General features: G+C 38.2%; 3 protein-coding genes and 2 long non-coding RNA genes across 5 annotated transcripts in view; 4 read left to right on the top strand and 1 right to left on the bottom strand.

The window, feature by feature from the left end:
• The window catches only part of LOC140802831 (uncharacterized), an 11666-nt gene extending 672 nt beyond the window's left edge, over nt 1-10994 (bottom strand). Inside the window, exons 1-3 of the mRNA XM_073158449.1 lie at nt 10029-10994; nt 960-1122; nt 435-740 (exon numbers count right to left, since the gene is read on the bottom strand). Coding sequence (XP_073014550.1) covers nt 435-740; nt 960-1122; nt 10029-10994 — 1435 coding nt within the window. The remainder of the gene's footprint in view (nt 1-434; nt 741-959; nt 1123-10028) is intronic.
• Nucleotides 10995-22231: 11237 nt separating this feature from the next.
• On the top strand, nt 22232-22636 carry LOC140802830 (uncharacterized mitochondrial protein AtMg00310-like). The gene has a single exon (XM_073158448.1). It carries the CDS (start codon nt 22232-22234, stop codon nt 22634-22636), a length of 405 nt encoding a protein of 134 aa, XP_073014549.1.
• Nucleotides 22637-23597: 961 nt separating this feature from the next.
• LOC140803877 (uncharacterized) lies at nt 23598-26396 on the top strand. The gene is made up of 3 exons (XR_012111963.1): nt 23598-24101; nt 24175-24241; nt 24653-26396. It is a non-coding gene; the product is annotated as an uncharacterized lncRNA (long non-coding RNA).
• Nucleotides 26397-32442: 6046 nt separating this feature from the next.
• Nucleotides 32443-33616, top strand: LOC140803876 (zinc finger protein ZAT3-like). The gene has a single exon (XM_073159728.1). The coding sequence runs from the start codon at nt 32462-32464 to the stop codon at nt 33365-33367; it is 906 nt and encodes a 301-aa protein (XP_073015829.1). The 5' UTR covers nt 32443-32461; the 3' UTR covers nt 33368-33616.
• Nucleotides 33617-37911: 4295 nt separating this feature from the next.
• On the top strand, nt 37912-52908 carry LOC140803875 (uncharacterized). The gene is made up of 3 exons (XR_012111962.1): nt 37912-38223; nt 39241-39575; nt 52629-52908. It is a non-coding gene; the product is annotated as an uncharacterized lncRNA (long non-coding RNA).
• The last annotated feature ends 19181 nt before the right edge of the window (nt 52909-72089 follow it).

Below are 72089 nucleotides of genomic sequence, written 5' to 3'. Positions count from 1 at the left end.
TTTGTTACAGAAATGTGTACCTTCATCACTGATAATGGCTCTAGGCGTTCCAAATCTCGTGAAGATGTTCCTGTGGACAAACTTAACAACAACTCGAGCATCATTAGTTGCGGTGGCAATTGCTTCCACCCATTTTGACACATAATCGACAGCAAGTAAAATGTATGATTGACCAAACGAAGATGGGAAAGGACCCATAAAATCAATACCCCATACATCAAAGAGTTCCACCTCCAAAATATTTGTTAGTGGAAGTTCATGTCGTCTAGAAATGTTGCCAACTCTTTGGCATTTATCACATGACTTGACTAAAGTATAACTGTCTTTAAATAAATTAGGCCAATAGAAACCTGACTGTAATACTTTAGCTGCTGTTCTAGATGCTCCAAAGTGTCCACCGTAAGGTGAAGAATGACATTGCTCTAGAATCATACCTGCTTCTTCCTCAGCTACGCATCGTCTGATTATCTGATCAGCGCATCTCTTGAACAAGAATGGATCATCCCACAAGTAAAACTTGGAATCATGAAGAAATTTCTTCTTTTGATGATACGTTAAATCTGAAGGCAATTCTCCTGTAGCAAGGAAATTAGCTATATCTGCAAACCACGGATATGTATCCCTTACCTTGAAAAGTTGCTCATCTGGGAATGATTCGTTGATAGCTCCACCTTCAGTTCGTTCTTCCAGCTCTAGTCGAGACAGGTGATCAGCCACCTGGTTCTCACAACCTTTCTTATCTTTGACTTCAAAGTCAAATTCTTGAAGTAGGAGTATCAATCGTATCAATCTGGGCTTTGCATCTTTTTTTGCAAACAAGTAACGAAGAGCTGCATGGTCAGTGAAAACCGTTACTTTTGTGCCTATGAGATATGTTCTGAATTTGTCGAATGCAAACACCACTGCTAGCATCTCTTTTTCAGTAGTTGTATAATTCTGTTGGGCTGCATTGAGTGTACGACTTGCATAGTAGATGGCTTTAAACATCTTGTCTCTCCTTTGTCCCAATGCTGCTCCTACAGCATAGTAGCTAGCATCACACATGAGCTCAAATGGCTCCTTCCAATCAGGTACTATCATGATGGGTGCTGAAATCAGTGCTGCCTTGATCTTGTTAAATTCCTGCAAGCAATCATCATCAAAAATAAATGTCGAATCTTTCTCTAAAAAATTACATAAAGGTCTAGTAATTTTAGAGAAATCTTTAATATAACGACGATAAAACCCGGCATGTCCCAAGAAACTTCGGATTCCTTTCACATTCTTTGGCGGTGGAAGATTTTCAATTGCCACAACTTTGGCCCTGTCAACTTCTATTCCTTTAGCTGAAATTTTGTGGCCAAGCACAATACCTTCTGGAACCATGAAGTGACATTTTTCCCAATTCAGAACTAGATTCTTATCCTGACATCTCTGCAAAACAAGCATTAAATTTTGCAAACAATGATCAAAAGATGTACCAAATACAGAAATGTCATCCATAAAAACCTCCATTATTTCCTCAACCATGTCAGAAAATATGGCCATCATACACCTCTGAAAAGTAGCAGGTGCATTGCATAGTCCAAATGGCATTCTCCTGAAAGCAAATGTACCGTAAGGGCAAGTGAAGGTAGTCTTCTCCTGATCCTCCGGTGCTATGACAATCTGATTGTAACCTGAATAACCATCTAGAAAACAATAATAATGATAACCACCAACTCTATCAAGCATCTGGTCAATAAATGGAAGTGGGAAATGATCTTTCCTAGTAGCATCATTCAATTTTCTGTAGTCTATGCATACTCGCCAACCAGTCACTGGGCGAGTTGAAATCAATTCATTGTTCTCATTTTTCACTACAGTTATTCCTCCCTTCTTAGGCACTACTTGTACTGGTGAAACCCATGAGCTATCAGAAATAGCATAAATAACACCAGCATTTAACAATTTTAACACTTCAGCCCTTACAACCTCTTTCATTGCAAGATTAAGCCTTCTCTGATGATCAACATAAGGTGAATATGATTCCTGCATCAAAATTTTATGCATACAAACAGTAGGGCTAATTCCCCTTATATCAGCAATTGTCCATCCCAGAGCAGATTTAAATTCTCTCAACACCCTCAACAATTTTTCTTTTTCAGTACAAGTAAGAAAAGAAGAGATAATTACCGGATATGTTGAATTTTCACCTAAAAATGCATAACAGAGGTGACTTGGAAGTTCCTTCAATTCAGGGGATACTTTTGGTACCTCTATAATTGCATCTTCAAGTAGTTCTACATTATGCACATCAATCTTTTCTTTAGGCAATGTATCGAGAGCAAGTAACTGTAGTAGCCCGAATTCCAAATTGGGTAATTAACGGAGTAATGGTGATTAAGAAGGTTTAAGGTGTAATTTTGGCTATGGTCATGATCGGACGGACCGAAGAGGGTTCGGAAGCACCGAAGAGTTCGGACGATCCGAAGTGTAGTTCGGTGAATCCGATCATAGGTGTCAAGTGTTGATCGACACGTCATTTTCCATGCATGTTCGGACGGTCCGAAGTGTATGATCGGAGGATCCGATCATGAGCTGTCAAGAGCCAATGGACACGTAGCATTCGGACGTTCCGAAGTGTTGTTCGGAGGATCCGAACATGGCCTATAAATAGTGCTCGGATTTCCTCATTTTGACTTGCCAATTTCTTGAGTTTTCTCTCATTTTGGAGAGTTTGGAAGGTTTCTAGGGTTAGTTGTTGGTCGAGCGATAGCTAAGAGCTGCCAGGAGTAGTAGCGTAGCGGCGCCTGAGTTTCAAGGCAATCGACATCAAAGGGCTGTCGACGGACGAAGGTAAACCCTAAACCTTTGGTAGTACTAGGGAGTACTGGTTTTGCTAGTCGAGCATGGTAGTATTGATTGAGTATGCTTTTGATGCGTAGGCTTGTGCTAGACCTGATTAGCGGTGTTGCGTAAGGCTAGGCTTGCTGTGATAGAGGTACGAAAGTACTATCCGAGATATCCTGGTTGAGTATACATTCATATATGTGTTGCATGAGTATTTGCTGCATTGTTATATGTCATATGATGCATGCTATTATGTCACGAGTTATGATGCATATTGCATATCATGTTGAGCCGTATCTCCTTCGAGATAGCCTTTACTGTTGAGCTGTATCTCTTTCGAGATAAGCTATATCTTGGGGCCGCTCAGCCCTGTCTTGTGGACGCATGGACACCGAGAGTACACAGTGGCCGACGGGTCGGGAGGGCTTCGGTGGTCCGGGACATTTTAGGTCCACGTCTGTCTTGTAGTGGATGCAGTGACCCAGAGGTTGGACCGCGCGGCACTATCCACTTGGCGCCTCTAGACTGAGCATTTTGAGATCCTTTGTGATTCCTGTTTCTTGACTACCCTGGTATCATATCATAGCATGTGCATTTCATATAGGTTTGTATACTCATACTTTAGTACTGGGCGTTCTTATCGCTCACGTCCTCGGTTTTGTTTATTCTTGGACACCCCATTCCCACGGGGCAGGCCTCAGGTTGGATGGCTCAGGAGGAGCAGGAGGAGGACGTTGAGTAGCTGGTTGGTTTAGTTTTCAGTGTTTTCCATTTGATTCGATATGGTTGTACTGGATATTTCATTTTGAGTTAGTCTAGACTTCGATTTCGATTGGGTTGTATAACTATTGTTGTTGGCCATATTTCCGCTGTTATCTCTGATTATAATTAATTAGGTTAATTGCATGCTTAGTTTTTGATTAGTAGGTGATTCTGGAACGGGTCACTACATTTATGGTATCAGAGCATGCGTATGATTTTGGGATATAGATTCTGTTTTGGGATTTCCGTTGACCATTTTACCATTTTCCCTATTCTATCTTGTAGCGATGGCTGACCATTTTGATGACGGGAGTAGTCAGGGGAGTGTAGGTCGATGGGGTGATCAGGACGATCGTAGGCGTTACCGTGAACATCGTCATCGTCGGGACGGTCCTAGGCGTTTTGATTTGCATCGTTTTATTCAGATGGGGCCTAAGCCTTTAGTTGGTGGTGAGACTCCCGATGATGCTGAGGACTGGTTAGAGCGCATGGAGAGTTGTTTCCGTGCATTTCAGTGCACCGAGGAGCAGAAGATAGAGACCCTTAGCTTTCTTCTCGAGGGCCGTGCGCGCAAGTGGTGGCGATCGACTTCTGCGCCGATAGTCCAGTCCCAAGGTAGGGTGACTTGGGTCGATTTCCGTGCAGCTTTCATGCAGCTGTACTTTCCTCCAGCCCTTCGCCAGGCCAAGACAATTGAGCTCCTGAACCTTAAGCAGGGGAGTATGTCTGTTGATGAGTATCAGCAGAAATTCTTTGAGTTGTTACCCTTCGCTCCTCATATCAGTGGCAGTTCTGAGGCCAAGTATGATCATTTCCTCCAGGGCCTTAATCAGGAGATCTTTGATCGAGTCACTGTCTGTGATAATCCTACTTCTTATGATGGGTTAGTGAACCGGTGTCGCCAGGCAGAGATCAGTCTCCAGCGTGGTAGGGCTATTCTTTCTTCTTCTAGACCTCCGAGTACTTTGAGGCCTCGATCTCAGTCATTCAAGAAATCTGGTTCATCTTCTTCTGGATCTGGATCTCGATCTAGTGGTGTTTTCCGCTTTGGTAAGAAGAAGGAGTCTTGTGCGCATTGTGGGAAGAACCATCCATCGGAGCAATGCCGAGTAGCCGCAGGAGCTTGTTATCAGTGCGGAGAGATGGGGCATATTAAGAAGAATTGTCCTCAGTTGCGAGGTGGAGCAGGATCCAGTTCTGGATCTCAGACGACTGTTCAGCAGAGGAGGCAGGGTCAGGCAATGGGTAGTTCGAATCTTCGACCTCGTGCCCAGGGTCAGGTTTTTGCGCTGAACCAGGATCAGGCTGCAGATGAGACGGAGAGAGTCATAGCAGGTACTTTTCATTTATGCGGTATTCCTGCTTTTGTTCTTATTGATACAGGAGCCTCTCATTCCTTCATTTCTGCACGATTTGTTAAGCGTCATAGGTTACCCTATGTTTCTCTAGACGTCATTCTTTCTGTTTCTACCCCGATGGGTCATTCGGTGTTAGCGAAGCGTCTAGTGATGGGTTGTCCCATAGATTTTGAGGGTAACGAGTTGACTGCGAATCTTATGATCCTAGAGATGGAAGATTTTGATTGTATCTTGGGTATAGACTTATTGACGACCTACCGAGCTACTGTGGATTGTTACCAGAAGCTTGTTCAGTTTCGTACGACTGAAAGCTCTAGTTGGTTTTTCTATGGTGAGGGAGCGCGACCTCCGATGCCAGTGGTATCTGCTCTGAAAGCCTGTCGTGCTTTAGAGTCGGGCGGAGAAGGCTACCTCATCTATGCGATTGATTCATCCACAGGTAGTGTTGGTCTAGAGGATATTCCAGTGGTTTGTGAATTTCCTGATGTTTTCCCAGATGAGATTCCTGGTTTTCCTCCGGTTAGAGAGGTGGAATTTGGCATAGATTTAATGCCAGGGACTGCACCGATTTCTCGTGCCCCCTATCGTCTTGCTCCGTCAGAGATGAGAGAGCTGAAGCAGCAATTGCAGGATCTTCTTGATAAGGGTTATATTCGCCCGAGTGTTTCGCCTTGGGGAGCTCCAGTCTTGTTTGTCAAGAAGAAGGATGGATCGATGCGGTTGTGCATTGATTATCGCCAGCTGAATCGGGTGACGATCAAAAACAAGTACCCTTTACCCCGTATTGATGACTTGTTCGATCAGCTTCAGGGTACTTCTGTTTACTCCAAGATCGACTTGCGATCGGGTTATCATCAGATGAGAGTCAGAGATGATGATATTTCCAAGACTGCATTTCGTACTCGTTATGGGCATTACGAATTTCTAGTTATGCCATTCGGATTGACGAATGCGCCAGCGGTATTCATGGATCTGATGAACCGAGTCTTCCGAGATTTTCTGGATCAGTTTGTGGTGGTTTTCATTGACGATATCTTGATCTATTCCCACAGTGTGGAAGAGCATGCCCAACACTTGAGGATTGTGTTGCAGATTCTTCGTGAGAAGCAATTGTATGCTAAGCTGAGTAAGTGCGAGTTCTGGATTGATCGTGTGGTATTCCTTGGTCATGTGATTTCCAAGGAAGGAGTTTCTGTGGATCCCAGCAAGATTGAAGCAGTGCTGAATTGGTCACGTCCGACGACGGTGGCTGAGATCCGTAGTTTTCTAGGTCTGGCAGGGTATTATCGTCGCTTCATCGTGAATTTCTCTCAGATAGCCAGACCATTGACGCAACTTACTCGGAGGGATGTTCCATTTGAGTGGTCATCCGAGTGCGAAGATAGTTTCAGAGAGCTTCGTCGACTTCTGACTTCCGCACCTGTTTTGGCGTTACCGTCAGGATCTGATGGTTTCAGTGTTTACACCGATGCCTCCACTCAAGGCTTAGGGTGTGTGTTGACGCAAAACGGTCAGGTGATTGCTTATGCTTCCAGACAGCTGAAATCTCACGAGGAGAAGTATCCCACTCATGATCTGGAATTGGCAGCTATTGTGTTTGCGCTGAAGATTTGGCGTCATTATTTGTACGGTGTTCAGTTTGAAATCTTTACTGATCATAAGAGTCTGAAATATCTGTTCACTCAGGCTGAGTTGAACATGAGGCAACGTCGTTGGATGGATTTGCTGAAGGATTATGATTGCGAGATCAAGTACCATCCAGGTTCTGCGAATCTCACAGCTGATGCGCTTAGTCGCAAGGTGAGAGCCTCTGCACTTCAGATTTGTGCTATGACTAGTGCCATCCAGGATAGTTGCTCGTTGGGGTTTAAATTCAAGCATCGAAAAGGTAAGGAGAGCATTCGTGTTGCTACCATTTTATCTGAGCCCAATTTGTTCACTCGGATTCGAGAAGCTCAGATGTCTGATCTCAAGACTCAGAGATTAGCTCGGTTAGTTGGTGGTGATAGCAATTTCCATTATCAGTCCAATGGTCTTCTATGCTTATCTAATCGGGTTGTAGTACCAGAGGATGACACTTTGAGGGACGAGATATTGTCTCAGGCGCATCGAAGCAAGTTAAGTGTTCATCCAGGAAGCAACAAGATGTATAGAGACTTGAGGATGCGGTTTTGGTGGAAAGGGATGAAGCGCAGCGTGTATCAGTTTGTCTCCAAGTGTCTAGTTTGCCAGCAGGTTAAGGCAGAGCACCATCGACCGGGAGGATTGTTGTTGAACTTACCTATTCCAGAATGGAAGTGGGAGCATATTACGATGGATTTCATTACTCACTTGCCATTATCTTCGAGGAACAGCGATGCTATCTGGGTAGTGGTGGATCGACTCACCAAGTCTGCTCATTTTCTGCCGTATAATCGTGATTTCACTTTCGATCGTATGGCTCGATTGTACATTCAGGAGATTGTACGTTTGCATGGAGTGCCTGTCAGTATTGTTAGTGACAGAGATCCTCGTTTTACCTCACGGTTTTGGGGTAGTTTCCAGTCAGCTTTGGGTACTACACTGAGTCTGAGTACTGCTTATCATCCGGAGACTGACGGTCAATCAGAGAGGACTATCCGTACGCTTGAGGATATGTTGCGAGCCTGTGTTTTGGATTTCGGACCCGCTTGGCAGGATCATTTGCCTTTGATTGAATTCGCGTACAACAACAGCTATCATCGTAGTATTGGTATGGCACCATTTGAGGCGTTGTACGGGCGACGTTGTCGTACTCCATTATTCTGGGATGAAGTCGGGGAACGACAGGTAGAGGGACCGGAGTTAGTCCAGCAGGCTATAGATAAGGTTGCAGTAATCAAGAAGCGGATTAAGACTGCTCAGGATCGACAGGCTAGTTATGCGAACACAAAGCGTCGACCTCTTCATTTTCAGCCAGGTGAGAAGGTGTTTCTCCGAGTTTCGCCTTTTCGCAGGATTTTGAGATTTGGTCTCAAGGGTAAGCTGTCTCCGAGATTTATTGGTCCATTCGAGATACTGGAATGTGTGGGAGATTTAGCTTACAGACTTGCGTTGCCGCCGTACCTATCAAGTATTCATGATGTGTTCCACGTATCCTTGTTGAGACGTTATGTAGCAGATGAGTCGCACATCTTACATCCATCTGAAGTTCAACTTGATACGGATTTGTCTTACGTGGAGCGACCAGTTCAGATTCTAGATCGCAAAGATAAGGTGTTGCGGAATAAGATCATTCCTCTTGTCTTAGTGCAGTGGCAGCGTCGAGGCACTGAAGAAGCCACTTGGGAGTTAGAGAGTCGTATGCGTTCGGAGCATCCAGAGCTCTTTTGAGTTGTGCTTTGTATAAGTTTGTGTTTTCAGTTGTAATCATAGTATCAGTTGTATTCAACAACAATTGAGATGTATTAATGATGTTGTTTTTTCGTTTTGTTCATTCCCTAAGCCTGATTTCGAGGACGAAATCTTTTAAGGGGGGGAGAATGTAGTAGCCCGAATTCCAAATTGGGTAATTAACGGAGTAATGGTGATTAAGAAGGTTTAAGGTGTAATTTTGGCTATGGTCATGATCGGACGGACCGAAGAGGGTTCGGAAGCACCGAAGAGTTCGGACGATCCGAAGTGTAGTTCGGTGAATCCGATCATAGGTGTCAAGTGTTGATCGACACGTCATTTTCCATGCATGTTCGGACGGTCCGAAGTGTATGATCGGAGGATCCGATCATGAGCTGTCAAGAGCCAATGGACACGTAGCGTTCGGACGTTCCGAAGTGTTGTTCGGAGGATCCGAACATGGCCTATAAATAGTGCTCGGATTTCCTCATTTTGACTTGCCAATTTCTTGAGTTTTCTCTCATTTTGGAGAGTTTGGAAGGTTTCTAGGGTTAGTTGTTGGTCGAGCGATAGCTAAGAGCTGCCAGGAGTAGTAGCGTAGCGGCGCCTGAGTTTCAAGGCAATCGACATCAAAGGGCTGTCGACGGACGAAGGTAAACCCTAAACCTTTGGTAGTACTAGGGAGTACTGGTTTTGCTAGTCGAGCATGGTAGTATTGATTGAGTATGCTTTTGATGCGTAGGCTTGTGCTAGACCTGATTAGCGGTGTTGCGTAAGGCTAGGCTTGCTGTGATAGAGGTACGAAAGTACTATCCGAGATATCCTGGTTGAGTATACATTCATATATGTGTTGCATGAGTATTTGCTGCATTGTTATATGTCATATGATGCATGCTATTATGTCACGAGTTATGATGCATATTGCATATCATGTTGAGCCGTATCTCCTTCGAGATAGCCTTTACTGTTGAGCTGTATCTCTTTCGAGATAAGCTATATCTTGGGGCCGCTCAGCCCTGTCTTGTGGACGCATGGACACCGAGAGTACACAGTGGCCGACGGGTCGGGAGGGCTTCGGTGGTCCGGGACATTTTAGGTCCACGTCTGTCTTGTAGTGGATGCAGTGACCCAGAGGTTGGACCGCGCGGCACTATCCACTTGGCGCCTCTAGACTGAGCATTTTGAGATCCTTTGTGATTCCTGTTTCTTGACTACCCTGGTATCATATCATAGCATGTGCATTTCATATAGGTTTGTATACTCATACTTTAGTACTGGGCGTTCTTATCGCTCACGTCCTCGGTTTTGTTTATTCTTGGACACCCCATTCCCACGGGGCAGGCCTCAGGTTGGATGGCTCAGGAGGAGCAGGAGGAGGACGTTGAGTAGCTGGTTGGTTTAGTTTTCAGTGTTTTCCATTTGATTCGATATGGTTGTACTGGATATTTCATTTTGAGTTAGTCTAGACTTCGATTTCGATTGGGTTGTATAACTATTGTTGTTGGCCATATTTCCGCTGTTATCTCTGATTATAATTAATTAGGTTAATTGCATGCTTAGTTTTTGATTAGTAGGTGATTCTGGAACGGGTCACTACAGTAACTCTTCTTGCACGTCCCAATCATCTTCATCCAATATAGACGCCGATTCCAACAAGCATCTTTCCAAAGAATCTTTCGTCAATCTACCTGCACCAACATGAGATACACATGAATCAATTACATCAATACTATTACAAGTACTTACCTCATTTGGTTCCTTGATTGTGTTGTAGATGTTGAACATGACTTCTTCTCCACCTACTCTCAATGTAAGCTCACCCTTGTGCACATCGATCAAAGCTTTTCCAGTGGCCAAAAATGGCCTTCCAAAGATAAGTGGTGTATCCTGGTCTTCTTCCATATCTAGAATGACAAAATCAGCAGGAAATATAAATTTGTCTACCTTTACCAGAACATCCTCCACTATACCCCGTGGATATGTAAGTGATCTATCCGCCAGCTGCAAGGTAATAGTGCTAGGCTTCACCTCGCCAAGCTCTAAAGTCCTGTAAATGGAAAAAGGCATTAAATTAATACTGGCACCCAAATCACATAAAGCTTTATTTATTCTAGAACCACCAATAACACAAGGGATAGTAAAACTCCCTGGATCTTTGAGTTTCTGTGGTAGTTTCCTTTGAAGTATTGCGCTACACTCTTCTGTCAATTTCACTGTCTCAAACTCATGCAACTTTCTCTTCTTTGACATCACATCTTTTATGAACTTTGCATAGTTTGGCATTTGTTCTAACGCATCAGCAAATGGAATGTTGATGTGAATCTTCTTGAAGATCTCCAAAAATTTGGCAAATTGCTCATCCAATTTCTTTTTTTTAAACCTCTGTGGATATGGAAGTATTGGTTGAAATACTGGAGGTTTTTCAACTTCAACTTCAACCTTGGATTCCTCAGTTTCGACTTCTTCAACAGTCACCTCCTTTTCATCCTTATCATTGGAATTTTTACCATCAAGTTCTTTTCCACTCCTCAAAGTCACAGCTTTGCATTGCTCCTTTGGATTCACTTCTGTGTTACTGGGAAATTGCCCCTTGTTCTGATCTTTTAGAGCGTTGGCCAACTGTCCGATTTGCGTTTCCAAAGATTTCATTGTAGCACCCATGTTTCCCATGTGAGTCTCCATATTGTCAAGACGAGATTCAGTTCTCGCCATCCTTTTTCCAGACTCAGCAACAAATGTACCTACCAAATCTTCAAATGAAGGCTTTCCCTCCCCCTTTGATGTATTGAACCCCGGTGGAGGATTCAACACATTCTTATTATTAGCATATGAAAAATTTTCATGATTTCTCAAACCAGGATGATACGTGTTAGAGGGAGGGTTACCTCGATATCCTCCGTATCCACCAAAATTCCTATTGTTGATATAATGAGCCTCATCAGGAATATGTGGTTCTTCGGTGACAACAGATGCATTTTCAACCTCTGATGAACTGGCCTTGTTCATTGCTGCAATTTGAGTTGTTAAAGCTGAAACTTGAGCTGTGAGTGATGTAATAGGATCTATGGCATAAATTCCAGCTTGCTTCTTCACTCCTGATCTTTCAGTCGGCCACTGATAACTGTTAATGGTCATCTGTTCAAGCAAATCATATGCTTGATCGGGTGATTTGGCAAATATCGTGCCACCAGCTGCTGCATCAACAGTGCCTCTTGTCTGTCCATTCAAACCATTGTAAAATAATTCAATCTGTACCCAATCTTCAAAACCATGGTTTGGACATCTCCTCAACAATTCCTTATATCTTTCCCATGCTTCATATAGTTGCTCAAAATCAGTCTGCCTAAAAGTACTTATCTCGATTTTTAACTGTGCAGACTTTGCAGGTGGAAAATATTTTGCAAGAAACTTGGTTGTTAAATCCTGCCATGTAGTGATACTCCCCAAAGGAAGCGATTGGAGCCATCCTCTTGCTTGGTCCCTAAGAGAAAAAGGAAACAAACGCAATCGAATTATATCATCAGAAACACCATTTATTTTTACCGTGTCAGTAATTTCAAGGAATGTTCTGAGATGTAAATGAGGATCTGCAGTAGCTGCTCCTCCAAACTGATTCTGTTGAACCATGTTTATCAATGCAGGTTTGAGCTCAAAGTTGTTTGCATTAATCGTTCCTCGTGCTATACCAGAATAATGAGCATTCAATACCGGCCTAAAATGATCTCTGATGGGTATTGCAGGGGGTGGATTTTCATTGTCTCTGTTTTCAGCCATTGCTCGAATCTCTTCTCTTCTTGCCTTTCTTAATCTTCTTGCGGTTCTTTCAATCTCAGGATCAAAGATAAGCAAGTCAAGATTTTGCGATCTTCGCATGCACTGTCAAACAAAAACAATAAACAAATCAGTGTTTAATGTAGTATAATAAAAATAGCTCTAAATTAAAATCTAGACTAATTGGTAACAATACTAATATAAATTCAAATTTTACACTCCCCGGCAACGGCGCCAAAAACTTGTTGCGTGTTTTCTTTAATGCTCGCAAGCGCACGGCGTCAAGTTATAGTAAAATGTAATTTAAGTACAAGTATCGATCCCACGAGGAATGTAATTTCTAAATTTATACTAATGCTTGTAATTAGAATAGTCTCGATTTTATTTAGAATAATCAAATAACAGATTTGTTCATACCAATAATTGAATTGAAAATAAATTTAATTTAATACCAAACAGAGTTTAACAATGGAATAAAAGATCTAGAGGTCCGACTTCACTCAACTATCCACCATGTGCTATTGTGTGTAGCTATATTATAATTGTCCTTCTTATTCATTAACCAAGAATTCTATAATTATCTACTCCCTCTCTCGAGTGCTAAGTAGATACTAATTATCTAACAAAAGATTGCAACATCTCCGTCGACAATCAATAATTAAATAATACAACAACAAGCACTAAATTCTTTTTATAGCTTCAATAGCAAAATATGTCCTCTCGAACTATATCAATACCATCGATGTATTTTTCCCTTTCTTGATTATAAATTTCCTTTTTCAAGTGATAATTTATAACATACAAATCATTCAAGATATGGCCAATAAAATGAAAGCATTAAGATTGGAAAAACACAAATAAACAATAAAGACAACTTATATAGCATAAATCATGAATCTCAACACATGGTTTCTAGTTTTGTTCCATCATACCTCTAGAATTAAGATTTAGTTCATAATAATGAAAATAAAACAACAACACATAAATATTAAACAAGACATATCAAAATAAAAGTAAAAATAAAGAAAGAAAGAACTTAGAATAAGAGTTTTGGAGTGTATGAAGTTTTTGTCCAAAAATGTTCAAGAACTTGTTGGAGATGATCTTCTGGATCTTCAATCCTTTTCTTTGTAGCCTCCACCCTTTCCTAGCTTCTCTCCATACCCTAGATGATAATAAAGAGACCCTTTTATACTCTAGACAAGATACATCACGTAGCACACCATTTTCCCCTTCTTTTGTTCAAAGTCCACAAAGTTTCTTAATTTCCGGAATGGTGTTTGTGCATGACCGCGGGTGCAGCAGTATAAGGACCGCGGGTGCGGTGTCCTTTCGCATAAAAATCTCTTGCTGCAGAGTTGACAGCGCGGGTGCGGCGCTTGCATGACCGCGGGTGCGGTCATGCCTCGGCAGTTGGCGCGGTGGCGCTCATGTAAGCAGCGCGGGGGCGCTGTCTTCTCGGCAGGTAGTGCGGCCGCGACGCTTGGTGTGGCGCGGGTGCAGTAGTGCTTCGTGTATCTTTGTCCCTTGCACCTTCTAATTCATCACTTTATCATTCCAAACTCTCGTTTCTAAGCTTCCAAACTACAATAACAAAAACAACAACATATCAAATAAAACCTGCTCAAGAATCACAAAATTACAAGTTAAAAACAAGTAATAAAAGTACAATAAATTGCACTTATCATTCACATACAACAACAGCTTCCAAGCGTCAATTGGTATGGCTCCCTACGAGGCATTGTATAGGAGGAAGTGCAGATCACCAGTTCATTGGGATGAAGTTGGTGAGAGGACAGAACTTGGTCCAGAGATAGTTCAACAGACTGCAGACGTAGTGGTCAAGATTCGTGAGAGGATGAAGACTGCCCAAAGCCGTCAAAAGAGTTATGCCGATAAGAGGAGGAGAGACCTCGAATTTGCCGTTGATGATCACGTATTCGTCAAAATAGCACCTATGAAAGGTGTTATGAGGTTCGGAAAAAGAGGCAAACTGAGTCCGAGGTTCATTGGGCCGTTTGAGATTCTTGACAGATTTGGGACACTAGCCTATCGTGTAGCCCTTCCGCCGAATCTGGCCGGGGTACACAATGTGTTCCATGTCTCGATGCTAAGGAAATATTTGGCTAATCCTTCACACATTCTAAGTTATGAGCCTTTGCAGCTTGCTCCAGATTTGTCTTATGAGGAAAGACCGACTCAAATTCTCGACAGACAGGAGCGCAGACTCCGGAACAAAGTGACTAAGCTAGTCAAAGTTCAGTGGCTGAACCAATCAGTGGAAGAGGCCACTTGGGAGTCAGAAGCAGATATGAGACTTCGCAACCCGGAGTTGTTCGGTAAGACTTAATTTCGAGGACGAAATTTATATAAGTGGGGGAGGAACTGTAGTGCCCAAATTCAGTACACGTATGACCCATGTATTTATTTAACTATTAAATCATTTAATTTATTTTAAATGAGTTTTATGCCATGCATAAATTATGAAATGCATTATTTTAAATAATTCATGTTTATTGTGATGCACGTTAAAATGTTTTTCGAGTTTCATGTTTCAGGCGACTATTCGAAGCGGGGTCGAGGAAAAGACCGGTGACGATGTTGGTAATTTAAAATATGGTATTTTATTTTAAGTTAAGGATGGGGCATTTTTAATAAGTTGTTAAGTTTTAATATGTTAAAGCATTATAATGTATTTAGTGATTTAAGAGTTTAAAATTTTTAAAATTGGTGTGTAATCATTTTAATTGTAGAGTTTGATTAAATTAGTGAGTGTTAACTTTTAATTAGTATTTTAATTAGTTAATTTAGCACTAGATTTCTCCTAATTAAATCACACACACGTTTTCTACACTCACACACACTAAACACGTTTTTACACACACTAAAACACACAACACACACCTACAAGTTTATTTTCAGATTTTAAAAAGAAAACCTAGGGTTCTTGTGTAAGAAACAGCCGCCCCCTCCTCTGAATTATTCCAGCATATTTTCGTGTGCTTTCTTCAAGGATTTTAGCGCCACGTACGTCCCGGATCGAGCCTCGCACCGTCTCCGCTTTGGTATCGTCGTCACGGTATTTTAATATCAAAAGGCACGTATATTCTGTTCTTGATGCATCGATCATGTCATATTATGCGTGCGTTGTTATTTATGTGTAAAACCATGTGTATGTTGTGTAGAAGTTTGAGCAATCACGTTTAAATCGCTTTCGGAGTCCTTTTTAGATCTAAAAATCCCGTTTTTGCTGTTCTGGTCAAAACTGCGAACTTTCAGTAAAGATTTTGAGAAACCTTTCAACTAGAAAATCGTATAACTTTTCGATGCCTTCGATTTGATATAAAATTCGAGATTTTTGGATGAAAATTGAGTGAGTTATGATGTTTTTCGTGGGACTGCTCAAACTGCGACTTTTACGAAAAATTGTGTTCTCGAAGTTTATTTGTTGCAGGCTTCGTTGGGGATCGACGGGTGATCGGTGCTGCGTCTAGGTATGATTAATATGATGCTTGGGTTGGTGTTGGGTATGTCCTTTAGTGTCGTTAGGCACTCGAGTACATTAAAAGTCGTAGGAAGCGTTCGGTGTCAATTGCCACGTTTCTTGAATTGTATGTATAGTAGGGGAACGGCGTTGTTTTGGGTGTTCGTACGAGTTTAGTTCAATGCTATGGTGTCTCAGGATGGTCTCAAATTGTCTAATTTTGTTCCATTTGCTGTTTGATTGGGAGAATAGACATTGTGTAAGTTTTCCTCGCAGGTTCAGAAAATTCGAGGCCACACGGACCTATACACGGACCTTGACACGGGGTCCGTGCCTTTGTTTCCTTCGAACAGCCATTTTTGCGTAGACACCCGGACCCTTACACGGACCCTAGCACGGGGTCCGTGTCCTCATTTCCTCTCGAGTTTCACTTTTGCGCACCTACACGGACCCCCACCCGGACCTCAGTACGGGGTCCGTGCCTTCCCTTTTCTTCATGAGGCAATTCACCGCACCTACACGGACCCGGAGCCGGACCTGGGCACGGGGTCCGTGTACTTGAGTTTTAAGAATTATCATGCTATACTTTGAGGTTTGATGTCTTGATTTAGTGCAATGTTCAACAATGTCAAGTCATGGGAATTTTAGAATGTCCTAAGTAATGATTGAACTTGAGAGTAAGTGCAATTTCTACGTTAAGTTATGCAAGTTAAGTATGCAAATTCAAGCTAGTATGTACAGCAGCAACGGCCCCAGTCGAAGTCCAACGAATCCCTCAACGCCAAGTAAGTAGGTATGACGTGCAAGAAAATATTTTAAGTTTTGGAGGTATGCTAAATGTCTTGTGACCAAATTATGTTAGGATTGGAAAGCGTTAAATTATGAACGGGGACCAATCCGTCCGTTAAATTATGAACGGGTTAGATCGTGGTTGAAAAGCGTTAAATTATGAACGGGGACAAACCAGCCCGTTAAATTATGAACGGGGATCTTATGTATGCGGCAGTGGATACGTCCCTGCCAGCCCAGTACTGTGGTATAGTCTGATCAGGCTCATTTATGTTACGGGTCACTTGCTTTGAAACATCCTCTACGCAAAATGTTGAAGTTATGAATGTTCAAGTATGTTCAAGTATGCAGCATGTTTATGAAAAGTTTAAGTTATGGCACGTCGAAGTATGTATGTACGTATGTTCAAGTTTTAATACGCAAGTTCAAGTTTCAAGTTATGTATGTCCTATTTTAAAGTTGCATGTGATTTTATTATGTAGTACTCGTTATTCCAGTTTTTACGTGTTGAGTCTTTAGACTCACTAGACTTGATCGATGCAGGTGAGTATGTTGACGAGGAGGCAGGAGGTGGTGACCAAGGGGCAGGCTTGGACTGAGCGGTAGGCTAAACCCGAGGACCGCCCACGTTATTTTACGATTCTTTTTATGCAAGTTTAAAATACTCTGATGTTATGTTTCGTTTCAAGACTTTTGGAACAGTGTTTCTTTTCAGCAAAATTTTATTGGTGATGTCGATTTCAAATATTTTTATTGATGAAGGATGTAGTGACGACCGTATTTGATTTCATTTCCGCATTTCATTTAGTTTAAAAGAAAATTTTTAATTTTTCCGCAAATTTTAAGTAGTAAAGAATACGGTTCGTTACAATGAGACTGTGCATCGATTACCGAGAGCTGAACAAGGTAACGATCAAGAATAAGTACCCGTTGCCTAGAATCGAAGACTTGTTCGATCAGATGCAGGTGAGTATGTTGATGAGGAGACAGGAGGTGGCGACCAAGGGGCAGGCTTGGACTGAGCGGAAAGCTAAACCCGAGGACCGCTATGTTTAAGTTTTATGCAAAAGTTAAATTACTATGATTTCATATTTTGATGGAAATACTTTGAGCAAACCTGTTGGGAGAAAATTTGTTGTAGTTATTTTGAACAACCATGTCTTATGGTTGACTTGGTTGAGATATTTTATGGCAAACTTCGAATGTTATTTTATGTTTAAGAAAATTTTTAATTTTTCCGCAAATTTTGAGTATGAAAAGTACGGTACGTTACATAAAATGTAGGGACATATGCCAAAAATTTTATAAATCGTCAAATTGATACCCTTGTTTGAATTGCTTCATACTATAGATATATCGTTCAAACCATATTTTGATTATGAGTATAGGTATCATTAATCTTGTCAAGTATAGAAGAAAGGTGTTACAAGAGGTGGCGTAGGAGGAGTTGCAGTCTCTGAACATCCATAAAACTCATTGTGTCCATCATTCTATTCATTCTGTTATCGATACTTTATCCAAAAATATTCAATCTATCCTTCAATTTATTTCTGCACTACTACTATTAGTAACTGATAAATATTGACACACAAGATTTAGAATCAGTTCCTCAAAGAATTGATTTATATTCGAAAAGATTACAAAAACTGAAGTATTTATTCAGCCCCTCCATTCTAATCACATCATCTCCATTAACTGATCCTAACATAGTTGCATCAACTTGAATAGATCTGTTTGTGATTATTTTGTCCAGAAAGACAAAAATGGAGAGATTGAAAGGAAACGTGCATTACCTTACAAGAAACAAATTTATCTCCTAAATTCTTTTCCTTTTTGATAAGATTTTGCATAAGAAATTTTTTTTTCTAGAATACTGAGTTTCTTAAACTCTAGATTTGATCTTTAATATTTAAAAGAATTTATTTCTAATAAAAGTATACTTTCCTTATCTTGTAGGAACATATTCAAGGAATTCTATCAAAATCAACACAAGTCTATGACAAATTCAGCTCAAGGGCGATTTACTTTTTAGCATAATATTGTGGTGTTAGTCAAACCACCTTAAGTAATGTGCTAAAGATCCAGCATTGGGATGCAGTAATCTGTCTTTTATTCTTTTCTGAATTTAAAGTTTGGAAATATCCAAAGTTTTCGCTGGATTCGAGCCCGGCCCTGTTTTGGATACACTCGACGATTTATTTAAGGGTTTGATGGATGGGATTCGAACCCAACCGATCCATTTTCCAGGGACTGCATCTCACCATGCTCTCAAGGTCGTTAACTTTGTTTCTTGAAACTCCTTCATGCATGCTAGCTAATTTAATCTATCTACCCTCACTCATGGATAAGTTGAGGGAATTTTTATGGATCAGATGAAGTTAGCAAAACTAAGGTGATTACAGTATTTCCCAAAAAACGAAGCCAGGGGACCAAAAGAATTAAGATGAGATTAATTCAGAAGCCTTGTATGAGATTAAGCATTCATTTGCTGGGATGGTTTCACTATCTGATGGAAGGGCTAATGCAAATGACAGATGAGCACTTGAGTGACGTTGAGATTCTTGATATCATCGATCGTCAGCCAGCTTCTTGTTCCAGTATGTGGGCTTTTTATAATCTTGATAAGTGTCCAAACGTTCTTGAAAAGCTTCGCGGGTAATTTGATCAAAATATTTACATATCCAATTAAGATTGATGAAATCATGAGATAAGATTTTTCTCACAATTTAATTTATGTCAAATTGAACAACAAATGAAAGTGATACTAATGGAATTACACTTTTATTAAGTTTGAATATTTTGACTAATTATAACAACATTTGTTTTATGTGAAAAAATCAAATCCGTTCTGAAGATTGTCAAAGATGGAGTGCAAGATGCAATAAAATTTTGTTCCATTCATGAAGAAAAATCACATCAATTATATATACAAATTAATATTTTATTTTCTATTGTCTCCATAAATTGTCATATGAATAAGAGTAAATTAGGATAAATGAAATCATCTCTTATTCTATGAACCGTAATCAGTCTAACCGGTTAATATTCCATATTTATTTTTTAAAAATCAATTTTTTTCTTTTAAATAATATTTATTATATTTAAAATTTTATTATTATTATATATATATATATATATTTGGATTTTGAATTTTATTAAAAATATTATTTTAGTAATATGATACATTATTTTGATTTATTTATTTTTGTTTAGATTTTAAACTTAGATAAATATATATTTTTTATTATCTATACAAACATTTAAGATCTTTATCCTTTAAAGAATATTATTTACCATATTATATTATTATTAGAAATAAGTGTTAGTTTTATTATTATTTTTTTAAAAAAAAGAAATAAGTTTCACAACTTTCTTATATTTTTAAACGTAATTTATGTCCTTTGAATATTTATTTATTTGATGATATGTTGTAATTTACATATGATTTTATTTAATACGACCTCCATGAGGGTCAAGCAAAAATACGATTATACAAGGGTTCATGAATAAGCAAAATGAGATTATACGTGGACAAAAACTTATATTTTCTGATAACTTATACGAGTAAATTATTTTTTAGGCCAAACCAACATGAATTTAACTTTAACAAAGAAAAATCATACCACAAATACTAGTAATTAACCCAGAAATTAAGCAGCACTTGAACATGTAGTCTACGTATACAGGCTGTGCTGATTGCCACTATATACATGCAAAAGTATGTGTATTAGACACTTACGTTAAATTGACAGCGAGCTGAAAAGTGGATTAAGAGAATTGCTTTGTTCAGGAAATGATCTGCTGTCTGCAGACTTGATTATCTAGTACCGTGACAATAAACGAGCAATGAAACTCCAGTCAGACATTTGATGAAATATCAAAGTAACCTGGGATATGAGACAAATGGAAGTAATTAGAAGATTAACCTCAGACAAGTGAGTGTGTCCATATTCTCTTGAATCCTCAACAAATGTGCTCTACATGATATATTCGGAGACATAAAAAATGAACTTCATAACTTACAATTGAAGAATGTTTCAAGGAAAATGCACATATTAATGCGAATTGTCTCGAAATTACTAAGCTCGAGCTCAGTTCGTTTCTCATGTTAATCAAGCTGGGCTCGAGCTTGATTTATTAATAGCTTGTTTATCATGTTTAACAAGCCTAGCTGGAGCTCGGCTAGTTTTCGAGCTCTTAAAACATACAATTGAGCTCGAGTTTAAGCTTGATTCGAGTTTGATAAAGATTAAATATATATATATGAACTAATTTTAAATCACACACAAAAGTGTAAATTTTATCAGTACTAATATTTTTATTTGTCAACTCAACAAACGAACCAAGCTTGAGCTTACAAGCCACTTGAACAAGCTCGAGCACGAATAGCATGTTTGCAAGCTCACGAGTCGAATATACTTAGGCTTGAGCTTGGTTTGATTAAATTATCGAGCCTGAAATCGAGCTTGAACTTGGCTTGATATGATTAACAAACGAACTCAAACAAGTTTTTTATTGGACCGAGCTCCGAATAACTTGCGAACGGTTTGATTTGTTTACCCTCCACAACAAGAATCTTTACCCGCAAAACATCAATATTGTCAGAATCGATAATTGGCAGTCCTCCCTAAAACAAAGTGACAAAATCAAAAACCATTCATATCCGTAAAAATGATAAAACTCACTAGAGTCCCTCTGACTTGAATATTCGAGTGAAAATATATATCCCTCGACACAGTACACATACTATATTGCACAAGCACTAACAATCGAGAATTACTTTGGAGATTTAGGTTGCCTCTGGAATGATGGATTTTGTTGACAATCTCGAGATTCAAATCCCAAAACAACATATTATAGAAGTTGAATATATAATTCCTTGGGCAGCCAAAAGATTTAAAATTGACTGTTTCGTTTTCGTTTTCGTTTTCGTTTTCATTTTAATCTATAGAACAATAGTACAAATTTCAAATTCATTTCAAAATCTTTCAACCCCTACATAGCTATATAATCGCTTGTAATCATATGGAATAAACTTTAAAGTAAAAGGTAACAATTAACTAGAAAACGATGGGGATACGAAAGGTCCTGACAGACTACCAAGGCACTCATTGGTCATCATCGTAGCGCTAGCTATTTCATCACCATTCTACATTTTCTTCTATGAAAAATCTGCACCAAATACCACCAGATGAATACGTTCTAGCATGAATTTTTCCCTTATCTATATATTTACTAGTCATATCAAGCAATAACACACACAGTTGTTTGAGTACTGGCATCACATTCGGGTAGTATTATTTTTTTTGCAAGGTTTGGCAATAGTTACAGGTGATGTAATGAGCACGTACGGAAGCCGCAGAGCTTTGCGTGAGAAGATAATAGTGGGTATAAAGTATAATCATGGGCAGATGGAGCTCAATCAAAAAGCTTATGAGAGGGTTGAATGGAATTATTTGTGTGCTGTTATGAGTAGAATTGGATTTTCGGATAAATGGATTGACAGAATTTGGGATTATTGTTCAGGTGTACGTATTCAGACCTACTAACTAGAGAGCTTCGACAGGGCTGCCCTTTGTCCCCTCGTCTCTTTTTGCTCCGAACACAAGGCTTATCTTCACTTATTCGAGGTAGTGCAATTCAGGGTAATATACGGCCGGGGGTATTCGTTGTGTGAGGACGGCCCCGGGAATTACCATCTTCTTTTTGCGGATGACACGGGCCAAATGATCAATATACAGAAGTCCAGCATTACTTTCATCCCCAACAAGACCTGCGAAATGAAAGTCATGGCATTAAATACATTGGAGATGAATCATGTTGAGTCTCATGAGGCCTATCTGGGACTCTCGGCATTTGTAGGAAGAAGTAAAAAAGAGAAGTTTCGGCAGTTTAAAGGAAAAAAATGTTAATCTCCGCTGGTGGACGAGAAGTTATCATTAAAGCAGTTGCCTATGCTATTCCAGCATACACAATGAGCGTGTTTAGACTCCCAGATGTTTTGTGTAAGCAAATACAGACGATGATTACTGATTACTGCTGGGGCGAACTCAAACAAGAGAAGCGGATTCACTTGAAGAAATGGAGTCTTCTGTGTCTGTCGAAATTAAATGGAGGGGCTGTGTGGTGTCGTGACTTGAATAACTTTAATCAAGCTGTGTCTGCAAAACAAGCTTGGCGGGTTCTATCTCATCCAGATACACTTGTTGCTAGAATTTTCAAGGCTAAATATTTCCATTCTAGCAAATTTCTTGATGCATCAAGGGGACATAATTCATCTTTTGCTTGGAAAAGTGTGTTGTGGGGGTAAGAGTTACTAGATAAAGGAATTCGTTGGAGAATTGCTTCTAGTAGGAATGTTAGCGCGTTTAAAGATCCTTGGATTCCTAGACCAAAACGTTTCAAACCTATCACGAGTCCCATCATCAAGTCAAGCTCTACTGAGGGTGTATGATATAATGACATCTTCTGGTAGTGGGGATTGGAATATGATTGCACAACATCATTGGGGAATGGATCACTATGTTATTAGGAGCATATTCACATACTGACAGAATGATTTGGATTATATCGTGCACCAATGTAAAGAGTTAATCATAAACGAGTACGATTTCTCAGTTGTTTTTACTCGACGACAAGCAAACGATTATGCCTATGTTTTGGCCAGAGCCTCTAGTTCCTATACTAGTCCTATGGTTTGGCAGCCTCCAGATTTTATTGTCTTCTTCTGGATCATTTTTACAGTAAGGCCATCAACAAATAAGAAGGATATTTCCTTTAAATATTTGTGGACCTCCTAATCCATACAATCATTCAAATATTTCTCTAATCAAATATCTCATATTTCACAATCAAATATCACACCGATCAAATATTTCTAGATCATACTGTCACTTTAATTTATATTTTATTTTCATTTAAATAAAATCATTTCACCACTTTAATTACTTCTATTCAATTATCCATTTATATTTCACATAATAATTAAATATAATTAAATGAATAAAAAAATAAAAAGAAACACACAAGTGAAACTCACGCTGGCTTCGAGAAATTAATAAAAAAAAATTGCAATATCCAGTTACAAATTTGTAATCGGGTATTGTTGTGGCACACAAATCAATGATGTGCAGTTGTGAATATTTAGATAGAGATATATTTGGATGACATGCTTGGATTATATGCACGATTATGGATGCTCTAATCTTGCTCGTTATTAATAAGATCGTCTTTTGTTGAGTTTTAAAATAATAATAACAATAATAATCTTTTACTATTTATTAAAGTTAAGCATATTAGAGTAACTGAATGGTGGTGTCTTGGTCTGTTTTTCAATCTCCCTAAATTACCCTCACTCATCTCTCCACGTTTTGGTAAAAGATCCAATCAGATTATTTCTTCCCTGACTCCATCTCTCCACGTTTTCTGAAGATCCGATCGGCTTCCCTCACTCCATCCAAACGCTACAAACTTCATTCTCAAATTGTCGCCTCTTCCCTTCCAAAACAATCGCATTGAAGTGGAGACGGCGGCCTAGGCCAACGCCTGTACAGAATCGTCGACGAACTCAAAAATTGTTGTCTATCAGAAGATCTAAACGCACGTCCACGTCGCCTCCGCTTCTTCCCTTCGAAAACAAGCGAATTGGAGTGGAGTTTCAATTGCTCGCCGGAGAACACAGCTGCCGAGGCCAGCGCCTGTATACAGCACCCTGCCAACACACCAACTCCAGCGCCTCCTCCATAGCGGCGGTGATTTGGCTGCAACACCTTACGGTAATTTAAATTATTTTCCTATTTAAATTTATTTTAGCTTGATTACTGTTGTATCACCTGGGACGCCGTATAGGTCTTCCTCCATACTTCGATCAGTTGGTTGTGACGCTCGACGCCACCCATCCATCAAATTTTTGAAGGTATCATTTTAATCTCTGTTTTGTTATGGTTTTTTCCCAATTATGATTTTTTCCCAATTTTCTTTATTTACTGTTTAAGTGTATCTTTGATGTGGGTTTAGTTATTTTATGGTTTGGACTCTAAATTTTTTCATTTCATGTTGTTCATTTTATCTGCGAAGTTCACCTCGGCCATCAATAGTACTGAAGATATTGAGATACTTCTTTGAAATCTCACATAAAATTTCATTTACTTCAACTATCAATTGGAGAAAAAAAAACCCTTTGTTTTCTTAAAAAATAAGTGAAAAATGTTTTCTAGGTGGTGAAAGGAAATTTTATTATCCAAACTGAGTGTGTGAATTATTTGTTTCTTTTTTCATTTTTATTTTTTTGGTTGTCTGGAATGTGATCATCTCTGTATGGATTTAGGAAGAGGAAAAGCCTTCTTCTCGAGGGTGGATAAAGGGGCAAAACGACAATAAGAGTGGAATTGAATCCAATCGTGGCAGGCATTTTCTATGTTTTATGTTGGTGATTGTTTTGGGTTTTCTGTTGTGGTTCAGTTTATGCTAAAACATGTAGTCCTACAGTGTAGAAGGAGGTACAGAGCATATTGTGTCTTTTTCATGTTACTGCAACTTTTATTTACATATGGAATTTGAAGTTAACCTTTTGAACATGTTTCAGCATTGCTTTCGTTCAATGATTTCAAATTCAAATTCAATTGAACCTGCTTGAAAACACCATTTATTTGTGCTTTGTAACAAACTGTAATTGATTTTTTAGTGTTTCCACTGATGTATATTAAGAGTTATAATATTGTTGAATGCTACGCAATGAGAGTCGAACTTTGATATTTGTGTTGAGATGGTGAACATAGAGGTGATTTATGGGGAAGAAAACGGTAAAAGATTGTTTATACTCTTCTTTTTGTTGGTATGTTTTGGGAACAATAAAGAAGGCTATCCTGTGAATATTTCTGTGGAGTTCTGTGAACCATGTTTATTATACCTTGCAAAAGCTTAGCAAGTTGAAATCTGTTCCTTTATAAAATGTTATCAACTTCCTACCAATACGTGTCGAAGAGGAAAATGATTCCGCTTTGCTTTGCATATGTTTGCAGGTATGGGTTGTTTTCAAAATACAACATTTAGTTATTTCATCAGAATATGCTTCCTATCTAATATGCTTCTTACCTAATATGTATGCATGTATGGGTTGTTTTATTAACTTCCTGTCTAAAATGCTTCCTACCAAGACACCATTTAGTTATTTCATGAGAATGTTATCAACTTCCTACCAATATGTGTCGAAGAGGAAAATGCTTCCGCTTTGCTTTGCATATGTGTGCAGGTATGGGTTGTTTTCGGCATTGTTAATCAAATAATTTCACTAATCGTTTAACAACTGAAATGTCATTGAATTTGTTTGCTTTTCAACAAATTTATAAGAATGAAAATTTGGTGAGTTTTGGTCAAGTTACTGGTAACATTCTCAAAGCATGTAAACTGAAAATTTATGAGATGTTATAGATTAAGCAATTAGGCAAAAGTTTGATATTGTTAAGGTATTCGAATGAATTTATGATATTATTGTGGATGTATCTCAATGATAAAATCTTGATGTGAGGATCGTGGAGACGGGCTATCTTGGTGATGTTTTTATCCCTTATGAGCTATTTGGTTAATTTGTTTACGAATTTAATTTCTTTGTAAAATAAAAAAAATGTCAAAATGGGATTTGAAATCTTTTACTTGGCGATAATAGACTTTTAGAGTAAGTGTTTACCTTAACTATTTCTTTATTCTGTAATTTCTTCAAGAAATAAAATTTCAAACTACAATTTTCAAATCTTTTTCCTCAAATTTAGTGTATAAAAATTATCCCTTTTTTTCGCATTTCGCTTATATTAGCTTTTTTGTGATGATTGAGAGGCTGAAGTTGGTTTTTTGTTGTTATGGTTGCTAATACGTTCCTCCTTTTGGGCAGGAGTGCCGCATCATCTGCTTGGGACTATCGGTCCAGATATTGACTTCATCGCTAAATATTTTCGAGAACATGCTATTCCAGTTAGATGACTTCATTGTTTGTTTAGTGATGATGTTCTATCTTTTTTTTTAATCATTATTTATTTTTTCTTGCTTCATGTCATTACAAGTAGGGATGTAAATGAGCCGAACTGTTCGCGAGTTTTTCGGATCTCGGCTCGTTAAAAAGCTCGATCGGGCTCGTTCGTTAAGCTTATCGAGCCGAGCCCGAGCCTTATTTTGGGCTCGACAATTTTGTTGAGCCGAGCTTGAGATTAATGATGTTCGGCTCGTTAGCTCGTGAACATGTTCGATAATAGGTTCGTGAGCTCAAAATTGAGCTCGGCTCGTTTAAGTGGTTCACGGGAGTTGCTGGTATAAAAAAAAGGGGATATCAGCGACGGTTTTTACTAAACCGTCGCTATATAAAACCGTCGCATAATAAATTAAGCGACGGTTTCTTAAAACCCGTCGCTCATATAGCGACGGCATAAAACCGTCGCTATAATAGCGACTGTTATGAATAAACCGTCGCCGATTAATATCAGCGACGGTTTTAGCAAACCGTCGCTCATAGCAACGGTTTTGGGGTTTAGGGTTTAGGGTTTAGGGTTTTAGCAAACTGTCTATAAATTGTCGCGTTTAGAGTCGTTTGTAACATTTTCACTTAGTCATCTTGAGTGTTTATTAAATGGATATATCCGTTGTCCTTACAATCGAAAAAAATGTCAGAACAAACCATATTTAGACGAAATTACAAATCATTTGTGTTTTCTAATACAAAGTACAAAATTGTGGATGTCAATCGAAAAAAAAATCTTGGATACTACGAACTATTTGTGTTTCCTACGCAAGCCTCGCAAGTTGTGTATTTGACTTATCCAACAACGAAGAGAGCAGAATCAGATTGGATGCATGTGAGTACTCTACGTAGGCGAGCTTATGTCACTGATGTTGAGCCAAATACTGAGCATAATCAAATTGATGCGAACGATACATTTCAAAACAACGAAAGTGGACCTCATGACATCTCAACTCAATTTCTTTTATCGTCTCAAAATCTAGTCGATGTTAATGTTATGTACGACAACGAAATTGATTTGAACTGAAAGTGAAATAGAAGAGGTTCAATATTCGAGCGACGATGTTCGTGACATTTATTGAATTGTACTTTGGAAAAAATATATTTAATTATAAATGTTAATGTTTTACAATTATTGAATTTATTTTAGCGAGCACGACATGGCAGAGATCCAACGTCATGGGAGCTATAAGTTCACACACATCGACATGCAGATGGATCTTTCGTTGACACGCGATTCGCCTGCTCCACGTAAGTTTATTAAATTTCGTTATTCTCATCAACGTTACATTAAGAAAATTCAATTTGATTCATTTTAAATCAACATCACAGGAGGAGATGTAGCGCTACATGGCTGATTTATTTTGTATGAAACACTTGTATTATTATTTGCAGATTAATAATATGATTACATTTCTCAAATTTTGTTAATTTTTTTTCGATTATACAGCACAATATATTTTTATTTCAGATTTAAATAATTATAATATTTTTTAAAAAAAACATTTAGCGGCGGTTTTTTGTTCAAACCGTCGCGACTAATGGCGACAGGTTTGACATACTGTCACTATAATAGCGACGGTCTAAAATAACCGTAGCTTTTTGGCGACGATGTCTGTAACTAGCGCTATTTGCGACAGTTGTAGAAAAACGTCGCCGATCAGATCGGCGACGGTTATGCATAACCGTCGCTGTTGGCGACGGTTTAAGAAAAACGTCGCCGATCCAGATCGGCGACGTTTTTGTAAATACCCGTCGCTATTAGCGACGCTTTTAATCACAACCTGTCGCTATTAGCGAACCCGAGCCTGGCTCATTAAACAAAATAAACGAGCCATTAACGAGCCGAGCTCGGAGCTTCATAAATTCCGAACGAGCCGAGCCCGAGCTTCAAACCCGAGGCTCGTAACGAGCTCGAACCGAGCCCGATCCGAGAAAATAATGAAACGAGCCGAGCCCGAGCCAGCTACTGCTCGGCTCGGCTCGGCTCCTTTACATCCCTAATTACAAGCATCAATTTCATAAAATTATATAGATTACACCTAACGACATGTCATTCTATTGTTCATGACAGTTGTCGATGCGACTACAGTGCGACAAACATGTCGCTCAGAACCAATATCTTTTCATACTTTGACATCAAATTACGAGCGTGGAAGTTCTAGCACACACGTAACAAGGCAAAATTTTGTTCATCAACGTATTCTACTATATCCAAATACATATTCGATGTAAAATATATGTTTTACACATTTATCTATTATCAATGGGTTCAAATAAAAATAAATAATTTAATCAAAATATGTTGGATTAATAGGTATTAAATTGCTAAATAATTGTTTCACCAAATTTTTCTATTAGTGACATACATGTATATTTTTATTAAAAAAAAAACTTTCTATTGCTTCTGCCATCAATTTCTTATTTCACGTTATACAATTAATCTTTAATGACTTCAATCAGAGTCCATCAACTAGGTGATTAATTTTTATTTTTTGTTTTAAATGTCAACATTTTTTACATAAATATTTAATCATTTAAATGATTCAAAAGTTGATTTAAAAATTTAACAATGAATAAATTTATGGTATATGATTTATTATGTTGCTTTATATTAGTAATCATATCAAATTCGTTTGTTTGTTTTGATATTCCAGGTTATAATGTATTCATTATATGAGCTTCACGGTCTTATGATCTAATCTCTCGCATATTGTCAACAGAGTCACTAAATCGTTATCTTAAGGCTTCTCAAATATATTTTTTTATTATAATCTTCAAAGAAAAATTAAATTTTGGTTGGTAGATTAAACTAAAATGTTTCAAGATCTAGCATAGTTCCGATCTCAAAATCTGAACTTTTACCTGGTATTTTTGCATCTTTACTGATCTTGCATATTTGAATAATAGCTGCATATGTATTTAAACCTGACGATTCATACATGGAAAACGCAGATGATGGAGGCATGAATCAAACCAATTGTCTCCATAAATAGACAATGCCATAGGTTTTTAAAATTCTTAATATTAAAATAATAAACTTGACCATAACATGGATTTACAAACTTATTATTTCCATTGTTCTATCTACTTAAATTGTTGATTTATATTTCAACTTAAGCAAAACATCATATGTGTCTTCCGGAAATGATTTAATTCTACCACTATTGCTACAATTCGTATTGTTCATCTTTGTGAAATAATCTACTTATAATATTTTGGTGTTTTTGGCAATTAAAAGGAGTTAGTCAATTTATACTTTATTTTTCATGTATTTAGCGAAATCCTTGCAGTAGTTTATATTTTGTTATATAATGGCAATTTTCTATAGCACGCTTCAATAGATTGCTCTATTTCTTTCGTACATTTATGTTTTACTTGGGTATGATTCGATAAAATGAATATTTTATTAATACACTAGAACAGATATGGTTTAACTTATGCATACAATGTCTGAAGATAAATATAATTTTAATTATTTTTGTTCAATTTTTTAGCTGGATTTAGGAGACAAATTTGAGGTTGTTATATTCAATAAATTTTAGTTCGATGATATTATAATATTTACTGGAAAATAATTTGACAATTTGTTTATTTTTTTACGTTGAAATTTATCATTATTTCACATGAGATGATATTGCGGCTTCAAAAGAATAATAATTTTTATGATCAAAACATATATCATGTAATATAACAAATTGAGTTTGACAGATTTATTTAAGCTTCGAATCGATTACCTTTCATGATTCACATACAAAATGTTTCGTTCTCATGTTGTTGTAATATCATGAATGTTTAATATATTAGCTCAATATATTCATGACATACGCAATGCGTGTGCCTCGGTGACTAGTAATAATAAAGCAATGGGGTCTTATAAACCTATTTTTAGTTTTTTTTTTTCATTGGAGAATATGTCTGTTACAATTGAATTGATGCTGGAACCCTGTCTCGTTCTAAATTTAAGACTTCGATGCTTGACTAGCTAAAAGCCGTCGGCAACTACCTTTTCTATTTTTAAACGAACTACCAAAACTAACCTTGAGAATAAGAAAAATGGTAAGAATTATAGTAGACTTTATTGTAATTGTCCTCACTATTCGTAAACCTTTCCACAACTTATCATGATTTATACTAACCATTAATTTTTTTTACGATTTACTAAAACTTTTAAGAATGGGTCTCATTTGAGACCGTCTCACGGATCCTAATCTGTGAGATGGGTCAATCATATCCATATTTACAATAAAAAGTAATACTCTTATCATAAAAATAATATTTTTTCATGATGACCCAAATAAGAGATTCGTCTCACAAATACGACGCATGAGACCGTCTCACACAAAACATAGTTTAATATGTGATCGTATGTGTTTTTTACGTTATTATATTTATCCCGTAATTTTCAGTTTCTCTCACAATCCGTAGCTACAAAATTTATCATGGACAAAAAAAAAACATAAACATGGACAAATAACAGCCAACCAATTTCAGAAATTATCACAATTCATTTCATAATTTAAGGTCAGAATTCCTTTTAAAAAAATTATATGCGGTTAATATTTATTTTGGAATGACATGTTTTTTTGTTGTGTATTTAATTATAAAATTGTTCTTATAAACTTTAAATGTTTGTTCACTTGCAATTAAGATAACAGCGTGATTTTGCTACTTTTTACATTAATTATGTTCTAGTATGTGGAGAAAATTACAATTTTCTTTTGTAACTAACACATTTTTTTGTTTATTTATCATCTTATAGATTATTCATGATCTCAGTTTACTAAACTGCAAAAAAAAAAAATCAATTTTAGTTTTTTTCTACTGGAATGCTTACGTGACATTGGGCATATTAGCAACGTTCCTAGCCACGTTAATTTCAGAAACACATAATCGTTTTTTATGAGACATAGTTATTTTCCGACGTCATGTCAGTACTCCGAGACATTGTTTGGTGTACATGATAAAGAGTGATTGATTTTTAATCTTTCACTTATTATGTTTTTGTTGTGCATGATTAAGATTGTGATAGACCATTCAGCCCGTATGCGGCCCCGTACTGTATACATTATTATCCTCTTATTAGTGGTTATATAATCCTTTGAGGGAGAAGGGATGATGTTTGATTTTAATTTTTTTTAATATCCTAAAGGTTAAATAATTAGAAATTCAACAAATTTAATAATATTTAAATATAATTTTAATTTGACTTATATTATAATTAATTTAATTATTATTGATCATATTTCAATTATTATTATATTATATTTAGCCGTAATATTATAATTGTTATTAACCATGATTTAATATTTAAATTTTCATTACTATTTTAATTATCACAATAAATGCATATTTATGTTATTATTAAATTTTAATTATTTTCTATAATATTAATTTATTTTTTAGTTGTTTTCGGAAATTGTAATTAATGAAAATTTAATAATTCATACAATATTTTAATTTTATTTATAATTTTTAGATAAATTAATTCTAGAAATTTTATTATTTATTCAATCATTTTAAAAATATATTACTAATTAATATATGATGAGGGCATTTTAGTAATCGTAATATAATTAACAAAAATAATCAAGCAAGTTAAAATAATACCAAATATTATATAATTTATCATAATGTGTTATTTATCCGTATTTTTTATTTTTTAATCACTCTTATTATATCATTTACTTATCATATCACACAAACCAAACGATGCCTGATAAAAAAGACTAAAATTGAAAAAAAATATAAATTAATGTATCAAGACCATAACTTGATAAATAATAAGACAAAAAATAACAAAATATGCAAGTTACAAATCACACATGTAATTTTCCGTTAGTATATATATACCAACATAGATTTGGGTTACACATAATTAATATTTTTTATTTTTGATGAATATATATATAAATTTTATAATCTTATGAATAATTTTGTTTAATTTGAATGGGATTAATTTCAAATTTGGTTAATTACGGATTAAGATGAAGTTAAGGAATGAGGATAGAATTTCACAACCATAACGTTAACGTTGTAACCACCTGCGGAAGAACAACAATAACCGCCCCGCTCCTCCATTCTTACATCATTTTATCACTTCCAAACGGCACTCCTTTACACAGCATCATGGATAACCGGAGCTCCGATTTCCATACGCCGAAGATGTTTTCTTTGTCTCCAGGCCGACAAGAATCCAGTGGTCTAGCCAAACAAAACCCTAGAAAGAAACGCTCCAAGATTGTGACCGCCGGAGCAGCTTCCAGAGTCAACAAATCCACAAGAAAGCCCGACCCCGCCGCACCGAAGATCACGAGGCCATGCACTGAGTGCGGCAAGAGGTTTTGGTCGTGGAAGGCCCTTTTCGGGCACATGCGCTGCCACCCGGAAAGAGAGTGGAGGGGGATCAACCCACCGCCCTACCTCCGCCACCATCATGATAGTGAAGATTCGTCCGCAATGACGGAGGAGGAACACGAGGTTGCCTCGTGTCTGCTGCTTCTGGCTAACGGGGATGATAACCAGGAATCCCTTTCTACTGCTTGCACTGTTAACCAAGGGACGCCGCTGCATTCACTTGATTATTTCTATTATTATTATCAATCCGACAATAATAATAATAACAACAACAATAATGATCGAGGGTTCGAGTGTTCTAGTTGCAAGAAGGTGTTTGGGTCTCACCAGGCTCTTGGGGGACATAGGGCAAGCCACAAGAATGTGAAGGGATGCTACGCGATTGCGATGAATAATGTCGATGATCAAGAACACAGCATAGAAGGTGACGGTACTCGTGATAATCAGATGATAATTGGGCACAAATGTAGCATCTGTATGCGGGTCTTTTCGAGTGGCCAAGCATTGGGTGGACACAAGAGATGCCACTGGGAGAAGGCCGCAGCGGAGGAGGCCGGAGGTTTTGATTTGAATTTTCCAGCTATGGATGGTGAAGATCAAGAATATGCTTCATCCTACTCTTCTATAGATTCGGCCTGCTTGCGTTGTCCAGACTTAGATTTGAGTTTACGAGTTTAGTTTCAGATCAGGGTGATGATGGTACACAGCTAGATGGATAGATGGCAATATAGTGATTTTTTCGATGCATTTTAGTAATGAGAGTATTAGTGGTGCTGACTATTTCTTCATCAATTGATCAGTATATGTGTGATCAAGTACGAAGATTTGTAATACTTCAAACTAATTTTAGCTGGATTACTGCACTAGATTGTTTAGATGCAGTATTATAAGTGATATACATTGTGTGTACTCGTACAAATAGGCGAATTCCGTGTAGAATTAACTCGATATTGTTTAGTCGTTTCTCCAAGTGTTCATATTATCTAAGATGCATTGTCACACAATTACTCTACATTTTTTTGTTGCTCTTTCTTTCGAGTCTTCATTCCAGCTAGTTGTATATATATGTGCATATATTTATTTTGTTTCCATACTTGTGGGCACATATGCGAGTGTTCATGGCTATTGGCTAGTGTTGTTTTATCAGGTTTGGGGTGTTTTTGGAGAGTTTCATAGCTCATGGTCTCACTTGAACATTCTTGTAATTCATTTAGTTCATAATTTGATTGATAATGAAGTTTAGATTTAATGGATTTGCGTGTGAATCGTTAGGCGAATACACAGGCTTTTGAGGACTTGTGTATTTTGAGGTATTTTTTGCTCCTGCCTGATGATGAGAGTTTGGCCTCGGTGAGGAAGGATTGGGAGAGTCAGGCACTGTTAGCCACCGGAAAAGTGGTAAGGGAGTTGGTGGGAAACAGGAGAGCTTGGCGAAGGAGGCGCCGCTTTTGGCCATTCTGGCACATGAACATGATGGATCTTTCGATTACAGAGATGTGCTCGCATCATTTACATGCGTCTCGGGTTTTGGATGATGTGGTATTTTTAGCTCGTTTTGGCAAGTCGAGTGGTAGTGACGAGTTCAGGTTTTGGTCCATAGCTGAGAAAATGGCTTAGGAAATATGAGAGATTTCTGAAATGCACTCCTTGTCCTAAAGCATTATCACCTTAGGGCTGAAAGGTTTGCAGTTGTCTTCTCTTCTACGGTTTTGTAATCCCAAATTCGTGTAGTCAGTAGCTTATAATTAGATTTAGAAACAAGGCTTTGTGGTTCTTTAGCAAATTTAAGCTGAGAGATATATTGTGATGTCAAAACATGGGTATCTATTGAAAATTGCTTGCTTTTACAAGAATCTGTTCTTGCTTTAGTTTTAAGCTTTGTGCATTAGGCAAAGGGATGTGACTTACCTCAGTTTTTGTACTGCATAGTTTATTGTCTGCTTTTTTGCATTTCCCTACCCTGTATTAATGTTTTTAGAATCCCGTGCGTTAATGCCTTGCCAACAATTTTTTACTTATTTTAAAATCTGAAAGAAAAAAATTATGTAATAAAATAAATGTATAACTTGAATGGTTTATTTAGAAATGATAAGAATTACCCGCAACTTGATATTTTCAAGAATTTATAGCAATCTTCATAATGTTCTATGATTCAAGCAAGAAAATGTATGACGAAGATCTTTCCGAAATAAAAATAAGAGAGTCAATCTGGGGAAGAAAATATGAAAAGCAGTAATGGGCCATGAATTCAACTTCAAAACTTCTTTTTGGGCGAAGACTGATCAGAAAATGTATACCACCTTTTAGGAGAAGCACCTACATTTTAAAAATGACGAAATAATGCATTTTGGATGGAATGTCAAGCCCCCCGGTTAATATCCGAAACAACCAACCAAATTGTTACAAACATACCTACTCAAAATAAAACTAAATAATCACCCACAGTATGACTAATAATGGTAAATTTTTGGGGAAAAAATTGATTTCTGATAGCACAAACCAATTTCCACAATCAGTATGGTGGAACACAAACACAAAAGATTATTAGGAACTGAATTACTATCTCAAAAACTAGGTGAAAAAATGGGTCCGGGTCTCCGTATTTGATATTTGCCGACTGATTAAGAGCTTTGGTCTCCGTTTCTCTCTGTCATTCCGTTATATAAACTTTCTGATCCAGCAAATGCTGCAGTTGTGGATATTCTGCATGGATGATGTGTCCAGACTGCATACGAGGTGCACAGCGCCAAATATTAGAAAACAGTCTATGTATTGACAAGAAAGCGATTTACATAGTAGATGAACATATAAAACAAAGGGTGAAAGGTTGCTGCAAGATAACATCTTCAGAAAAGGACCATCCAGTTTCAGCAAGAAAATAATGAACAATCGTGGTATGATTTGGTTACATGAGCTCTTCAATCCGGTTTGAGTTATTGAGGGACCACATTGCAGATGGTCCAAGTTCTTAACTAACCTGGTTCTAAAGGTCCAAATGCAAATTGGTTCAAGTTCTTAACAGAGAGAATGGCTTACAACCCAAATTCAAATCCCCAATTCCATTCAACGCATTATGCCACCAAATAGAATTGGAAACTAGGCCAAACACTTTGGTTCCTTATTGACCTGGGACCAAAATGATTCATCGAACATATGCATGCCTAACTTTTAAGCTCTCGGATTTATGCATAAGGTGAATTTCAAAATATACTCATCAATAAATAAGTTCTAAAATTCAACCAGCGTATTGAGAACATGTGCATTTATTTTAATAATAAAGTTACTCAAAAAACATCATAATCAAGCATAACAAATTCACGATTATTCCTTTTTATACGAGTTAAAATGTTTGGGCTAGAGTCATTGCAAGAAGATATCAAACTTACTCGGATCAAAATTGAGGTGATTAAGAGACTAAAAACAGGAATCAAATATCATAAACAAACAATAGTGCTTAATGTACCATCTTACAACTAAAGTAAGAATAAAGGCTATTAATAGCAAAGCAATATTCACAAACATACCACTGTGTTCAAATCATAATCTTTCAGTTAAAATTGTCAAAGTACCACAAAGCCTTGCTTCAGAAGCTAGGGAATTAACAATGCCCTCAAAAGATCTCAACTCCTTGTGAATTTCAGATTGCAAAACCAGAGAAGAAAAATGTTCATCCACAACCAAGCCAAGACACTTTATGACATTTTCCAAAGTCGGAATCCGATTGCAAACCTTTAAGCCCAAAGCTGATGAGGCTTTACGACAAGGGCCTACTGGAGGAAATCTCTCATATTTTCTAAGCCATTTCCCCAAGTATCGAATCAAAGCCTTTAACTCCTCACCATTCAACTTTCCAATACAAACTGAAAATATCACCTCATCCAAATGCGGAGACGAAAGTAAACTATGCAAGCACAATTCTGTAACCGAAAATCCATCATGTGCCAGCATGACCAGAAGCGAAGCATCGTTCGCCAAGCTCTTATGTTTCCCACTACCGCTTGCTTTCTCAATTGCTAAAAGTGCCTGACTCTCCCAATCCTTCCTCACTGAGGCCAAACTCTCGTACCCGTCATCAGGCAGCAACAAAAAATACTTCAAAATACACATCAACTCATATGTTTGTATATCCGATAAATGCTTCACACACAAATCAATCAAATTCGACTTTCGTTTTTCAATCAATTTATGAACCAAATTTGAAGTACAAGAATGTTCCACGAGACCATTAGTTACCAAACTCTCCAAAACACTCCAAACCTCGAAAACAATACAGGCCTCCGGAATCAAACTCTTCACATCCCTACCCATTAAACGCCCCAATTTCCCGATCAACTTACAAAACATACCCTTCCTCCAACTGATCCAGTTCAACCGAAATCCCAACTTTCTCCCCAATTTTCATCAAATGAGAAGTGAACAGCTCCAAGAAACCATCGATATCATGATTGTTGGTATTCTTCAACTTCCTCCGCAGTTGCTTGCAGAAAATTTCCCCTAGTTTAACAAGTTCCTTATCTGTCTGAGAAATTTGCCAACCCGTAACCTTTTTTATTGGGCGTGGGCGTTCAGATTTCGGGTCCTCAGACTCTGGCGTTAGACTGAGATTAATAGGGTCTGGATTAAGAACAACTGGATAGTTAAACTCTTCCTCTGACATTGTAGTGTTAGTACACGAAGCTTTTGTAATTAACTCCAGCAAAGACATATTTGAAAGAAAATTAATAAAAACTCAAGCAAATTTAGTAGGATTGAGCAGATGAACTGCAATGGAGGAGAGGCGCCGTAGGCGGAGGGCTTCTAGGTTTAAATTGAATCTGCAGCCTCTCTTATGTTCTAACCTAGCTGCCGGGGAGAAATATACGGTGTTGCAGAATTTAGTATTAGACAATAATTTTAATTTTTTATGATGATTAAAAAAAAGGGAATTTGGAAAAAAAATAACCCAATCACAAACTATTTTTAGTGCTAATCCCCATTCAAAAATAATTTCTCTGCACAACCAAATTTAAAGATTTTATTTTTTAAAACTCCCTCCTTATTTTATTCATTTTCCTCCCAATTCTCCAATATTATATCTCTCACTTCTCCTTCCCCTTCGCTTTTTGCTTCCCCCCTTTCTTTCTGTCGCCCCCAAAAAAAACCTAGCCTTTCACGGAAAGGTCGATCCTAACGGCCAAGATTCTTTCATGGGGAGAAATTTTAAAAAAAAATATATATATAAGGGACAGAAAAATTCTGGCCCTTGGATCTGTGCCTGCAGGGGCATGATGAAATATTCCGCCTTTCACCACCACCTTTATGGCACACGAGACATGGCCGATTCTAATGCCCAAATTTGTAGCTAATGGCTTTTGAGTAAACGGTCCATTTCATTTTCTCTTCTCACCTTCCACCCGCTTCTCTCATCTCGGCTTTTACACCCAAATCCTTACCCAACAAATTCGACGCCTCCAAAAAACCATTAGGCGACTTAGTCACCGATTGGAGAAACCCACCGACCGAAAGAACATATAGAGACACCAACGGAGGAAACGGTGAGTTTCTGTAAATTTTTGAATTTTCTGTTTTGATATCCTATATTTTTTTTATATTTTTTGTGCTATTTTGGTGATTTTGCAACGATTACTTGTCAACTTATTGAATTTTATGTTGTTTGTCGTAGTTGGAGGTCTTTTTTGAATGAAAATAAATTCGCTTACTTTGAACAGTGAACCAGCTTTTCCATGTTTGTGCGGAAAAAAAAAATTTATATTAGTGAAAAATGAATAATAGAGTATTTTAGGAATATAATTTGAATTTCAAGAGTAGCTGTGTAATTTTTTTTAAAGATCGAACTATGTATGTAATTTTTTTTATATATATATGACATACACACAAGCTTTGGTTCCCACAAGATTTATGTTTTCTTTAAATACATTATTGAAAGACCAATGCATAAGACACTAGAGAACCAAGACAGCCGAAAAATTTAGATTTTCTTTAGTTTTCGTTGGTTTAAGGTTAGAACTTATTCTAATTCTATTCATCAGCATGTTATTGTTTTTTCGGAGGTTACACTTAAAATTTGTTTATTTGGAACTTTTATTAGTTATTGTACGTTTGTACAAGTTTATGAGTGTGGTTTGTTGTTTTTAATATATTGTTAGTATGTCACTTTTTATGTTGTATAGATTATTATTCTGTTGTTGTATTGTTGTTGTACTTGATGTAATCGATTTGTGTTTTTTTTAAAAAAATTGTCTCTAGTTTCTATTCGATTTATGTTGGTTTCATCATATCATGTTGGTTCAATTCGAGCTTTGTTATATTTTAATGATGTTATTAAATCGTATGTTATCGTTGATTTTACTTTGTCGTATTGCATTTTAATTATGTACTCTTATTTCTATACTATTGGTGGATTTATAAATAGTTTTATTAGAATTTGTGAACGTTTTATGAATAAGTTTATGAAGAACATTTTTTTAGTTTTTGTGAATTTTGTTTGTTTATAATATTGTGTTTAATAAAATCTTTTTCATATGTAATTTATAACCACTTAATTCACGCAGGTTTTTGATTGATTTCTTGGAGAAATGAAATATGGATCTGGATCATCAAATTTTTCATTTCTAGGTAGCTGCGAGTATAAAAATGAGCTCTGTATGATTTCAATCTTTAATGACTTCTCACTAACAGAGTTTTTTCTTAATTTTGGGAGAAAATGTTCGGATATTTCCCTATAAACTATTACCTTGCAATATCTAGCCCCTCATCAGAAGATGTATGTGACGTTGAATTCAGATAATGAAGTTCGTATCATGACCTATCTCACACATCTATGAAACTGACAATAATTAACATGAGGGCAATGAGAAGACCAAAGAGGAGGCCATAATATTGGGAGGTAAAAACTCATGTCTTAATTTTGACTTTCCACATGAACTGGGTTTTTGTTTATTTTTGTTTTTCTTGGTAATGCATTTCCAGAATGCAACTACTTATGATAACATTTTTTATTGTATTTTTCATGGAGATCTGTTGTGAACGTGCTTCTTGTGAATCTAGATGATGTGTCAATTATATGTTTCAACTAACTGGTCATTTATATTGTTATCTAGAACATAAGTATTATTTAACGTGTGTTGTCTTAATAATTTCTTAAAAGGTACAAAATGTAAGTGTTAACAAATTTTTACATTACTTAAAATAGGGTTGAATCTGAAGATGACACAATAAGTAGTAATGACAGTCATCTTCAAGTTGGTTTGTTAAAAAGTTCCATAGACATTTGGAGTAACTGCATCCGCGGGAACGATCAAATATTCAAGGATGCTGCTGAATTTCGAGTTTATGCTAAAATTTATGCAATTGTTACGAGACAATCTTTTTCGTATAAAAAGAATGATAATGAGAAGGTTACTCTTGTGTGTAGTGCAAACAACTGCTCTTGGAGAATTTATACTTCAAGACACAAATCTGACAATCTTTTTGGCATTAGAAAATGTAATCTAATCCATACATGTGGAGATGACAATCTACGTAGTAGATGACATCCTAAAACTGATGCTGCCTGGGTCTCCAATGTTGTGGTGGAGAGATTGAGGGGAGAGCCGTCGTATAGACAATGCATGATGTTGAAAGACATAAAAAGAGATTATGGGGTCGAGCTCAGTTACCACAAGGTTTGGAAAGAGAAAGAATTGGTTATGCATAACATTCATGGGTTTTTTTTAAAAATATTATAAATAAATAAAATGATTGTAAAAATATTGCAATGGATGGTTTGTAAAAATATTGCAATCCGGGACAGTCTGTCCCGGATTCATACTTTTTTAAAAAAAATTTAAAAAAAAAAAGAAGGAAAAGAAAGTTGGGGCACGGTTTTTTTTAAAAACGGAGATCGGCGACTGTTTTCAAAAAACCGTCGCTATTGGCGACGGTTTAAACGTAAACCGTTGCTATTGGCGACCGTTTAACAATATCCGTCGCTTTTGGCGACGGTTTAGCCGAACACCGTCGCTACAGCAAATCCGTGCAATACTGTCACGGATTCTTAAGAAACCATGCCACGTGTATTTTTCTTCCTTTAAGTGGGAATACGGGTATTCTTTTCATTATCATCGAAAATAATTGTTCTTTATATTCATTATCGCAACTTTTTTTTTTTTCATTCGATTTATATGTGCAAAATCCATCATTTCTACTTCGATCATATTTTAATATATTGTTGATTTTATTGTCTATTTCATTTGAAGAGATACGAAGAGGTAATGTTTAATTTCGTTGATAATATTATAATTATATATTAAGAAGTAATTTTTTTGTGTAATTTTTTTTATAATACTTGTCATTTATTTCAGATATTAGCATCGTCCGTTGATATTATTACAAGTTCCATATAATTCCGTCTGAAAAGATAATTTAATTAATTTTTTTAATATTTTGTTTTTATTACTTATAAATTATTTTAATGTAATTATAATTTTGTTCATTAACATTATATGATTAAGTATAATTTTGTTAAATAATATATTTTTAATATTAATCGCGATATTAAAAAATAGTTTGAACGGGCTTTTTTAAAAAAATATTATAAATAAAAACACTATAACATGTGAAGTTATTAATGTAATTATAAAATTGTGTTTTAAAATTTTTATTTATTAATAATTCTTGTTCATTGCAGGTACCATATTTATTATTTTTTTAATATTCAAATTATTTTTTAATGTCGCGATTAATATTAAAAATATACTATTTAACTAAATTATACTTAATCATATAATGTTAGTGAACAAAATTATAATTATATTAATATAATTTATAAATAATAAAAACAAAATATTAAAAAAATTAATTAAATTACTTTCTCAAACGTAATTATACGGAACTTGTAATAACATCAACGGACGATGCTAATATCTGAAATAAATGACAAGTATTATAAAAAAAATTACACAAAAAAATTACTTCTTAATATATAATTATAATATTATCAACGAAATTAAACATTACCTCTTCGTATCTCTTCAAATGAAATAGACAATAAAATCAACAATATATTAAAATATGATCGAAGTAGAAATGATGGATTTTGCACATATAAATCGAATGAAAAAAAAGTTGTGATAATGAATATAAGGAACAATTATTTTCGATGATAATGAAAAGAATACCCGCATTCCCACTTAAAGGAAGAAAAATACACGTGGCATGGTTTCTTAGAATCCGTGACAGTGATGCACAGATTTGCTTGAAAGGGGATTCTGAGAATTACGGTGACCGGAATATTGTAGCAACGGAAGTTTAAAATTTTAATTTTCTTGAAGAAAATTTCGGCCACCTTGATAATATTGTGTAGCAAATACAAAAACACAAAAATGACATTCATAGTGTGTTTAAGAAATGTACCTATCAATCACAAGGATTGATGTATGGCTCCAACTAAAGTGTAAACACTTTAGCTCTTGAATGGATGAGTTGATCTACAAGCTTCCTCCTTTCCTTCAAAATCAAGCCCACCACTAACTAGCTAGAACCCTTCTTATTTTGCACTAGAAAAATAAGAAGATTTTTCAAAGAGAAGTCTTTTTCTTTCCTCAACACTTGAAGAAGAAAAATGAGAGAAAAACTTGGTGGAATCCCTTCAAAGTTTCGGCCATCTCATGTATTAAGGGGGGAAGGGAGACTTGTCTTGGTCCTTGAAAAAGTTGATGTGAATTCCAATGCCAAGCCTAGATATTTGAAAAAGTTGTCTCCCAACCTTTCATCTTCCCATGCATGCAAGACTTATTTGATTTTTAACAATTAAAAATCCATGGACTTAATTTAATTATCTCAAACATATTTGAGACTAATTAAATATTACTTGAATTTACTCAAGTCCACTAGTTTAAATAATTTATTTAAATTGAGCTCTACAAGACTCAATGTGATTTAATTAATTCAACACTTGAATTAATTTAATTATTTGGACTCTACTAGGTCCACTAGTGTTTAATTAATTCAACACTTGAATTAATTTAATTTAGTCCATAATAATGTTTATGAAAATCACAATTCTCAAATACATTATTCACTTGGCCAACTTTTAATTTAGGAACACTTCCATAAATTAAAATTTACATTTCTCTCATAGAAGTCATACTTCTAATTTTCCTTACGCTTATAAACTCCTTTATAAGCCGTTCAACACATTGAATTATTTTTAACTTCTCAACGGGATCTAGAAAGCTAGTACTTGTGTGGCCCTCAATGGTTCATTGATACAACTAGCCGTGGGTTCACATCTCCATGTGATTCGGACTAAACATGTCCTTATATGAGCATACCCCAATTGCTCCATTCTTACTTATCAACTCCTTGATAATAAGAACGTCAGAACTCAAGTCTGATAGTACCCAACCAATCATGTTAAACGTCTAGCAGCATCGCTAACATGATTCCCTAGGTATCAAATGATAGTGCCTGCAAGAACCATTCAATTATGGTTAGCGTACAGTACAGTCCCTTCAACTCATATATCCCGATCGATTCGACAACTATTGGTATATCGAGAGTTGTCAATGAATCGATACTATGTGTCATGTCGTAGTTGCATCGATGGTGTAATCTATGAAACCCCTTTCATAATTACCACCATACTCTGATCAGAGATTTCAACCTACATACACATGAGAACACATAGGATATCCATACCCGAAGGTAAGCGGTGAATCCCCGACTACAATGCATCGACTCCTATATGTTTCGACAGAACACCCAACCTTGCCACCTGATGACCCCTTGAGAGTCGGTAAACAAGTCAAAGTGCAATGCTAGCACATAGAGTCTCAATGTTGTCCCGGGTCATAAGGACTAATGGTGTACAACCATAAACTAGGACGTTTCCACTCGATAAGTAAGAACCACTTGGAAAGTCCTTAATGGAGGGTTGTTCAGTGCACTCTACCAGGAGCACCTATCTGCATGATCAGACATCACAATGTCCCCTACCAATGAAACATGGTACTCACATCGCAGATACTAGTCTCTAACTCGAGCGACCTATATCCTTCTTATCGACGGCTGAATCGACTAGGAACTCTTTAGAATATACAGTATTACAAATATGAGTTTCATGATACTCATCATATGAGCATCTCATATTCTTTCTACTATTTGTATATTCAAGTGCTTTATCTATGCAGCTAGCATGGGTATACAGATAAAGATGTGCCAAAATAATAATTTCAAATATTATTAAAATAAAGATTGCTTATACATAGAGTTTCATTGTGAACACTCGGCCAACACTTGGCTCGACGTGCACCTACTCTAACAATCTCCCACTTGCACTAGAGCCAACTACCTATATGCTTTAAACCCATCGATTTGCGATGCTTCTCGAATAATGGTCCAGGTAAAGGCTTAGTTAGCGGATCAGCAACATTATCTGCGGAGCCGACTTTGTCAATCGTGACGTCTCCTCTTTCCACTATCTCTCGGAGGATGTGGTACTTTCTCAATACGTGTTTGGACTTCTGATGAGACCTTGGCTCCTTCGCCTGAGCAATGGCTCCCGTGTTGTCACAAAACACCGGGACTGGAGCAACTCCATTAGGAATGACGCCCAACTCTTGGACGAAATTCCTTATCCAAACAGCCTCCTTTGCTGCAGCTGATGCAGCAATATATTTTGCCTCAGTGGTGGAATCCGCCGTACTGTCTTGCTTGGAACTCTTCCAAGAGACAGCAGCACCATTGAGCATGAATATGAATCCAGCGGTTGACTTTGAGTCATCGATATCACCTTGGAAGCTAGAGTCGGTATAGCCTTCCAATTTTAGTTCTCCACCCCCATAGACCAAGAACAACTTATTGGTCCTTCTCAAATATTTGAGGATGTCTTTCACAGCTTTCCAATGTGGAAGACCAGGGTTCGATTGATATCTACTCACTACACTTAGTGCGAAAGCTACGTCAGGACGTGTAGATATCATCCCATACATGATGCTACCAATCGCCGATGCATAAGGAATGCTTGTCATCGCCGCTATCTCTACATCGGTCTTGGGAGACATAGACTTGGATAGGGTCACGCCATGACACATTGGTAGATGTCCTCTATTGGACTCATCCATCGAGAACCGCTTCATGATGGTATCAATGTATGTGGACTGGGTGAGACCAAGCAATCTTTTTGATCTATCTCTATAGATCTGTATTCTCAATACAAAAGATGCTTCACCCAAGTCCTGCATCGAGAACTTGTTTGCTAACCATATTTTAGTTGATTGCAACATTCCTACATCATTCCCAATGAGTAGAATGTCATCAACATACAACACCAGGAATGTCACAGCACTCCCACTGACCTTCTTATACACACAAGGTTCCTCAGGATTCTTAGTAAAACCAAACTCTTTGATTGTACTGTCGAATCTGAGGTTCCAACTCCTAGATGCCTGCTTTAGACCATAAATAGATCTTTGAAGTTTGCATACCATATGCTCACTTCCGATAGATGTAAATCCTTCGGGTTGAGACATGTAAATCTCTTTCTTAATATCCCCATTAAGAAAGGCTGTCTTAACATCCATCTGCCATATCTCATGGTCATACCATGCAGCTATGGCTAGCAAAATCCTTATGGACTTGAACATTGCGACTGGGGAAAAGGTTTCCTCAAAGTCAACTCCTTGTCTTTGAGTATATCCTTTTGCCACCAATCGCGCCTTGAAGGTCAATACCTTCCCATCCGCCCCAAGTTTCCTCTTGTAAATCCATTAACACCCTATGAGAACAATTCCCTCAGGTGGATCCACGAGATTCCACACTTGGTTCGAATGCATGGAATTCATTTCAGATTCCATTGCTTCAAGCCATTTGGATGAATCGGCATCAGATAACGCTTCCCTAAAGGTCCTTGGAACACATCCATGGTTAGGCTCATCATGGCCCTCTTCAAGAAGCAGACCATACCTCATAGGTGGTCTCGAGACTCTCTCGGTTCTTCTAGGAGCTTGTATCTCCTCTCTTGGCTTCTCGAGTGTGGGTTCTACAACTGTGGGTGTCTCTCGAACCTCTTCGAGTTCTATCATCTCGCCTTTTCTATCCAATAGAAATTTCCTTTCCAAAAAGGTTGCATTCCTAGAAACAAACACCTTTGTTTCTTGAGGATGATAGAAATAATATCCAACTGAATTCCTTGGATATCCCACAAAGTAACATAAAATGGATCGACAGTCCAATTTATCTCCCACTACCTGCTTCACATAAGCAGGACACCCCCATATTCTAAAATAAGAATATTTGGGTGGTTTACCCATCCATATCTCATATGGTGTCTTATCTACTGCTTTTGTATGGACATGGTTCAACAACAGTGCCGCTGTCTCAAGCGCATATCCCCAAAAGGAAGGCGGCAACTCCGTGAACCCCATCATAGACCTAACCATGTCCATCAAAGTCCGGTTACGACGATCCGAAACACCATTCAATTGTGGTGTAGCGGGCGGAGTCCACTGCGAGAGAATCCCATTCTCCCTTAGATACTCTTGGAACTCGGCACTCAAGTACTCACCACCTCGATCCGATCGAAGTGTCTTGATGCTTCGTCCCAATTGCTTCTCTACTTCACTTCTGAATTCTTTGAACCTTTCAAAGGCTTCAGACTTGTATTTCATCAAATACACATACCCATACCTCGAAAAATCATCGGTAAAGGTGATGAAGTAGGCATGTCCATGCTTAGTGGTGATGCTATGCGGACCGCACACATCGGTATGGATAAAATCCAATAACCCTTTGGCTCGCTCCACATGGCCCTTAAAGGGAATCTTGGTCATCTTTCCTTTCAGACATGATTCACAAGTCGTGAGAGCGTTAATATCAGACATATCAAATATGCCAACTCCCACTAACTTGTTCATCCTTCTTAGGAAAATATGTCCTAATCGAGCATGCCATAATTGTGCCGAATTTAGAGTATCTTGTTTGCGCTTATTTGTTGTTGTTATTGCTTGGACATTGTCAAGTGGAATATCTTTCAATTTTAAGGTGTAGAGATTGTTTTCTAGTTCTCCGGTACCAACTAAACATTCATTCTAGTAAATATTGCAAACACCTTTGCCAAATAAACAAGAAAATCCATCAATATCAAGCATAGGAATGGAAATAATGTTTTTAATCAAGTCTGGTACGAACAAAAAATTTCTCAAAACAAACTTAAAATCATTGGTCAAACATAAATAAACATCTCCCACAGCCTTGGCAGCAACCCTTGCTCCATTGTCCATCCTCAAGAAGGTCTCACCTTCCCTGAGCTTCCTACTTCTTTCCATCACCTGCAAATCATTACAGAGATGTGAGCCACAGCCGGTATCCAATACCCAAGAAGTAGAGTTAATGGAGATATTTACTTCAATGTAGAACATACCTTTGCCAGAACCCTTCTGGGCAAGATATTCCCTGCAGTTACGCCTCCAATGTCCAGGCTTCTTGCAGTGATGACAGATGTCAACAGTCTTCTCAACCTTCACTGGTGTGGCTGCCACTACGGGACTCGGAGTCTGCCTCTTCAAGGGCACGCTCTTCTTGGTGCGCTGGAAAGAACGCTTCTTTCCCTTCCCAGGTGGACCGGTCTTCGTGCCAGATGAAGAGCCCACATAAAGAACCGGCTTCTCCTTTTTGATTGTGGACTCAAAGGTCACAAGCATATTCACCAACTCTTCAAGGCTCGGCTCAAGCTTGTTCATATTGAAATTCACCACAAAAGGATCGAACGAGCACGGCAGTGACAACAGCAACACGTCGGTGGTCAACTCCGAAGGCAAGATCAAATCCATGCCAACGAGCTTATCCACGAGCCCAATCAACTTTAGGCCATGCTCATGGACAGAAGCCCCATCTCGCATGCGTAAAGTGATGAGCTCCTTGACTGTGGCATGCCTTAGAGGCCGAGTCTGCTCACCAAAGAGCTCCTTGAGGTGCATATGAATGTCAGCAGCATTCTTAGCATCCTCGAATCGCCTCTGCAGCTCATCGTTCATCGAAGCCTGCATATAACACTTTGCTTTCAAGTCATGGTCACACCATTCCTTGTAAGTCTGCAATTCCTCAGGAGTGCAGCCAGTCGGAGCCTCAACAGGGGGCGACTCAGTCAGTGTATATGCAATTCTTTCCGAGTTCAAGACGATCTTTAGGTTTCTTAGCCAAGTGAGATAATTAGGTCCGGTCAAAACGTGTTTTTCGAGAATGGCAGAAAGTGGATTGCGAATCGAAGACATTGTCAAATTTTGTACTGAAAAGTAAAACAGATAAATGTTAATGACTATTTTAAAATATTTAGTAAGATATAAAGTATGGACTTTTACTTCATAAATATTTGCTCCCACTGTTTTGACATCTTTCACTACCCTCTAGTGAAAACGGGAAACTCCTTTCCTCAGTAGGTACGTAAGGTCCAATTAGCGAATTATGATCCCGAATTATATCAGCCAATCACAATTCCTAAAAGGTAGTTTCCAATTGCATCACAATGCAACCCTCTACGTAAACTTTTGTCTCACGTTTGATTAGGACCCAATATTGACGTCGTTCATCTTTACGTGTCAAGCCTTACCCATCGATGTTGAACCTTAATGGACGGTCGCCATGAGTTCCCTCAATTATCTGAGCCGAAGTCATGGGAGTTCCACGTAGTTCACATCACTATGTCAATGGATGTCACAGCTTTCCGGCACCCAGAGCTCCCCCAATAATATGAGCCGAGCCCCGAGTACGGGTAGCGTTCATCATGCACCCATTGTCGATGGAAGACAAGGAAATTATAAACAAATTTATAATTCCCCTTTTCGGGCTTGATATTAATTTTGAATCTTATTCAAAATGAGGGTTTTTAATTTTGAAAGGTCTCATCATTAATTTTATTTTAAAAGCTCGCCATGTTTGATCGTATGTTTGCCGGATTCATGCAACTTTGTTATTATCATAATAATAACGCACATACTCATCGCCCCAAAACAAGGATGATCAATCGCCCCAATACTAACGGACCGTGTGAGCTAAACACGGGCTTAGGTCCAATCCTAGGGAAATGCATGGGATGCAAATGCAACTATTACATTAGCTTCCAATATTTACATGTCTTCGATCTTCATAATCATCATGGCCACCATCTTCCAATCTTGATCATCCACTATACTAATATTTACAAATAAATATCCATGGCAAATAGGGATACATCTCATGGGGTGGGAACGGGCCATAAACCAAGCCCACTTTATGAATTGATAATTATTACAATCATTCAACACAAAATATCCTAGCATACACCTAGCAAATTGGGCTTGGGCTTTTGATCATCCTTCATGCATAATATCACATATCATACACCATCAATTAATTATCACAATAATTAATTGATCCAATATTATATATCTTGATCCAATCACTAACCGCCACGATTATAAACTAAATTAACAAAGTATACAAACACCTTTGTCTACTTTCAAATTAATTTATTTATAACCGAATTTCTTGTAAATCACCATTTACTATAAATAATTAAAGTCCAACTTAAATTATTTATTTCATGAGAAAATATTTGCAAATTTTGTAATTTTAAACTTAAGGGCCCAAAAACTCATTTTTCACCAAAAATATTTTGGCCCATTTAAAATTCACAAACATGTTAGCCATCTAATGGACCAACAACTCAAGGCCCATGACACTTTGATATTCCAAAACACTTTTGGAAACCCTAGTCGTCATCGCCGTCGCCGGAGTTCCGTCGCCGGATTCCGGCCAACAAAAAATATTTTTTTTATTATTTAAAAGTAGGGTTTTCGGGCAGCCCTTTGGGCTGCCCTTGCTGCCCGTTTCGGGCAGCCCCTCGGGCAGCCCGAGGCGCCCGAAATGGGCAGCACCTTGCTGCCCAAAAAGTGCTACAAGTCCGGCCTTTTATTTGTTGCAAAATTTCGTCTCAAGCGGTTAGAAATCAATCTCAACATAATATCTTGTAGTTGCTACACAAAAACGTAACCTTAGCTCTGATGCCACTTGAAAGGGGATCGGTTACGGTGACCGGAAGCGCAACGGAAGTTTAAAATTTTAATTTTCTTGAAGAAAATTTCGGCCACCTTGATAATATTGTGTAGCAAATACAAAAACACAAAAATGACATTCATAGTGTGTTTAAGAAATGTACCTATCAATCACAAGGATTGATGTATGGCTCCAACTAAAGTGTAAACACTTTAGCTCTTGAATGGATGAGTTGATCTACAAGCTTCCTCCTTTCCTTCAAAATCAAGCCCACCACTAACTAGCTAGAACCCTTCTTATTTTGCACTAGAAAAATAAGAAGATTTTTCAAAGAGAAGTCTTTTTCTTTCCTCAACACTTGAAGAAGAAAAATGAGAGAAAAACTTGGTGGAATCCCTTCAAAGTTTCGGCCATCTCATGTATTAAGGGGGGAAGGGAGACTTGTCTTGGTCCTTGAAAAAGTTGATGTGAATTCCAATGCCAAGCCTAGATATTTGAAAAAGTTGTCTCCCAACCTTTCATCTTCCCATGCATGCAAGACTTATTTGATTTTTAACAATTAAAAATCCATGGACTTAATTTAATTATCTCAAACATATTTGAGACTAATTAAATATTACTTGAATTTACTCAAGTCCACTAGTTTAAATAATTTATTTAAATTGAGCTCTACAAGATTCAATGTGATTTAATTAATTCAACACTTGAATTAATTTAATTATTTGGACTCTACTAGGTCCACTAGTGTTTAATTAATTCAACATTTGAATTAATTTAATTTAGTCCATAATAATGTTTATGAAAATCACAATTCTCAAATACATTATTCACTTGGCCAACTTTTAATTTAGGAACACTTCCATAAATTAAAATTTACATTTCTCTCATAGAAGTCATACTTCTAATTTTCCTTACGCTTATAAACTCCTTTATAAGCCGTTCAACACATTGAATTATTTTTAACTTCTCAACGGGATCTAGAAAGCTAGTACTTGTGTGGCCCTCAATGGTTCATTGATATAACTAGCCGTGGGTTCACATCTCCATGTGATTCGGACTAAACATGTCCTTATATGAGCATACCCCAATTGCTCCATTCTTACTTATCAACTCCTTGATAATAAGAACGTCAGAACTCAAGTCTGATAGTACCCAACCAATCATGTTAAACGTCTAGCAGCATCGCTAACATGATTCCCTAGGTATCAAATGATAGTGCCTGCAAGAACCATTCAATTATGGTTAGCGTACAGTACAGTCCCTTCAACTCATATATCCCGATCGATTCGACAACTATTGGTATATCGAGAGTTGTCAATGAATCGATACTATGTGTCATGTCGTAGTTGCATCGATAGTGTAATCTATGAAACCCCTTTCATAATTACCACCATACTCTGATAAGAGATTTCAACCTACATACACATGAGAACACATAGGATATCCATACCCGAAGGTAAGCGGTGAATCCCCGACTACAATGCATCGACTCCTATATGTTTCGACAGAACACCCAACCTTGCCACCTGATGACCCCTTGAGAGTCGGTAAACAAGTCAAAGTGCAATGCTAGCACATAGAGTCTCAATGTTGTCCCGGGTCATAAGGACTAATGGTGTACAACCATAAACTAGGACGTTTCCACTCGATAAGTAAGAACCACTTGGAAAGTCCTTAATGGAGGGTTGTTCAGTGCACTCTACCAGGAGCACCTATCTGCATGATCAGACATCACAATGTCCCCTACCAATGAAACATGGTACTCACATCGCAGATACTAGTCTCTAACTCGAGCGACCTATATCCTTCTTATCGGCGGCTGAATCGACTAGGAACTGTTTAGAATATACAGTATTACAAATATGAGTTTCATGATACTTATCATATGAGCATCTCATATTCTTTCTACTATTTGTATATTCAAGGGCTTTATCTATGCAGCTAGCATGGGTATACAGATAAAGATGTGCCAAAATAATAATTTCAAATATTATTAAAATAAAGATTGCTTATACATAGAGTTTCATTGTGAACACTCGGCCAACACTTGGCTCGACCTGCACCTACTCTAACATTGCTGTAGCGACGGTGTTTGGCTAAACCGTCGCTTTTGTTAAACTTCCAATAGCAACGGTTTACGTGTAAACCGTCGCTATTAGCGACGGTTTTTCGAAAACAGTCGCCGATCTCCTTTTTTTAAAAAAACCGTGCCCCAACTTTCTTTTCCTTCTTTTTTTTAAAATTTTTTTTTTAAAAAGTATGAATCCGGGACAGACTGTCCCGGATTGCAATATTTTTACAAATCCATCCAATTTGCAATATTTTTACAATCATTTTATTTATTTATAATATTTTTAAAAAAAACCCTAACATTCATGGTGCAGATGATTAGTCTTATGATAGATTAAGATGTTATTGTAGTGCCATCAAAGAAACTAATCCTGGAAGTGTTGTTGAGTGTGAAATTGACCCTTCTAATAATAAATTTAATGTGCAACTGGTTTTGCCAGTGGATGTAGGCCCTTGGTTTTCTTGGATGGCACTCATATCAAAAATAAATACAAGGGAAATATTTTTGTTGCTATTGCAAAAGATGCGAACGATGATCTTTTCACATTAGCATATTCAGTTGTGGATGCTGAAAATGATGAAAACTGGGGATGGTTTTGTTTCCAATTTAAAGGTGCTTTGATTTTACATAATTTTATGGGGTTCGATGAGTACACTTTTTTCTCCAATATGCATCTCGAAATAATCAAGGCTGTTGAGTTAATATTCCGAAGCAGTCATCATGCGTATTGTCTGCGCCATTTGGTAGATAATTTTGTGAAACATGTTTGTAAGTTATTTATATTTCTGTTGGGAAACAACTTTTTAAAATATTGCTATGTGTTCTGTTTTTTAATATTTTATCTTTTTTTTAATATAGGTCATGCGAAGATACCCACTTCACAACAAGAAACACTGGTCATCTGTGTTCAAAAAAGCTGCATATGCCCCATCAAAGCATGAGTTTGAAATGTATATTAACAATATAATAGCGTCAATGCCGCTTGCCAGAGACTTTATAGTCAATTCCTCTCCAGAAAATTGGGCAAATGCATGGTTTCCTAAAAATCGGTAGGGTGTAATAAACAATAATATAGTTGAGTGTTGGAATAGTTGGGTGAAAGCACCAAGATTTCTTCCTATTGTGGGCATGGTGGACCACATACGCTGTAAGGCCCGAGAATTTAATTACCGTGATCTGAAATGATTTGATGATAATTGAGGTGATTATAGATGGAAAGGATTAGACCTGAAAAGACGGAAGAAAACACGAATTATGTGCGAGGGCAGAACACCTCGCGCATATGCGCGACGAGGATCCGTGCATATGCGCGTGAGTGGCAGAAGACCTCGCGCATATGCGCGAGATATGCGAGAAGCCAAGGGGAAGTCCAGAGTAGTTGGCGCATATGCGCGACATGGACGGGCGCATATGCACGAGCATGGCAGAGAAGTTGACGCATCTGTGCCGGATGGAGGCACGCATATGCGCGAGTTGTAATGCACCGAGACAGTAGGTCTCGCGCATATGCGCGGGGCTGGGGCGCGCATATGCGCGAGGCATGCAAAACAACAACTCGACACTTGGTCTCTCGTATGCAACGTATGTGTGTGTGTGTGTGTGTGTATATATATAGCAAGCATGAATTGTTCCTCAGAATTCAAGAAAAAGAAACGAAGGGCCAGGGGAGTTCTAAATTCCTTCGAAAAGTTTAATTCGATTTGTGAGAAATCCGACCGTCTGAATTGTAATCTGACTTCAGTACCATGACCCTTTCGTTACAGGCTTCAACTGGACGTAAGTTTTGTTACGTTTTAATATGATTTGAAATTATGATACTGCCAGAATCAGATATGATTGATATATGTTGTTCCTGCGATATCAAACATTGTATAATCGAAACCAGATCGAAGAACAGATACCGTATGAAATTGTTATGAATTTTCAGAGTTGATTTGATTGTGATTAGACCGATTTGATATCAGAATTATATTGTTATTGATCATGAGATGTTGGGATTGATATTTGATTGATACTGTATCGCTAAGTATATTGATATTATTCAGACTTGGATCAGATGAGTTGTTGATTCGTATATACTGATATTGTATTGACGGTATTGCGAGATTGTACAGATTTGAGATTATGATCTGTTATTGTTGAGATTATGGGTTGTACTGTATTGATTGTGAGTCGTGTTATTATATCTATGATATTGAGATTGACGGGATTACTGAAACTATATTATTATGCCGTCGAAACACCAGTATATTGGTAGTGATCAGATTATGTCTTGATTTGCGTATTGATCAGAACATGCCTTGAATTGAGCTGTATATTGACATAGTCTATTCGATATTGTTATTTCAGATTGAGTATGGACAGATTTGACTTCGTCAGACCGAGAAGAGAAAGGTATAAATTGATGTGGATGCGGGATTGCACAACTCGAGTTGACTTGACTGGAGTTTCCCAAAATCACATACTTTACGTTATTGCATTGATATTTGAAATTGAATGAGTTTGATATCTGTGATCTATTGATTTATGTATTGAGTCATAGGCGGATGCGCCTAGTTGTAGACGATTGATCTCATGACAGGAGTGCCTGATAGTGATGGAATCGTCACAGGCATATTGCGCATTGTCATGGGATAGTGATTTGGCGAAAGTACCAAAGTCTGTGAAGGATAGGTCAAGACACCGGATGTTTGGTCATATTGAAGTGAATAGAATTGGAGTTTCTTCTATTACTGATGTTCGATATGGAAAGGGTCAAAGTCCGTGAATAAGAACATACCACCACCCCGATCGGGAGTGTAGGTGGGTGTATGTTCTTATTCAGATCGGGATCCCTAGATTAAGATGAGTCGAGTCAGAGTCTAAGAATCACAGAGTGTGATTCAGAGTTTATATTGATTCATGTTGTGATTTTGATATATGTTGTGAATATTTGTTTCATGCTGTTATATTTGTTTATATGAAATGCATGTATACATGGTTTATACTGAGAATGTAATTCTCAACGGAGTTATCCGGCTGTTGTCTTGTTTGTATGTGTGCTTGACAACAGGTGGGACATGATCAGGATCAGGAAGAGGATGAGAGATTATAGATAGCGTGGAGATCCGGGCCCAGAAGCAGGATAGGATTCAGCACTAGATGTATAGTCGTTGAATCTAGATGTGATAGAGACTTGTAGTACATGACTTGTACTTTGATATTGTTATGTATATCAAATAGATTACTATTACGTTTCAAAAATTTATATTTTAAAAATAAAAAAAATTTAGTCCCACTCTTCTTAATTTTTATATTTGACAATAATAATGATTAAGACATGGATTAGAATCTGGGTCACCACAGCAGGTGGTATCAGAGCAATAGGTCTAGCACTGTAGGTTCTTGAGACTGAGATAGAAGCTAGTGAGCGGGGTAGAATGAGTTTTCTTTCCTTGCATGTGATTGCTAGCATGTGATTTATTATAATGTTGAATTACATTGTTATGCTAATATTGCAATATGTGTTTACTGTTTTTGAAGATACATGTAACCTGAATATCTGAGTTGATTTGGTAATGTGTATTATTTGAAAATGAATCAGAACCAATTCTTGATTAGAGGTAAGCTGATCAGAAAGGGACTGAGACGAATTTGTCTCATGTGATTGCTAACTCTTGTAATCATCAGATATACCTCCTCGAAGAATTCTAGAATGAGGAAATACTTTGGGTTATCAGATAGATGTGTCAGAAATTCCGATGGAATTGCAGTTGAAGAGGTTTCAGTCATTGACATCGCCGATTCTGAGGGGTACTGAAACGACTGTTGATTGTGAGAGCTGGATAGATGATATAGAAATATTGTTTGATTCACTTGAGTACCCAGATGAACGTAGAGTTAAATTGATGGGACACCAATTACAGGAAGTCGCAAAGAGCTGGTGGATTGCAACGAAAGAAGCCTTAGAACAGCATGGTACAGTGATTATGTGGGAAATCTTCAAAGTGGAATTTTATCGAAGGTTTTTCCCAGGTTCGTACCGAGAAGATAAGAGGGCAGAATTTGAAAATTTGAAACAGGGTCAGCTAAAGATTGAAGAATATGTTGCTCAATTTTTTTACCTTGCTATGTTTTGCTCCTCACGTGGCTGAGAATGATGAAGTTGTGACTGATCAGTTTGTTAAGGGATTGAATCCGGAGATATTGACACTGGTAAACACAGGCCGACCCTATAATTTTGCTAATGCTTTAAGTAGAGCTAAGAGAGCCGAAGCCAGTCTGATGAGACAGAAAGGAGCTTCGTTTATGCCTCCAGCATCGAGACCACAGCAACTACCTTTCGGATTTGAGACTGGTAGTAGCAGTAGTGAAAAGAAAGACTACATGAAAGACAGAGGAAGACAATTCAAGAAGTTAAAAACAGTTCTTCTAGCTTCGGTAGTTCGAACCAGAGTTATACTGGAGTTTATTGCAGCACTTGCGGAGGGAGACATCCCACTGAGCAATGCCAAGGAGTATTTGTGTAACGCCCCAGATTCGACGACTGTCCTCACTGTATCAAGACGGGTCTTTCCAGCGTGCTTATGTCCTCACTCACACGCACCCTGGGAAACTTCCCAGGAGGCCACCCATCCCAAAATTGCCCCAAGTCAAGCACGCTTAACTTTGGAGTTCTTATGTGATGAGCTACCGAAAAGAAGATGCACCTTCGTGATATGAGTAGTACCAATCAAATCTTTTAAGACCTCTTCAACTGTACAGTCCATTACATTGAACAGTCTCGGAATCCCTCTCCTTCCGGTGTAAGAACGGTTCATTCATGTTCCCTCAACCTAGAAGCCTGCCAGGAGCCGCTCATTGTCCGTGCAACTGATGGCACCGGCGATCACTCCCCGCCCTCTTCGGCCCCGGGCCTCACATGCCCACCAGCTTCCGCTTGGTTCGTCCTCGAACCACACCGTACTCGGAGAGGTCGGCTCTGATACCACTTGTAACGCCCCAGATTCGACGACTGTCCTCACTGTATCAAGACGGGTCTTTCCAGCGTGCTTATGTCCTCACTCACACGCACCCTGGGAAACTTCCCAGGAGGCCACCCATCCCAAAATTGCCCCAAGTCAAGCACGCTTAACTTTGGAGTTCTTATGTGATGAACTACCGAAAAGAAGATGCACCTTCGTGATATGAGTAGTACCAATCAAATCTTTTAAGCCCTCTTCAACTGTACAGTCCATTACATTGAACAGTCTCGGAATCCCTCTCCTTCCGGTGTAAGAACGGTTCATTCATGTTCCCTCCACCTAGAAGCCTGCCAGGAGCCGCTCATTGTCCGTGCAACTGATGGCACCGGCGATCACCCCCCACCCTCTTCGGCCCCGGGCCTCACAGTATGTCTTCGGGATTTCTATCATAATGCGATATTGAACGACCGCGGGTGCGGAGTGCTCGTACCGCGGGTGCGGTGGTGTTTCGGCATTTCTTGCATTATTCAACATTTCAAGACCGCGGGTGCGGTACAGGTAGCACCGCGGGTGCGGTACAGGTAGCACCGCGGGTGCGGTGTTGCTTCGACACACGTAGCGCGGGTGCGGTGTCCATGAGGCCGCGGGTGCGCTCTTGCTTCGAATTTTCTTGTATTTTGAATGCACCACAAGCGCGGGTGCGGTGCACATGAGACCGCGGGTGCACTCCTGTTTCGTCAAAATTATTTTCTTCTCAAATTTTCAGTCCTGAAAAGTGTAATGCCCAGAGCAATGATTGACATGTACGAATTCATAGATATGTTGTGAAGATTGTACATAACCATAAGAAATAAGAAATGATATCTATTGAGATTAGATTGACCGATATTGAGAATGTTGGATTATTATATTTCGGTGAGACCGGAAGGACCGAACCAGGATCGGATCGTCCGATGCGTTCGGATCGTCCGTTCGGCGTTCGGAGCGTCCGAGCCAGGTGGCTGGACACATGGATGGCATGCAGAGTTCGGATCGACCGATCGTAGTTCGGATCATCCGAGACAGTTGGCTAGAGACGTGGAAGACATGCAGGATTCGGAACGTCCGAAGTGAGTTCGGAGCGTCCGAAGTGTGTCAGATCGGAGCGTCCGAAGTGGATCGGATCTTCCGATCATTGTCTATAAATAGAGACGCGAGATTTCATTTGATTAGTAAGTGTTAAAGAAACATTTCCTAGAAAGTGTTAGACATTCTATTGCAGATTCATCTTCACGACTGTAACAGCAATTCTACGACGAAAGGTATAATACATGTTTTGTTTTGGGGAATCACGACTCAAATGAGATCACATTTGAGTTTCCCAACCAAAACCACATACGAGTTTTATTGTTTATATCTTGATATAGGTATTATTATTATAGAATTGTTTATAGAACTTGTATTCAATTCTTATTATGCTTTGTTTACAGATCATGTTACATTGCATTAGATGATTATGCTTGTTTACAGATTTTGTATTCATTCATTAAGATAGGACAGTCTGGAGATCAGGCAGACTTCTAGATGTTCGGCGATATCTCAGCTTAGGGGAAGATCACCGCCCCTATTGTAGACGTGGATACAGATCAGGCCGAAATCTAGGAATAAGACGTACAGCACCTCGATTGGTAGGGTAGGTGACAGCCAGCGACGTCTTATTCACAACGGGATCCCTAGAGTTTTAGTCGAGTCGCATCTAGACATGATTAGGCTCGCATTTCATGATTATATATGAATGACATTCATATCAGCATGTTTCATGTTTTAGATGGTTTTATTGCATGTTTACATGTTTATACTGGGATTTGTTCTCACCGGTTTTCCGGCTGTTGTTATGTCTGTATGTGTGCATAACAACAGGTGGGGCAGGATCTGGGTCGAGACAGAGATGATCGTGTTAGCGTGGAGATCTCGGGCCTAGCAGATGGACCAGTAGTTGTCTTTTGGTTATGTATTGTATTACTGGTTAGGTGAGGACATACAGAATAATACATGTATTTGATGTTTGTATGTTGTATTTAAATAAAGAACTCATGCTCGTTTGTTTACATTAGATTTAAGGTAAAAAGCGAAAAATTGACCCACGTTTTTAATAACAATCCATTTAATCCCAAGAAAAAGAATTAGAGCCCGGGTCCCCACAACAGGTGGTATCAGAGCCGATAGTTCCGTTAGACTGAAATAGGATAGAATGAGCGGGGTAGATCGAGTCTTCTTCCTTGCTTGATGATGTGCTAGCATGATTATTGCTTTCTTATTACATGTTGTTTGGTATTTGATTAATTTCAGCATGTGATTGATTGAATCAGAACCGATTCTAGATCAGAGGTAACTGACTAGATGATGGCTGAGACAGTTGTATATCTTGTTTACTAATCAGTTGGATTATTAGATATGCCTCCTAGAAGAGCAGCTGTACCTCTACGACCAGCAGCGCCAGAGCAGGGGAGTACATCCGGAGATCCTATGGATGTTACGGCGACCCCTATGGAGACGTTGCTGAAGCGATTCCAATCCTTTCGACCTCCCACTTTAAAAGGTACCGAGAATGCCATCGAGTGCGAAAGTTGGCTTGAAGATATTGAGATGCTATTCGACTCGTTGGAGTACAGTGATGAGAAGAGGATCAAGCTAATTGGCCATCAATTGCAAGATATAGCAAAGAATTGGTGGTTGAACATTAGGAGAGCTTTAGAGCAGCGGGGTACCGAAATTTCTTGGAAGGTATTCAAGACCGAGTTTTATCAGCGATTCTTCCCTGTATCCTACCGTAAAGATAAAGGCGCTGAATTCGCAAACCTGAGGCAAGGGCCATTGAACATTGAGGAGTACGTTGCTAAATTCTCTTCTTTGCTTCGTTTTGCACCCCATGTTTCAGGAAATGACGAGGCCATGGCGGATCAGTTTATAAATGGCCTGAATCCAGATATCTTTACGTTGGTCAATACTGGGAGACCCGATAACTTCTCGGATGCATTGAATCGTGCCAAAGGAGCTGAAGCAGGATTGCTTAGACAACGGAGTGCTCCGTATGTTGCACCGAGTCCGAGACCGCCACTACCTCCATCCCAAGTTCCTCCTCCTCGATTCGAAAGTGGTAGTAGTGGTAGTGGACGCAAAGAACAGTTGAAGGCGAAGGGGAAGCAGTTTAAGCGACCTGGGAGCAGTTCATCCAGCTCCAGCGGATCAAGACAGACTGGTTTTGATCAAAGTTCAAGGACTTCAGGTGTATATTGCAATAATTGTGGAGGTAGGCATGCGACTGAACAGTGCCAAGGAGTTACAGGCCGATGCAACATTTGTAGGCAACCGGGGCATTTTGCCAAAGTCTGTCCACAGAGAGGTGTACAGCAAGGCCAGAGTGGAAGAGCATCCGGTTCAGTACCTCAGTTTGAGCGGCAGGCATCGTCGGTTCACTCTTTTCAGCCTCCACCAGCACCGACTCCACCCAGAGGCCGAGGTAGTCAGACTGTGACTCAACCTCCGAGGCAACAGGCCCAAGTGTTTGCGTTGACAGAGGAGCAAGCACAAGATGCACCAGATGATGTTATAGCAGGTAACTGTCTCCTTTATGGTTATCCTGCTTATATCTTGATAGATACAGGTGCATCGCATACATTCATCTCAGAACGATTTGCATTGTTGCATTCATTGCCTGTTGAGTCTTTGTTAGACGTTGTGTCTATTAATTCTCCGTTGGGAAGTGGATTAATATCTGTAACTACGGTTAGACATTGCATTCTACAGTTTGAGGGGCATGAGATTGACCTAGATTGTATAGTGTTGGGTCTAGCTGATTTTGATTGTATAGTCGGTATTGACATGCTAACGAAGTACAGAGCCACCGTGGATTGTTTCCACAAGATTGTCAGATTCAGACCCGAGATGACAGACGAGTGGAAATTCTACGGGAAGGGTTCCAGATCTCGGATTCCCTTGATTTCGGCTCTTACTATGAACAGACTGTTACAGAAAGGAGCGGATGGTTTCTTTGTTTATGCTGTAGATATGCAGAAGTCGAGCCCGGCATTGGCAGATCTGCCAGTAGTACGGGAATTTCCAGATATTTTTCCAGATGATATCCCAGGATTACCTCCGGTTCGTGAGGTAGATTTCAGCATTGAACTTGCGCCAGGTACCGTACCTATTTCGAGAGCTCCATATAGGATGGCACCCATCGAACTCAAAGAATTGAAAGCACAATTAGAAGATCTTCTAGCCAAGGGATATATCAGACCTAGTGTATCTCCTTGGGGCGCTCCGGTGCTGTTCGTGCGAAAGAAAGATGGGTCGATGCGGTTGTGTATCGATTACCGGCAGTTGAACAAGGCAACGATCAAGAATAAATATCCTTTGCCTAGGATCGATGACCTATTTGATCAGTTGCAGGGATCCTCGGTCTATTCTAAGATTGATTTACGTTCTGGTTATCATCAGCTCAGAGTTCGAGATATAGACATACCAAAGACAGCGTTTCGAACCAGGTATGGACATTACGAATTTATTGTCATGCCTTTTGGTTTAACAAATGCTCCTGCGGTATTTATGGGCTTGATGAACCAAGTGTTTCAGAGATATCTAGATGAATTTGTGATTGTCTTCATTGATGACATTTTGGTGTATTCGAAGAACAGAAATGAGCATGCAGAGCATCTCAGAATTGTTTTGCAGACGTTGAGAAACGAGCGACTGTATGCTAAATTGTCAAAGTGTGAGTTTTGGTTGAATAGAGTTGTCTTCTTAGGACATATCATTTCTGGAGATGGTATTTCTGTTAATCCGAGTAAAGTGGAAGCTGTGATTAGTTGGTCGAGACCGACTTCTGTACCAGAAATACGCAGTTTCATGGGCTTAGCCGGATACTACAGAAGATTTATCAAAGATTTCTCCAGTATTGCAAAACCAATAACTCAATTAACACAAAAGAATGCACCATTTGTTTGGTCAGAGGAGTGTGAGTCTAGCTTTGTTGAATTGAAGAAAAGGCTGACCAGTGCTCCAGTATTGACGATACCTTCAGGTACAGGTGATTTTGTTGTATATTGTGATGCTTCTCATAGAGGTTTGGGATGTGTTCTTATGCAGCGAGGTCATGTGATCGCATACGCCTCGAGACAATTGAAGCCACATGAAGTTCGATACCCCATTCATGATCTTGAATTGGCGGCTATCGTGTTTGCATTAAAGATTTGGCGTCATTATCTCTATGGCGAGAAATTTGAGATCTTTTCCGATCACAAGAGCTTAAAGTACCTATTTTCTCAATCAGAATTGAATATGAGGCAACGTAGATGGCTAGATCTTCTGAAAGACTTTGACTGTGAAATCAAATATTATCCAGGTAAGTCAAATGCAGCAGCAGATGCCTTGAGTCGTAAGGTATGTTCATTGTCCTTATCGACGATAGGTGTTAACAAGTTAGTTGAAAATTGCTGTATGTCTGGATTAGAATTTGATACAGATAGTAAGCCACTACGACTCTTTACGATCCAAGTTGAGCCCAATTTGATTATGAGGATTAAGGAAGCACAAAAAACTGATCAGAATGTGCAAAGATCAATCCAAATGGTCAGATCAGGGCATGTATCAGAATATCAGGTACGAGATCATGTGTTGTACGTGAATAACCGTCTAGTTGTGCCAGATGTTGCAGATTTGAGGCAGCAGATTCTGACAGAGGCACATTGTAGTCGGTTCAGCATTCATCATGGTGGCAGGAAGATGTACAATGACTTGAAGACCCAATTCTGGTGGAAACAAATGAAGTCAGACATTGCCGAATTTGTGTCTAAATGCTTGAACTGCCAACAGGTGAAGGCCGAGAGGAAGAAGCCGGGGGGTTTACTTCAGAGTTTATCCATTCCAGAATGGAAATGGGACCACATTTCCATGGATTTCGTGACGAAGTTACCTCGATCATCCAGAGGTTGCGATGCGATTTGGGTCATTATTGACAGATTGACCAAATCTGCTTGTTTCATCCCTTATAGAATGACGTATAGACAGGATCAGATGGCGGAGATTTATATTCGTGAGGTAGTCAGATTGCATGGAGTGCCGAAGTCTATCGTATCAGATCGTGATCCACGATTCACTTCACACTTCTGGCACAGTTTACAGCAGGCGTTAGGTACGACCTTACACCTTAGCACTGCTTACCATCCTCAGACAGACGGACAGTCAGAACGGACTATCCAGACATTAGAGGATATGTTGAGAGCCGTCGTGCTAGATTTTGGCATTAGTTGGCAAGATTCCCTACCTCTTTGCGAATTCTCGTACAATAATAGCTATCAGACGAGCATTGAAATGGCACCGTTTGAAGCTTTGTATGGCAAGAGGTGCAGATCTCCGCTATATTGGGATGATGTTTCAGAAGTACCAGAACTTGGGCCAGATATGATTCGTGACATGACTGAGAAGGTAAAGGTTATTCAGAAAAGAATGAAGACAGCACAGGATAGGCAAGCAAAGTACGCCAATATCAGACGTAGACCGTTAGTATTTGAGGTAGGAGATAGGGTATTCTTGAAAATTTCTCCTTTTAGAGGCGTTGTGCGATTTGGCAAACGTGGGAAGCTATCTCCTCGATACATTGGTCCGTACGAGATTCTTGAAAAGATTGGCGATCGAGCTTATCGACTTGCTCTTCCTCCTTCTTTATCCGGAATACATGACGTATTTCATGTATCAATGTTACGCAGATATATGCCAGATGTTTCTCATGTTATTCAACCGAACGAAGCTGAACTTGATCAAACCTTGAGCTATATAGAACGACCGATACAGATTCTTGATCGAAAGGACAAACAGCTCAGAACGAAGACCATTCCACTTGTGAAAATTCAGTGGAGTCGACATGGCATTGAGGAAGCGACGTGGGAAACGGAAGAAAACATGAGGCAGAAACACCCCGAGTTATTTATATGATATGAGTATGTATTCAGTTTTAGATTATCAAACTGTCTTAGATACTTTGTATGGTTACTTCAGTTCGAGGACGAACTTCTGTCTTAGAGGGGGAGAAATGTAATGCCCAGAGCAATGATTGACATGTACGAATTCATAGATATGTTGTGAAGATTGTACATAACCATAAGAAATAAGAAATGATATCTATTGAGATTAGATTGACCGATATCGAGAATGTTGGATTATTATATTTCGGTGAGACCGGAAGGACCGAACCAGGATCGGATCGTCCGATGCGTTCGGATCGTCCGTTCGGCGTTCGGAGCGTCCGAGCCAGGTGGCTGGACACATGGATGGCATGCAGAGTTCGGATCGACCGATCGTAGTTCGGATCATCCGAGACAGTTGGCTAGAGACGTGGAAGACATGCAGGATTCGGAACGTCCGAAGTGAGTTCGGAGCGTCCGAAGTGTGTCAGATCGGAGCGTCCGAAGTGGATCGGATCCTCCGATCATTGTCTATAAATAGAGACGCGAGATTTCATTTGATTAGTAAGTGTTAAAGAAACATTTCCTAGAAAGTGTTAGACATTCTATTGCAGATTCATCTTCACGACTGTAACAGCAATTCTACGACGAAAGGTATAATACATGTTTTGTTTTGGGGAATCACGACTCAAATGAGATCACATTTGAGTTTCCCAACCAAAACCACATACGAGTTTTATTGTTTATATCTTGATATAGGTATTATTATTATAGAATTGTTTATAGAACTTGTATTCAATTCTTATTATGCTTTGTTTACAGATCATGTTACATTGCATTAGATGATTATGCTTGTTTACAGATTTTGTATTCATGCATTAAGATAGGACAGTCTGGAGATCAGGCAGACTTCTAGATGTTCGGCGATATCTCAGCTTAGGGGAAGATCACCGCCCCTATTGTAGACGTGGATACAGATCAGGCCGAAATCTAGGAATAAGACGTACAGCACCTCGATTGGTAGGGTAGGTGACAGCCAGCGACGTCTTATTCACAACGGGATCCCTAGAGTTTTAGTCGAGTCGCATCTAGACATGATTAGGCTCGCATTTCATGATTATATATGAATGACATTCATATCAGCATGTTTCATGTTTTAGATGGTTTTATTGCATGTTTACATGTTTATACTGGGATTTGTTCTCACCGGTTTTCCGGCTGTTGTTATGTCTGTATGTGTGCATAACAACAGGTGGGGCAGGATCTGGGTCGAGACAGAGATGATCGTGTTAGCGTGGAGATCTCGGGCCTAGCAGATGGACCAGTAGTTGTCTTTTGGTTATGTATTGTATTACTGGTTAGGTGAGGACATACAGAATAATACATGTATTTGATGTTTGTATGTTGTATTTAAATAAAGAACTCATGCTCGTTTGTTTACATTAGATTTAAGGTAAAAAGCGAAAAATTGACCCACGTTTTTAATAACAATCCATTTAATCCCAAGAAAAAGAATTAGAGCCCGGGTCCCCACAAAAAAGAAACAATTGGGATTCATTAAATTTGGGAAGATATAAGCACACACTATATTAAAAATACACAACCAATAATAATCATGATACAAAAATAAAATCAAAACAGAAATCAAAAAGCAAAAGAGAAACAAAAATTTGGGTTGCCTCCCAATAAGCGCTTGGTTTAACGTCTTCAGCCCGACTACCATCAGTCTATATCAAGTTGATCCGCCCAAGGGAATGTTGTCAAGGTGCCTTACTTCATTTCCATAGTATGGCTTAACTCGCTGCCCGTTCACCTTGAAAGTCCTCCCATCATTGCATTTTAGCTCAATCGCCCCATGGGGGTACACTGTCTCCACCAAAAATGGACCTGACCAACGCGATTTCAATTTACCAGGAAACAACTTCAGGCGGGAGTTGAACAAGAGTACTTGTTGTCCTGGTTTTAGCTCCTTTCGTACAATGAGTTTATCGTGCCACTTTTTGGTATGTTCTTTATAAATCTTGGCATTTTCGTATGCATCATTGCGGAACTCCTCCATTTCATTTAACTGTAGTTTTCTGCCATTGCCAGATTCTTTCAAATCAAAGTTTAACTTCTTAACTGCCCAAAATGCTCGATGCTCCAATTCCAGCGGCAAGTGACAGGCTTTACCAAAAACCAACCTATAGGGAGACATCCCAATAGGCGTCTTGAATGCGGTTCTATAAGCCCACAGTGCATCATCCAACTTTATAGCCCAATCCTTCCGGTTTGTATTGACAGTCTTTTCTAATATTTGCTTGATTTCCCGGTTGGATATTTCAGCTTGTCCGTTCGAGTGAGGATGATATGCTAATGCCACTCTGTGCTTCACATTGTATTTAGCCATCAGTGAGTTAAAAATTTTATTGCAAAAGTGCGTACCTTTGTCACTTATGATGGCTCTTGGTGTTCCAAATCTGGTGAAGATGTTCTTGTGCATAAACTTAACTACAACATGAGCATCATTAGTACTGGTGGCGATTGCTTCCACCCATTTCGAAACATAATCTACAACTAATAATATATAAGATTGACCAAAAGAAGGAGGAAAAGGTCCCATGAAATCTATGCCCCAGACATCAAAAAGTTCCACTTCCAAAATATTTGTCAGTGGCAATTCGTGATGCCTAGAAATGTTTCCTAACCTTTGACACCTATCACATGATTTCACTAAGGTATAGCTATCCTTAAACAAAGTAGGCCAGAAAAAACCTGATTGCAATACCTTAGCTGTTGTTCGTGTTGCTCCAAAATGTCCACCATAAGGTGATGAATGACATTGTTCCAGAATTTTGTTTGCATCTTCGCCATCAACACATCTCCTAATCACTTGGTCAGCTCATCTCTTATACACACAAGGATCATCCCAGAAGAAAATTTTGATATCATGGAAGAACTTCTTTTTCTGATGGTGGTTCAGATCTGGAGGAAGAGTACCACAAGACAAGAAGTTAGCTATATCAGCAAACCAAGGGAGTTTAGAACTTACCTCAAACAGTTGTTTGTCTGGGAACGACTCATTGATAACTCCACCGTCAGTTCTTTCTTCCAGCTCTAGTCGTGACAAGTGATCTGCCACCTGGTTTTCACAACCTTTCTTGTCTTTTACTTCAAAGTCAAATTCTTGAAGTAGAAGTATCCATCGTATCAACCTGGGCTTGGCATCCTTTTTGGCAAACAAGTAACGAAGAGCTGCATGGTCAGTGAAAACAGTTACCTTGGTGCCATTAAGATATGTTCTGAACTTGTCAAATGCAAACACCACTGCTAGCATCTCTTTCTCAGTAGTTGTATAGTTCTGTTGGGCTGCATTAAGTGTACGACTTGCATAGTATATAGCCTTGAACATCTTGTCTCGCCTCTGTCCCAATGCTGCTCCCACAGCATAGTCGCTAGCATCGCACATGAGATCAAATGGCTCCTTCCAATCAGGCACTATCATAATGGGAGCAGAAATCAGTGCTTTCTTGATCTTGTTAAATGCCTGCAAACAATCATCATAAAAAATAAATGTCGAATCTTTCTCTAACAAATTACATAAAGGTCTAGTAATTTTAGAGAAATCTTTGATATAACGACGATAGAACCCGGCATGTCCCAAGAAACTTCTGATCTCTTTCACATTCTTCGGTGGTGGGAGATTTTCAATTGCCACAACTTTAGCTCTGTCAACTTCTATTCCTTTAGCCGAAATTATATGCCCAAGCACAATACCTTCTGGAACCATGAAGTGACATTTTTCCCAATTCAAAACTAAAATTTTCGCCTGACATCTCTGCAAAACAAGCATTAGATTTTGCAAACAGTGATCGAAAGATGAACCAAATACAGAGATATCATCCATAAAAACCTCCATTATTTCCTCGACCATGTCAGAAAATATGGCCATCATACACCTCTGAAAAGTAGCAGGTGCATTGCACAGACCAAATGGCATTCTCCTGAAAGCAAATGTACCGTAGGGGCAAGTGAAGGTAGTCTTCTCCTGATCCTCCGGTGCTATGACAATCTGATTGTAACCTGAATAACCATCTAGAAAGCAATAATAATGATAACCACCCACACTATCAAGCATCTGGTCGATAAAGGGAAGAGGTAAGTGATCTTTCCTAGTAGCATCATTCAATTTCCTGTAGTCTATGCATATACTCGCCAACCAGTCACTGGATGAGTTGAAATCAATTCATTATTCTCATTTCTCACTACAGTTATTCCCCCTTTCTTAGACACTACTTGTACTGGTGAAACCCACGAGCTATCAGATATAGCATAAATAACACCATCATTTAACAATTTTAATACCTCAGCCCTCACAACTTCTTTCATTGTTGGATTAAGTCTTCTCTGATGATCAACATAAGGTGAATATGTCTCCTGCATCAAAATTTTATGCATACAAACAGTAGGGCTAATCCCCTTTATATCAGCAATTGTCCATCCAAAGCAGATTTAAATTCTCTCGACACTCTCAACAATTTCTCTTTTTCAGTGCAAGTAAGAAAAGAAGAGATGATTACCGGATATGTCGAATTTTCACCTAAAAATGCATAAAAAAGGTGACTTGGCAATTCCTTCAATTCAGGAGATGCTTTTGGTACCTCTTTACTTGCATCTTCAAGTAGCTCTACATGATGCACATCACTCTTTTCTTTAGGTAGTGTATTGAGAGCTAGTATCTCATCTTGCATATCCCAATCATTTTCATCCAGTGCAGACGTCGATTCCAACAAACATCTCTCTCAGGAATCTTTCGTCATCCTACCTGCACCAACATGAGATACACATGATTCAATTACATCAATACTATTACAAGTACTTACCTCATTTGGTTCTTTGATTGTGTTGTAGATGTTGAACATGACTTCTTCTCCACCAACTCTCAATGTGAGCTCGCCCTTGTGCACATCAATCAAAGCTTTTTCGGTGGCCAAGGAAGGCCTTCCAAAGATAAGCGGAGTCTCCTGATCTTCTTCCATATCTAGAATGACAAAATCAGCAGGAAATATAAATTTGTCTACCTTTACCAGAACATCCTCCACTATTCCCCGTGGATATATAAGTGATCTGTCCGCCAGCTGCAGGGTAATAGTGCTAGGCTTCACCTCGCCAAGCTCCAAAGTCCTGTAATAGAAAAAGGCATTAAATTAATACTGGCACCTAAATCACATAAAGCTTTATTGATTCTAGAACCACCAATAACACAAGGAATAGTAAAACTCCCTGGATCTTTGAGTTTCTGTGGTAGTTTCCTTTGGAGTATGGCGCTACACTCTTCGGTCAACTTAACTGTCTCGAACTCATGCAACTTCCTCTTCTTTGACATCACATCTTTGATGAACTTTGCATAGTTTGGCATTTGCTCTAAAGCATCAGCAAATGGAATGTTGATGTGAATCTTCTTGAAAATCTCCAAAAATTTAGCAAATTGATCATCCAATTTCTTCTTTTTGAACCTCTGCGGATATGGAAGAATTGGCTTAAACACCGGAGGTTGTTCAACTTCAACTTCAGCTTTGGATCCCTCGGTTTCAACTTCTTCAACAGTTATCTCATTTTCATCCTTCTCTTTGGAATTTTTAACCTCAAGTTCTCTTCCACTTCTCAAAGTTACAGCTTTGCATTGCTCCTTTGGATTCACTTCAGTGTTACTTGGGAATTGACCTTTATTTTGATCTCTCAATGCATTAGCCAATTGACCAATCTGTGTCTCCAATGATTTCATTGTGGCTCCCATATTTCCCATGTGAGTTTCCATGCCATCAAGACGAGATTCAGTCCTAGCCATCCTTTTACTAGATTCAACAAAAAATGTCCCAACTAAATCCTCAAGTGAAGGTTTTCCATCCCCCTTTGATGTATTGAACCCCGGTGGAGGATTCAACACATTCTTATTATTGGCATATGAAAAATTTTCATGATTTCTCAAACCAGGATGATAAGTGTTAGGGGGAGGGTTACCTCGATATCCTCCGTAGCCACCAAAATTCCTATTGTTGATATAATGAGCCTCATCAGGAATATGTGGTTCTTCAGTAACAACCGATTCATTTTCAACCTCTGATGTACTAGCCTTATTCATTGCTGCAATTTGAGTTGTTAAAGCTGAAACTTAAGCGGTGAGTGATGTAATAGGATCTATGGCATAAATTCCAGCTTGCTTCTTTACTCCAGATCTCTCAGACGGCCACTTATAGCTGTTAATGGTAATCTGTTCAAGCAAATCATATGCTTGATCGGGTGATTTTGCAAATATCGTACCTTAGATTTGTATCGAAACATGTGTTCAAAGAACGAAGCATTTCATGATTCCATTATCGTATTCTTATGAATATCAGGTATTTGAGATTCATTTACAAGAAAACGATATGCGCTATTGTTTTGAGCATATCCAATGCAAATGCAATCAATAGTTTTTGGTCCTATCTTTACTTTATTTAGAGTGGATATATACTAATACCTTGGCAAGACACCCTCACACTCGCAAGTATTGGTAGGAAGGATTTCTATCTTTCCATAACTCGTATGGACTTTTATTTTGCTTCTTTCGCACCTTAAGGTAATTTATTGTTAGAATAGCTTCCCCTCACAAGTTCTGTGGTAAACTTGGACTTAATAACAACGCATTCATCATTTCTTTCAAGGTGCGATTCTTCCTCTCTGCAATGCCATTTTCCTGAGGAGAATAAGGTGCAGTTTTTTCATGTTTGATACCGTGTTGAGCACAAAACTCAGCAAATGTGATTCATATTCACCTCCACAATCACTTCTTAGCACCTTAATTTTCTTGCTAAGTTGGTTTTCAACTTCACTCTTATATAGGACAAATTTGTCAATAGCTCCATCCTTACTTTGAGGAGATACACATAAAAAAATGTTGTGCTATTGTTAACAAAAATGATGAATTATTTATTTCCACCGCGAGTTTGCATCCTTTTAGATCACATATATCACTGTGAATTAGATCAAGTGGTTCACTATTTCTTTCAATAGTTCGAAAAGATGATCTTGTTAGTTTTGCCTCAACACAAGTTTCTGTTGCATGTTTTCTTAATTGCTTGCAAGTGCATAACGTCAAGTTTGTAATAAAATGTATTTTTGAGTACAAGTGTCGATCCCACGAGGAGTATGTATTTAAATGTATATTAATGCTTGCAATTAAAATAGTCTCAATTTTATTTAGAAAAATCAATTGACAGATTTGTTTTCACCAATAACTAGATTGAAAATAAATTTAATTATATTATAACACCAAACTTTTTATAACAAATAACTATGGAATAAAAGATCTAGAGGTCCTATTTCACGCAACTATCCACCATGTGTTATTTTGTGTAGCTATATTATAAATGTCCTTATTATATGATCGAGCAAAACTTGCACAGTGAATAGTCTCAAAATTTATTTTATAAATGAAAGCTCGATTTAAATATCACAAGTGCACGATAGTCAAGTTATAATAAACGTAAGTGAATACGAGTATCGATCCACAAGGACTGCGTTGCACTATTTTTATTTTCAAGTAAAATTTCTTTAGCAAGGATAAATTGAGTTGATGATTAAACTAATGTAAATTAAACAATTAAAATAATTAAAATGCAAAGAAAACGTGTTCAAGAACGCAATGATTAATTTGGATTAAATCAATTGAGAAATGAATTTGTTGGGAAATTATCAGTTCACCTACCACTCGTGTTTAACTAACTACACTCGACTTTTACTCGTGCATTCGACGGAATTCCCTAGACTAATTAATATACTCTGTCGAGCTATATTATTACTAATCAAAAACATGCAGTACTCAAGTGTCCTCAAATATTTAACAGTTCAAGATTGCATTACATTCTATGGAATCCACTAGCTTTCATCCGGGTGAACTATCACTATAGACACGTACCTAATTCCGTATATCTACTAAAATTGTAAAACCGTGGTTTATACTATTTGATCGTATTGTTAATTATTCTATCGAAATCATTAACAACATGAAATAATCAAAATAAGTTAGCTAGGCTTCGCTTGAAACAAGAAAGAACAATAGCATAAGCAAATCACTAATAAAAACGTCGAGAAACAATATTAAACACCGAGTACGGGGTAGGATCCCCTCAAATCCCAACAAATCTAGAGTTTTAGCTACTGAAATTCATGATAAAAACCACAATCAATGTAAGAAATCAAATACTGAATAATGAAAATACTAAAGATGACGACGGGTGACGGCCACGACGCGTGGAAATCTCGAGGTCTTCGAAATCTCCTTTGCTCCTAGCCTCCTCTCCAAAAAAAATGATGAAAAGTCTGATAAAATGTGAAAAAAACGGCGGCTGATCTCGTGTGTTAGGTTTAGGTGTAGGATAGAGTCCCTCAAAATTTGGAAACAAATCTTTCTCAATCTC

Source organism: Primulina eburnea, chromosome 10 (assembly GCF_022965805.1).
Source record: "Primulina eburnea isolate SZY01 chromosome 10, ASM2296580v1, whole genome shotgun sequence".
Lineage (NCBI taxonomy): Eukaryota > Viridiplantae > Streptophyta > Magnoliopsida > Lamiales > Gesneriaceae > Primulina > Primulina eburnea.
The sequence above is the reverse complement of the archived record's forward strand: the minus strand, read 5'-3'. Positions and strand labels throughout refer to the sequence as shown.

Coding starts and splice junctions, on each gene's coding strand:
- LOC140802830 (XM_073158448.1), top strand. CDS start 22,232: ATGTTAATCTCCGCTGGTGGACGAGAAGTTATCATTAAAGCAGTTGCC.
- LOC140803876 (XM_073159728.1), top strand. CDS start 32,462: ATGGATAACCGGAGCTCCGATTTCCATACGCCGAAGATGTTTTCTTTG.